This window comes from Malus sylvestris, chromosome 3 (genome assembly GCF_916048215.2).
Source record: "Malus sylvestris chromosome 3, drMalSylv7.2, whole genome shotgun sequence".
NCBI classification, from domain to species: domain Eukaryota; kingdom Viridiplantae; phylum Streptophyta; class Magnoliopsida; order Rosales; family Rosaceae; genus Malus; species Malus sylvestris.
In genome coordinates this window covers 21,337,305-21,408,765 of record NC_062262.1, presented here as the reverse complement: position 1 = coordinate 21,408,765, position 71,461 = coordinate 21,337,305, and the positions used below count along the sequence as shown (strand labels likewise).

The window sequence follows — 71,461 nt, the reverse complement described above, 5'->3', positions numbered from 1 at the left end:
TGCATGCCATAGATGTTGCTCAAATGAACATGTTTCTCACAAAATTTCCTTCATCAACAACATTGCAACTATTTATTATCACGGTACAACGGAAACAATTATTTTCTTTAAAAAAGCACAACAATACCAAGCTAGTTCTTAGTACTATGGTATAGTAGTACTCATTTTCACTTGTAAGTGAGAGGTCTTAGATTCGATTCTCGTCAAAGACGAAATCAAACCACATTATTATGGCTGACCCAGTGTGAAGCTTAACTCACTCCCTAATTCTTTTAGTGCAGATACTATCATTTATTTAAAAGAAAAAAGGTATACTATTTGAATTTTAGAGTGTTAAGTGAGACTCAAATTGAGTTTCAAGAAGCATTATCGTAAATAAAACTAAAAAAACAAAAAATTCTATGATATTACGAAGTATTCTATATTTTTAACTTTTAACCGTTAAATTTTAATTTTTGTCAAACATCTAGCAGTTACAAAATCAAGAGTTCGATACTAGGGACCATCGTAGAAAGAAAATCCCCAAAAAAACAACAAAGGATGGTTCAGTATCCTACTTTTGAAATGGGTCTTTATACAGACAGATTCAGTATCCGACTTTTCAGACCTCCCAGTCCCAAGTGCTGAGTTATGTCAGAAAAACCAATCCAAAAAAAGCTCCGAGTTTTATAGGTGGCGTTGAAAAAAAAACCTCCGAGTCGCTACTCTTTCATTTTCCAAGTCCCTCAGAAGAGAAGAGAAGAGAAGGGAAACCTTCATCTGTTAGAAACTCCCAACCTGCAATTTTAACAGGTCAATTGCTCTTTCCTTTCATAATCTTGCTCTTTTAAGTTGTTTCTTCGGTTATAAACTGTTTCCAGTTATCCTGCTTTATTTGCTTTCTCTCTCTGTAGATCTGCGTGTCCAGTTCACATTCCTCTGAATTGTAGCTCAAGTATGAATTTTCCCTTTTTGTTTTTGTTGCTCTGATTGTTTGATTTATTGGAAACTTTCCAACTTCTTGTTTGTTTTGTTTTTCTAGTTTTGGACTTAATATTTATGCTCGTTGGATTGCTTGGTGGCTGTGCTGCTCTTCGAACATCAAACCCGATGCATTGACTTGTTATTGTCTCTCTTGTAAATTGTAATCGTAATGCAGAAATGCCGGTTGCTTGTTTTTGGGTTTATGCTTGATTCAGTAGAACTTTGGGAAAGGATATTGTTTATTGTTTAATGGGTTTATTGTAATAAGAGTGGCTTTTTTATATCGTTGTAATTGAGCTCAGAAGTGGAGGAATCGATGGGATTAATGGGTTTGTTTTAAAAAGATTTTGTAGGTAAGTAATGAGTTGTGTTCTACATTGGGGATTTAAAGTCTGCATTTTGGATTGAGGCGGAAGAATGATTGGGAGAAAAAGCATGGGACGTGCATCGCCAGTACTTTTGGTGCTTTTAGCACTTGGTTTTTTCTTTGCAACTTATAATTTGTTAACCATTATAATACACAACAAGGCCTCCTACTCGGGCATTTTGGGGGAAGACCGGTTGGAAGATCCTGTGATTCAGCGGCCCTCGAAGGCGGAGAATCCAAAATTTCATGTTGTTGTTACAGCCACTGATGCTCCGTATAGCCAGTGGCAGTGTCGGATCATGTATTACTGGTACAACAAGGTAAAAGATATGCCTGGATCAGATATGGGAAAGTTCACTCGAGTTTTGCATTCTGGAAATGCTGACAATTTGACGGAGGAGATTCCAACAGTTGTGGTTGATCCTCTTCCGGAGGGCTTGGATCGGGTGAGAATATTTTTTGCCACTTTGTCTCAGTTCTCTCTCTCTCTACTTGCTATTTAGTTGCCATTCTTTCTAAGTTGTAATCTTCTTCTGTGCTTATGCTGTTTGTATAACGTTTCAACTTATTTCATGAGCTAGTTCATTAAGGCATTATTGGTACAGGTTGTTTCATCGCAAGTATTTAACATAATGAACAAAACTAGTTGGGCAGAAATTTGATATTGAGAAAATCACATGTTAGAAATGTCCCTACATATTGTTAGTTATAGAAGAGCCATTTATCATTCCATTTTATGAGAGAGGGCTCCTATGTATGGAGAATGCAATGTATGTTGCTGGAGATTACTTGAACCATCAAATCCCAGCATATTTGTCAAATGGGTCTCTTCCTATATTGTTTCAGTAAATCGTAAATGCAACTATTTTGTTTTTAATTGGAAGATTTATGCTTTCCTAACCACAATGTTTAATCTCTGTAGGGACTTAGCAACTAACATATTTAAAGAATTTATTCCTTATTTTTAGTGTCCCTGAGAAGATTAAAGAACTTAATGTCTGTAGTGACTTAGCAACTAATGTTTAATCTCTGCTACCAATTATTCAGACTTCAATTCAATGTTGTATCCAGGGCTATATTGTCCTAAACAGACCATGGGCTTTTGTGCAATGGCTGGAGAAAGCAACAATCGAGGAAGAGTAAGGGCTTTTTTCTCTATCCTTCCCGTTTGAAGTTCTTGTAAAATTTTCTTCACTATGAATCAGAAAACTGGTGTCTGTCATGATCAATGCAGATACATTCTAATGGCTGAACCTGACCACATATTTGTAAATCCTTTGCCAAACTTAGCACGTGGAAACAATCCAGCAGGGTATCCATTTTTCTACATTAAACCAACCGAAAATGAGAAAATAATTAGAAAGTTTTATCCTGTGGAAAAAGGCCCTGTGACTGATGTTGATCCAATTGGCAATTCTCCTGTAATCATAAAGAAGGTAAAATAACGTAGTGTTAATATAGCTTTCAGTTTACGTGGTTATGGATTCTGAAACATTTATTGTCATATAGTGTGGTAGTGTGCTGGTGCATGCCAGTTTGTAAATGATTTATCATTTCCTCAACGTAGCTCTGGCTGTCCTGCAATCAGGCAGACCATTTTACTTTTGCTACAAGGCATAATTCTGAAAATAATTTGGAAAATCAATGATATCCATCAGATTGGCAATTTACCTTTGAATCATAAAGAAAATATTTTATCACTAATGTGGTTTATGAATTGTTATGATTTTAAATGATGGAACATTATTTATTATGTATAGATCGCTCTGCTGCATGTCTATACTTGTATTTATATCATCTCTGCGTCGTATTTATAGTTGTGCCATCAGGCTGACAGTTTCACATTCACTACAAACCGTACTTTTGAAATGCATGCTCACTTGGTTATCTATTTCAGTCCCTGCTGGAGGAAATCGCTCCCACATGGGTGAATGTGTCTTTGAAAATGAAAGATGACCTAGAGACTGATAAGGCTTTTGGATGGGTGCTTGAGATGTGAGTACTAAGCTTGAATTATAAGTTAGTTTTGGTCTGATGTGTTGTTTTTTATCTGATGTTGGTGTCATTTCTTTGCTGCACTAAGGTATGCATATGCTGTGGCATCTGCATTGCATGGTGTGCGGCATATTCTTCGTGAAGACTTTATGTTGCAGGTTTGAATGATTACTCTTTTTTATTTTGTATGTATTAGTTATCCTTTTCTTCTAAGTAATTTGATTTTGTCCAATCATGCAGCCTCCATGGGATTTGAAAGTTGGGAAGAGGTTCATCATCCATTATACTTACGGATGCGACTATAATTTAAAAGTATCCCTCTTTCTCTATCTCTCTCTTTTTTTTTATTTTTTTTTTATTTTTTTAATGGATGGAACTGCAACTATTTCACTGTCGACCCTTTTGCATGTATTTTTACGATTGTTTCCTTAGTATTTATTTGTTTCTGAAAGAGTTTTTCTGTCAACATTTAGGGAGACCTGACTTATGGTAAGATTGGAGAATGGCGTTTTGACAAGAGAGCATATCTCAGTGGTCCTCCACCAAGAAACCTCTCTTTGCCCCCTCCAGGAGTTCCTGAAAGTGTGGTAAGTCTATTACTAATATGTTCAAAGGGCCTGTTTGAGAATATGTTTGCGGGATCTGGTGTGGTTGGTTAATGCTGTTATTAATTGGCAAGAAAGAAAAATTTAAACGAATATTTTGTCGGTTTAGTGCGTGCATTATTTGGCTGAATTAAATCTAAGGCATAATATTGTCGTCTGCTTTCATGCACTTTAACTTTTCTGCATTCTTTAGAAAGAAAATATACTGCTAGGGTAAAATCAGGCCAATGGAATTACTAATTAGCGAAAATAAAGGGAGAAGTCGTGCACCATGTATGGGATTTTCCATATGAAATAATGTTTGTTTATCATTCTGATAACTGGAGTCCACATGCTTGTTATGTCATGAGATGATACGATATGAGTCATTCATCATTCAATCATCCAGTTAATAAATGTTTCGTATGCAGGTAAGGCTCGTGAAAATGGTTAACGAGGCTACTGCAAACATTCCTGGTTGGTACAGCTAAACCAGTGGTTGAGATGAAAAGTAAGATATAAGCCCATCAGTTCTTCTCTTGCTTACTGATATTTTAAACGCTGTCAGCTTGTCACCGTTGGGGAGGTTCTGTCGATACAAATTTATGTAACAAAAGAATATTTATAGTTAGATAAGGAATGTTTTTGGTGAGTAAAGAATGATCTTTTGTTGTTGATGCACATTGACAGAAGGCCATCAAGGCTAATTAATTCTTTTGTATACCATACATTCTCATGTTACAAATTTTTGCACTTTGACCTCACAATAAGATTTTGGATTGCGGTTTGTCTTCCCGGGATGTTTACGAGTTAACAGTTTAAGGTGTTTTCTGTTGAATCTTTATGCCTTTTTATTGTCCTATAAACTAAATACTAGGGTTGGGATTGATTAAAAGCGTCTTGCCAGACATATAATGGGCGATAGGCAGAGTGAAGCTCGAGTAAGAACGGTATCAGATGCCGAATATTTTGCAGTTTGATTACTCGGAATTCTTTGAGCGTTATGATCAGCCTTCGCTTCCTAACTTGAGTGCTTAAGAAGGGGCTTAAAGTATACAAAAGAGAGGGAAATTTATCTTCCTGATACAAATATAAGGTTTATGAACTTGGAGATCGAGATGTGAGAAAAAATTCGATGTATAGAACATCATGAAATGCTTCATTAGATTATTTCATTTCATTTCTTTCCTTGGATTTGTATAACTACATAAATATATGACTGCTCTATACATATACACCTCAGGAACCACTGCTAGTAGATTTCTATGGGTGTTCTGGTGAAGTTTTGGATGATCTCGAAGTAAGGGAGGGCCTCATCTGGACAATCTGTTCCTCGTTAACTCCCATTCTTTTAGCATAAAGCCCCGCTTCAAAGAATCGTTTAACTGCATCATCGGCGTATTTCTTCCCATCCTTGACAGTCATCTCCTTCCCCGTCTTTTCTGGGTAACTTGTAAATATGTTCTCTCCTTTCAGAACTGCTGCGAGTTGCATCATCTCCTGTTGAAATTCAGTAAGCTTGGCATCTTCATTAGGCTCACCCTTTCTGATGGCAACTGGCGTCGGTAGTTGCTCTAGTAAAAATTTCAGGCAATTGAGACATACATGTTAGTCAATGCTTTTGCTATGCAGGATTAACGCATCAACATTACAGGTAACCTTCTCCTGTTTTGATAGCTAGTAAAATAACACTAACCTGGGCAGTCAGTTCTGGGTTCTGTCCGCGTTTGGACAATGCTTTCGAAGGTGCCGGCCCATTCATCCCTCTTCGTGAGGAAGGGTGCGGTTAGGTTGAAGATCTTCTTAACTGTTGCTGGAATAGATGAATGTTCAAATTCCGAAGTTGGAGATGGTGATCCATTAGGCCCATGGATGACTGCATTCATCATCGTCAATGCAAACAATAAGCTGTTAAATCATTAGTTTTTATTATTCTAAACATATTCTACTTTGCTAGAAATCAAAGCTTATGAGCATTAGTTCCAACGAAATCAAAGCTTACTAGCAGATGATATTAAGTAACAAATGTTCTCATCAATTAGTAAACTAAGTTTAACGCCACTCCACTTCTGTTAAACTAGCCTGTAATTGTCCCAAAGTTCAACTCATTTTGTACGTACAAAATTTGGATAAACGAGCAAAATAAGGAAATTTATTTAGATTACTGTATCGAGAGTGCGTGTAAAGGTGAAAAATGGTGTGCAGAAGTCACCGTCCTGGGCATACTTTTGCCATCCTTCTTTCTTTCCAAGATATTTAAATTTATCTTACTTTTGTGCCGTGTGCTTGCTTATGTGCCTCTCGCAAGTTAACTAACAATCTCAACAAGGGAGGTGATTTTCACCTCTTTGTTTATTGTCAATTGGATTGAATTAAATCAACCAAAATAAGTGACACGATTAAACATGGGTGTTTGAGGGACTAAATAGGGTGTGTGTATCATTTCTCTCTCAACAAACCTGTTAACTGCCTCACATATATTAGCTGATTAAGGGCTTGTTTGGAAGTGCATTTAAAATAACTAAATGCAATTATGATGAATATGTTTTTTAAATCAATTCTTAGCAAAAATCCAAATGATTCTAGAAAAACACTAAATGTTTCCTGTATGAAGCACATATCTGATGGTTCTTCCAAAAGGCACTTAAAATGCTTTTGGAACTCAAAATTAATTTCACAAAAAACGCCTTCAGATATTTTAAAAACACTTCCAAACGAACTCCAAGTTATCAACAAAAGTACATCGTTGTTGATTGACGATGTAGACAACCCATACAACACATACAATTGTAGGTGCTCTCCTAACTATGCCATGATCCATCTATCCACACATCTTTTAAAAAAAGGCAGTGTGAAATGGACACCAAGTTCTTTGTCAATTGCGTACAATTGGAAGCAATCCAAATAAGATTATGAAACAGATGTACCGACAAAGGGTGGTGGTACCATATGATCGATACTTTTTTTTTAACTTCTACGATTTTTCTTGTGTTACGCGACGACTAATTAATAGGCTGTGAAATCAGTAGCTTAAATATGGATACTCTTGATATAAACAGGATTGGATTGGCTTTAGACTAATTGTGGGGATTAGCGTGGAATCATGGATTGATATGGCGAAAAAGGTTGGTTTAGTATTGCTGTGAAAATAAGTAGTTGTGAAATAAAGTAGCAGAGTGTTTGGTAAATTTTTTTGTAAAAGTGCTTTTGAAAAAAAAAAAAGCAGTATTATAGTGTTTAGTAAACTTTTATGTAAAACAGCTGTGCCTTTGTGAAATGACCAAAAAAGGTATAATATTAGATGTGTCATTAATTTAATTTTCTTAACAAATATACTTAATTCTTAAACATTGAATTATATGTTTAAAATAAAAGCAACTCAGTACCAAACCAGTACTAAATAGTTTAAAATAGGGTAAATTATACTTTACCACCTCATGTTTGAGGTCTATTACAACCTCATACAACATCTTCAAAACATTTCACTTTCATACCTCACGTACTATTTTATTTCAATATAATACATTTGTTACATTTTTCATCCATTGATCTGTTAAGAGCTGACGTGGCTGCCACATTTGTGCCACATGGCAAAAAAAATAATTTTTTTTGCATTAAAAATAGGCATTTTATATTAGCACCCCACAAAATGTTGAATGTACCCCCACATTAAAATTTAATATTAATAACTTATTTACCCTACTATGCAATTACAATTTTGACCTTATTAGGTTTAAAAAAAATAAAAATTTTCTAAATACACCCAAAATCACTTTTAACGTATTATTTATCTACTTCAACTATCAAAACCCCTCCCACCCTCCATTGTTGAATAAAACCCTAAGCAATGAAACTACAAACATGTTGATTGAGAAAAAATATTTTTGACCGGAACATGAAATCGGTATTTCGAAAGCTTTACATGAGGTAAGACTTCATATTTTTCTTTGTTTTAATGATTTTGACGACATCAATAATTATTTAATCTCACTCAATCTAATAATTCAAGAATTAGCACTTATGAATCTCATAATTCAAAAACCATGGCATGCGAACTGATTGTAGATTGAGTCAATGGCATTCATAAGGTGCTTTCTTGCACTATTCTAAGATGTTTTCTTGCAGGTCGACTTGGTTTGACCAAAATATGCACAAGAAAATGGAAACAACATGGTAGCTTTGAAATCATTATTGTTGTTATTGAAAAACGTTCAAATGAACCTAAACATTTTTTTTTCAAATCATTCAATTTCAAATCATTCGGCAAACTAACGTTCAGATGATTTGAAATCATTCGGCAAAATTAAAAATGAGTGTTACAAGATTTGAGAAATGTGGGGGTGTATGTAGAAAATGTAAGGTGTATATTAAGAATGTGGGGTGTGAGGGTATTATGGGGAAGGAAGTGGGGTGTATTAAGATAATTTTTAATTAAAAAAGTAAATGTGTGGTGTATTAAGTATGTGAGGTTTATTTAACAACTTGTGGGGTGCTAATATAATTAGCCATATAATATTTACCCCATTTCATAAAAAATAAAAATAAAAAAAAAAACACCAAACCCATAAATCGTCTTCCCCACCCAGAATCCCATGTCTTCCCCTTCCCCATCCCTAGCCGCATTCACCCAAATTCCTCTCCTCTTTAATCTCATCATCCCCATCATCAAAATTCTCAACATCCTCATCATCAAAATCCAAAATAAATTGGCTCTGATTATCAAACAATTCAAGAGGAACATCGACAAAAAAATGGTTGCATCATTCCTACCTACCATACTCGCACCGCGACCACAACCCACATCCATGCAACTGCTCTGCCCAGATCAGTTCTTGATCTGTTGCAGACTTGAAGCCAAGAAACCTGCCCCTGGAGCCTAAAATATGACGATCCACGAAGCGCCAGAAGAAAAACAACAGAGAAAATAGGGAAAAAAAGGAAAAGGATACAGAGAGAGACAGAAGAGAGAAACTGTGAGACTATGAAACGTTTTAGAGAGAGAAAGTAGAGAAGAGCGAAGAAGGAACGAGATCTAATCGTAGAGAAAAGCAAACGAAGCTCAAAGCTCGAAGCTCTACCCCTTGTGGTTGTCGATGTTGTAAGCCTAACTCTCTCTAGCTGATTTGCTGTGAGGGAGCCCTAATTGGAGTTTTGTGTGTAAGATTTGGGGGAAAAATTAGGGTTTTGTTAATTTCTGTTTTATTTTGTCGGATATGGGAATAAACCCTAGGATTTTGTGTGAGATTTGGGGGAAAAATTAGGGTTTTGTAGGCTATTAGATGAAGGGAGGGAGAAGAAATGAATGCGGCTGGGGATGGGGAAGGGGAAGACATGGGATTTTGGGTGGGGAAGACGATTTCTGGGTTTGGGTTTTTTTTTTTTTTTTTGAAATAGGATAAATTTTATAATATTTTTAATGCATAAATTTTTTTTTTGCCACGTGGCACAAATATGGCAGCCATGTCAGCTCTTAACGGATTATTAGATGGAAAATGTAACGGATGTATTATATTGAAATAAAATAGTACATGAGGTATGAAAGTGAAATATTTTGAAAATGTTCTATGAGGTTGTAGATAAAGTGTAATTTACCCTTTAAAATAAGCCCACCTAGGATAATCAACCAGGGCCCCACGTTTGGTCCATGGAAAAAAAATAAATAAAAAAATAAAAAAACATCCCCATTATGTATAGTGTTAATGCTATTTTCTAACTAAGGTTATCAACCAAGCAATCATTTTATATATTCTCTCCCAATCAAGACGAACCTATGCTAACATCATGGCATACAACTTCAAGTATATAGATCAACCTTATTTTAGGTAGTGGTGACGTAATTACTTAGTATTATGGTCTAGAATTTTCTTCTTCACTTTGTGATTGAGATCTTAGATTCAGTTCTCGCCAAAAGGCGAATTCGAATTAAATTATTATAGCTAGCATCGTAAAACTTACAGTCTCTAGTGTAGATAATATCGTATGTATTAAAAAAAACAAGGTAACGGTGACGTATGGTGGGCTAATGTGTTAGGGTAAGGTTTATGATAGGTATAGGTTTCAATTCCGTCCAAGTGTAATCCAAGAAGAAAAACACTTCAGATACTAAAAAGGCTCACTTTTTTTGAGCAATTTCATGTGTTGATATTTTGAACTATTTTATTGATTATCTTTCTTATTAATGGGAACTCTATATGCGTACTCGCCAGCCTCCAAACTTTAGAATAATATGAACATAGAAAAAGGGAGAGAATCATATGTCAATAATTTAATTAGCTGAAAATTTTGAAATTAATTAAGGAGCATTAGTACTCACCTGTACCCTTCTCTATCCATGGTGAGACCATGATCGTTGGAACCCTAACTCCCAAACGGTTGAACTGAAACAAGAAAGGCTCCGGCCCCACGATCCCGTCTGGGCTGGGGACCCCACGAACCGGCGTAGGGACGTGGTCATAGAAACCGCCATGTTCATCATACGTGATGATCATCAGCGTGTTGTTCCACTGAGGGCTTGCTCTCAGTGTCTCATACACCTCCTTCACAAACATCTGCCCGTGGTACACGTCATGGGAGGGATGATCATCATTTGCTGGTGCACTCTTGACATCGAAGTACCTCTGTTCTATGACGGTGTACCCGTGCAGTTTCCCTTCCTTTGCATGGCTCTTGAAGGTGTCGTACAAATGGAACTTACCTATGTACTTGAGCTTCCTCAGGTTCCTATAGAACAATGTCGATGGGATGTTTTGGTAGTATATTCCAAAGGATATTCCGGCGTCGTCGAGGTTCTCGAAGATGGTTCTTTGAGGGTACCCTTTGGCGAGAAGGGCTGGGATGTTGCTTGTTGCACCAGCTGATGTCCCTGAATGCACGTAGAGCCGATTTGGCTGGGTTGAGGATGGCACTGAGGCGAACCACCTTTACAAAATTCTTAGGTTAATTAATTGCTTGGGACAGCCAACTATAGCATGCTACTTACATTTTTGTATTACATTAGTGGTTACATTAGTGTACTACGTAATATGATAAATAATAAATAAGGTTGATGAGATAAACTCGTTACATCATTTGGCACAACAAAAAACAAATAGTGCACCAATGGAGTGGAATAGGATTTTTTTACCTCCAAATCTCTCTCCCGTTCAGTTCTCTCCTAGTTGGACGATTACGATTAAACCATGTAACATCTGAAGTTGCCTGTTTTTTTTAGGGAGTTTTAACAAAACACTCCCGGTACTATTCATTTTTAATGAAAAACCACATTTTTCCCTTTAACTGTCACTATTCATTATACTTTTAAAAATGACTTTTCGTTAAAAGATAAGTTTTTTTGGACTTTTCATTAAATTTTTTTTAATTTTTTTTTATAGAGAGTAAAAAAGAGGAAAGTAAGAGAAGAGGGGACTGAAGGAGAGGATTAGAGGGGACAAAATCCTACTACCAATTGAGAACCTAAAATCTTCTCTAGCATGACATTTTCGATCAATAAAATGTATGTGGTTAATTGCCTTTGCTAGTTAGAGAATTCCTTTAAAACCCACTGCCTCTCCGTTCAAAGTTAAATTAAAGTAGTAGTCTCTTGTATATTTTTTTTAACAAACAGTATTATTGAACTAAGGAAATTAAGGATGAGAGGTTAAGTTAAGCCTCATAATGATTTAGCAATAATGTGGTTCAAATTCGTTTTTGACAAGAAACATACCTAAGAACCTAAGATTTTTCACTTGTTAGTAAAAGAAATATTACTGTAATACTAAATGACAAATAATAATCTCTTGTATTAAAATAAAAAAAAATAAAAAGATAAAATAGTGAAAACAGCGTGCTCGATCGGATCGATCGGAAGTCATAATCTAAGAAACTACTAGTGCCAACCGCAATTATTGCATGGCAACCTACAAAAGTGGAACAAAATGAATTTGATTGACATTTCAGGACATGTTAGTTGTCTTGTTTTTATCGAAAATGTCATCACTTTACTACCACAGAAATTCATATTCTGGTAACAAAAATAGAATCCTGAATTTCACTGTTCTGGAAATATGAAAAAGTAAAGAAAATGAAAGCATTATCGTGAGGAGATTTTAATCTTAATACTCCTTTAGCTTAAACAATGAGACTAATTTGGTATTGTTGTGATTTAAAAAAAAAAAATTATTATTATATTATGAGGATAAAAAATTGTAAAATAAAGTTGTTAAATATTTGTAAATTTTTTTTTTGTTAAAAGTGTTTTTCTAGAAAAAAAAAAATCAGAGATTTTAATCAAATGAAATTTCGTCTCATCTCTGTTTATTTTTACTTTTAGTCCTCTTTTTATTTATTCAATTTATATATACAAAATAAACATGAGAATGCAAAGAAAACGAAAATGTGAGAAAATCGCTTCCGGGATAAGAAAAGAATTGGTACGTAGTTACCTACCTGTCAAAGACAGCAAATTCAGAAACAAGAGTTTTGTAGACAGCAACCATGTCAGGGTTGAATCCATTCATAACATCCTGAGACAGGGCGGTGGTGTTGTCCATGGAGTAAGCCTGCTGAGCAAAGCCATTCATGGGTGGAGGGTCGGCCGACGTGTTATCCGACCCGAATATCTGCTCTCGGATGGCTTGGAAGGAGTGGCCAGGATCAGGGTCCACATAGTGAGACTCGTTGTTGAAGAAGAAGCGCTTGGAGTTGGGGTCGGTGGTGGAGAGAGGGTTGGCCTCGGAGCCATCCACGCCGTTGATTTCAGGGTTGATTTTCTTCATCCACCCCAGCATGTGGTCGAATGACCTGTTCTCCATCACCATAACAACTATGGTTTTGATGGGATTGGCATGGACTGGACTGTTGAGTCCTATGAGCAGCAGAAGGAGGATTGAAATGGTGGTTGTGGAAGCGGCGGCGGCCATTTCAGAATTATGGATTGGACTGGACCGGATTGGATTTGGTTTGAAGGACTTTATCTCTGTGCTTTGGTGAGTGATGTGATTAAATTAATCACTGTTGCATGGAGAGAGAGAGAGAGAGAGAGAGAGAGAGAGAGAGAGAGAGTTAGAAATGCGAGCCCGTGAGTAGCTGGTTTTATAGGGCAAGTGGTGATGGCAGGGGACGGTGCATTAAATAATTGACTAGATATGAATATATGATTTGAGACCACAAGCTTTTTCGTTTTTCTTGTTTTTTTTTGGGGTCGGGGCACCGGGACAAGATGTCACAGCCTCACTGTTTTTTTCTTTTACATTTTCGCTCCTCCTATTTGAACCATCACGGTTAAAACACGTCCATATTTTATATTGATTTTTATAGTAAGAGAATGACAAAATAAAAGAATGTAAGAGAAGGGGATGGAAGGGGATGAAAAGAAGAGGGAAGAGAATTCTAGTCTGCCTCACAGAGACTTTTAAAGATATTTACTCTTGAGATTTTATCTTTTCCTTTTTCTAATCTAAGGCGTGGTTCGGAGTATATAATTGAATTGAAATGAATGTGATACTATTTTAATGCATGCTAATGAATGAAAAGTTAATCAACTTAGAAGTAGTAGAGTGATTAGTGATTACTTAAGAAGAAAATTTATTTATTCAAATCGTCTCAAAATGGGAGAATTAGAAAAGAGCAATCAATATTCTTCATGATCCTCTTCTCAACTTCTCAAAATAAAAAATCAATCCAGTCTTTTCTACCAGACAATCTGTTTGGGCCTGATAATGATATTTTGGGCCGAGCTCAGATATTCTCGCCCTGATGGTGTTTATTTGGAATTTTGTTGTGGGCCTGCCCTGTCGAGGTTGGCCGAATCCTATTATGAAGAGGTTTGTTTGGGATAAAGGTGAAGTAATCGAGACCTGGTATATAAGGAGTCCCAGAAATACTGGGACTTGGGAAGTGAATTTGGCTTGTTTAAAAGGTGGGTTCAAAGTCCCAGTTGAATTAGGATTGGCCGAGTCCTAGTTAGATTAGGTTGAGGAATCCTAATCTAAGAATGGAGCTCAGCTATGAGAGATTGCTATAAATAGGAAAGAGGGTGAATCATTCCAAGCCCTCCAATTCATCACACAAAATTGCTCTGCGCAAATTCTCGCTCTACGCAAAACCTCTCAACAACCTTGAGATTTTTATTTTCCTTTTTCGCCAACACATCTTCAGTTTGGATAAACAGCACTGTGAAGGCAACTGGTGAACATCTTCAGTTTGGATAAACAACACTATAGTTGTAGAACCATTCGACTACGAAGCACCTTTAGTTTGGATAAACAGCATTGCTCTGAGACCAACTGGTTACCTATCCAAGAGGTCATCTCAGCAGCCTTCTCGGCGAAGTGAGGTGTTACCAAATTACTACATTCGGCACCCTGAGAGTCGAATTTGATATTCAACTTCGCAGAACTAGCAGCCTTGTCTTCAGGCTCTAGAGCCCGAAGGTCGAGACGTGTTCCTTTCTCGGCCACAATCGCAAGATTCAGAAGTCAACAGCATGCCCAACGCAACATTAAATCATTTTACTCACCGGCAGAGCTCAGCCATCGAGTTGGCACGCCCCGCACACAACCGAATGACGTAGTCAGCTTTTTAATTACTCGGCCTGTGCGCCATGTAGGCTTGATAGTTTTTAGGGTCAACACAATCCCTGATAAATTACAACAACAAAAAAGATGATGTAAAGGTAAATGGAAGATTTTCAATTTATAAATTTAATTAATATTTATGGCCAAATTTCTTGACTAAAATTTTCCTAGGAAAAAATGAAACATGAATTTCACATAATTCTTTTTAGTTTTCTGCACCGTTCTAAAAATTTCCACTTAGCGCCACCTAGGCGTTAGGCGGCTGACCGTCACTCCGATTAATTCTTAGGAGTTCGAACATTAAGAAAAGACGCCTAGGCACCCGCCTATGCCCTTAAAGCCACTCATTTGATTTAATAACTTTTATAATACTTATTAGGTTAAACTCTTATTTGTTTAATGGAAGGGTAAAGCTTGTTTTTAATCCCTATTTATTGTATCATATGTTTAAGTAGTTACAGAATCTGAGGAATGTAATCAACTTGAGAGAAAGCATCCAAGGAGTTTGGAGAGAACTTGAAGGGCCTCCACTTGGAGAAAAACTTGTGCGGGGCTTGGCTCGCTACTGGACTTTGCTGAGTAGCACTATAATACACTCAAAACTTGACATATGGCAAGTATTAAATATAATCTTTTATCATTATTTTATACTTAATATACTCATAGTTATTTTTCTTACTAATTAATATACACCATGAGATCAATCTAATGGTTCATTTCTTTCTTCTTTTGCTCTCTCTCTCACCTTTTTTTCTTTCAAATTTTTATTTGCCATCTTCTCTGTCTCTACTTTGTCTCTCCTCTCTCTGAATACAACTTTTTATTTTCAAGAAAGTGAATCTCCAAATATAATTGAAAACTATAGATAATACTATTTGAAAATTAAACTTTGATCAAAACATAAGTTGTGAAACGACCTTAATATTCAAAGTGAATGTAAAAGTTATTTTGACAAATCATCAACAAGCCAAATTATATAAATAAGATAAAAAAATATAAAGAAACCAAATAACCGAACTCAAAACCAAAACCCCCCAAATAAGAATAAAGAATTAACCTTCATACGCCTATATGTGTGGGTTATTCATGTCAAGTTCACATGATCAAATCAACTATTGTATAAGAACGAAAAATTGGTTGCTTATTATGATAAAAGTTGGAGAAGATGGCTTTTTTTTTGTTGCAGAATGTGTTCTGAAGAAAGCAAGATAAGTGGGAGAGAGAAGTGGGAGAGAGAAGAAAGTGAAAGTCCTACCGCTAGAGGGGAATTTTGCTAAGAAAAAAAAGGGGGAAAAGAAGAAAGAAATGAACCATTAAATGGTGTATATTAGTTACGAGGAAAAATAACTATGAGAAATTTTAATATAAAAAAATGTTAAAAAATTATATTTAATACTTGTCACATGGCAAGTTTTGAGTGGATTGTAGTGCTACTCAGCAAAGTCCAATGGTAAGCCAAGCCCCATACAAGTTTTTCTCCTCCATTTAGGTGATAACCTTGTGAATACAAGGATGAGCTTCAAGGGTAATGAAAGCTCTATATGTCCTCTCTTTAACTCGTAAAGAGTCATGATTTACCCTTCACTAGGCTTTGTAGTGTTAACACTACAACCCTTCACAGGAGGACCTCAACCTTTCTTCCTTCCAGTCCAAGGACCAATACAGCTACAATAACATGAACTCAGGTCCGAACCTTCATCTACGTAACAATAGACTGCTTCATTGCCACATCAAAGTGAAGTCTAAGTTCTTGAATCCTCATCTCTCTAAATTTCCATACTTTAAGCAACAAAGAGTCTACCCAAACCTGCTCAGGTGTCATCTAAAGCTAGCACTCATTTGTTGACAGCTCTAACTTGAGTTAAAGGGATGGCACAACCTTGGCTAGTGATTAGGCCCTCTCTAAACCATGTTACCCTTCTAGCGAATGTTAGCTGACTTTGAAATATGGACTTTGTCAAGCTCTACTTGGCGCCGTAATTGCCTTGGCATATTACATGAAAGTTCATACATTCTTTGAGGATGCTTTGATGCGATGTCATGAAAGCCTATACATGGTAATCCCTCTCTCTTTTTTATAAGACAACTTTAGTAAATTTGCTATTCTTATTCCCTTACTTGTGTTGATCAAGCTCACATCTCAACGAAGGCGACTCTTTTTTGTCAAACAAAGCTAATTCGTCAGCTTGAAAGGTCTTCTTTCCATGAATCGAAGGTCAAATCGCAACTTGAGCAATAGTTACAAGCTCATTCTGCTGAACTCAAGAGGGTTCAAGCAGAACTACATGCCATGAAAGAGGCTCATGAGGTGGAGGTGGAGAAACTAATAAACCAAGCCACATTTGAGGAGATTAAGGTGAATGATCGTCAAGCAGCTCTTACCAGGGTGTAGGGAGAACTGGAATTGGAGAGTAGAGCCAAAGTTGAGGTGGAATAAGCTTGGCATATCTTGAAGCTGAATTGAAAAAGGTGCTTTCCTTGGAACGGAGTGCTTGGGAAAAGGAGCGGACCAGTGTTCAGTCAGAATTGGATAAATTTCACCGCGAGGCTGAATAGAATGATGGCGTGCACTTTGCAACTCTTTAACAAATTAATAATAAGCATAAGTCAAAACTAGTAGAATTGCATACATCCTTCAAGAAGACGTCCAGAATAGAATATGTGGAGGGGACATAACTTTGAGTATATCTCTGGTTACACGCGACGAGATCACCTCGAATGTTAGGATGTATATTGGATTCTAAAAGAAATATGAGAAGCTGAACTTCCTGATCCAGAAGACTTAAGGAATGAGATTTCGGATCTTGAGGCGTCCAAAGAAAAAGAATCTATCTTTAGTGGTGATCACCAACTGGGGCTTCGGTGAATCCTTTAACTGTTGCTAAGGTGAAAGTTATTGCCAAATAAGGTCATTAATAATGCCTTCATTAGTTATTTGATTTCCAAGATGAGGACCATATTTCATCCATAACTCGAACATCTTTGCCCTGATAATGGGACTCATGCTTTTCTTCTCTCGTTGTGCTTTGTTAATGAATGGGTGACCTTTATGAATGATATTTATGCTTGCGTTTGAGCAATTCTGTCCAAACAACTAAATGCTTGGAACTTTCGATCTTTTGCTACTATATTGCAAAATATAGTTTAATGTGTCAATCTTTCCAAAGTAAGCTAACTTCAAAGTAATGAGTAACATAATGGAACACGAGTAACCTTGTGGGCTTGATAGAGCTCGAAGCCCCCTTCGTAATCTTGATTGAAAAAAAATACTACCTCCCCAACTTAGTGCTCATACAGATTCCTATCGCAATAGCCGAAATACCATCTGACTCCGATATCAAGTATTAAACCCATGAAAAATCTTTTTCTTTGCACTTGCCTTAAACTTTTGCTCTGGACTTGCTTTAGTACATTGATCGAATTAAGAATGGGAAAGTGTCACCTTATGTCTGGAATGGCCTTCAGCCCTTGTCTCATTTTTGTCTGTTCTTCTTGCCCTATTTTAGGGTCGAGGGTTTTGGTGTTTACAATGTGACTCTAAGGTAGGATTTCCTCCTTAGTTCGAATTGCTTGTCCTTCTCCACTAAATCTTAAATGAAAGTTCTTTACAGACTTGGTTGCCTGCATGTGGGTCAGAAACACTTTTGGAATCCTTTTGTTAGACCCTATGTGTCAATCCTGAGCGTTTATGTAATGACCCAAAATTTATTTGGAAGCAAAATCCGGTGGTAGGCCAAAACAATAACATGGTTAACATTTACGCTATTAACCATAATAAATTTCCTTACTTGACAATTATTCAAAATTTATATCAGTTACTTTACAGCTGCATCTAACTTCTTTGTTAGATTGCATACGTACCCTCAAACAGGATCAAGCCATTCGTAGTTCACTGTCATATTTGAATCTTTTACTTTAATATTCAAGTGGCAGACATTTACAATTCTAAATTCAAACAATTGAATCACATAGAATGAATATCAAATATGAAATCAAGATATCGAATTTAACTAAAAAACATGCAACATCAGCTCGCTGACTACGCGCCAACACAGGTGGCGGTTTTCAGCTAACAAAAACCTAATTTTCTAACTAACTCTAAAAATTACAAAATTTTACAGGCATGTAGAGCTCAATGAGAAAAACAATTTTCATACCAGGATCGAAGTCCAATTTGACCTGGAAGTGGTCTGAAAACATCATGATCTGTCGAAAAACCCTAAAAAGGGTGAGCTTTGATTCGTTTAACCGGTCGAACCGCCGCTCCCAAACTCGTTTGAGGTTTGTTCCTAGGATCAAGAGGAGGCCAAAGGTGGTGGTGGACAAAGGTAACACATTCAGAAATGGCAGATCGCTGCCATGGAACCCTTGGCGCCCTCGACACTGTTCATCGCTAAGCGAGAGCCAACTCTCGTTGGGTCTGGGTAGAAATGAAAGAGGAAGGGTCGTGGAGTGTTTTCGAGGTGGTTGGTCAACGTGGTTCACTGAAAAACTGATGAAAAATTGTCAGAAAAGTATAAGGGAACTAGGTCGAGTCAGCAAGTCAAAAGGAATGGACCGAGTCGGTTGGTTTCCCCTTCCTCTCTTTTCTCTCATTTCCTTTCCCTCTAATTAGGCAGCCATTCTCTCATTTCCCTCATTTCTCCTCTCCTATCTCCATCATAGCCACACACGTGGCACCCAGATCACTGCTCCAGCAAAACTGGAGCCTTCCAGATTAATGGTTAATTGATCATTTTGCCCTTACCTTTACTCGTTTATATCTCTTTCTCTATAACTCCGTTTCATAAACGGTTTTCGCATATGCGCTCATAGGATCGACCTCTATCTAGATATGCCAAGAAGTATGGTAAAACATATAAGGATAAAATACATCCTTGTATAATTCTGTTTAGCCAACTACGGTATTTTTGTGTTTTTCACTTATCGAACAAATATACGCCGTAACCATAAATACGTCTTAACTCCGAATATGACTACAAAATACTTAATTAGCAATAAAATCCAGAAGTTGGATTTCACATTTCCGCTCATTTCAATTTCATAACTAAATCATATATTAAAAATAATCAGGGTATTACAATTTATGATCAACCTACCTTAATTGACTTCGCTAAAGAATTTTCTGAGTATCAGAGCTCATTTAGAATAAAATTCCTCTTGAGGATTGCCTAGTCTAGATGTCCCATTTGGACCTGCTTAACACATAGTGTTACATGACATACTTGACTTAGTTTGTTGCTCCGAGATAGAAGTAATCGTACTTAAGGTCAGACTTCAGAGCCACCTTTGGATGATTTTGAATGGCTTAGAACCCAGATATGAATGTTATTACCCATAACCCTTCTAGTTTGTATCAAAGGACTTTATCTCCGTGTCTATAGGCCGCCAATCATAACCACACTTATTATGGCTCGAGCCTCTTAAGTTGCTAACCGAACAATACAAAATGGGCTAAAAGAGACTCCTTTAACATTATTACTTTGAAATTTTATACTTGTGATTATGCTAAGTTCCCAAGTTGTGTGCTGCTCAAGTGATTAAGGTATTCCTAGCATCACCGAAAAAGAAAGAAAGAAGAGATTGATATTGATCATGAAACAAACTCAAAACTTTCTTTATAATTAAAGGAAATAAGGTTGTTATCAAGGGGTTGTTATTAAATCCGAGAAGGATTGCCTACACAACTCTGAAAATGAGAATTAAATCACTAGTGTAGTTTTAAGAAAAGATGATATAACATAAGTGGATCATCTTTGATGAACAACCTACGGTGGGGCGTTAAGGAGATGAGTTCTCCATGGATTTGTCTTCGCCTAGTGGCGTTGTGATTGAGTTCAGAATAGAAGACCTATATATCTCTGGAATCGCATGTAGTTCAGATTGCTGTTTCTCTAATTGATTTAAAGGCGCCTGCGGAGGGGTACACCTCAGGGTGATGGGGACTTCCTTTCTTGACGTCAGGTTGCCAGCTTCCTTACCTTCTCAGATTCTCTGCCCTGTGTAAATACAATTGATGTTGAGAATAGGCATTTTTTTTGGGCGTCGATCTTCATCATCAGTATGCTTGTTGGACTGGTCTCTGTGATTTCGTTCAGTTGAATCCTCTTTTCTTGGAATGCCCTTGACGAACTCCTAACAATGTCCCTAATTCAGCAGTTCTTCAATATGGCTTCCTAATCTTTGGCAATTACGAGTAACATGACCGGTACTTAGGTGGAAAAAGCAACACTTATTCTGATTTTTCTTAGCTAGGTGTTCTTGAAATGGTTTTAGATGTCGGAGATATGGTTTGTCCTTGATGTTGTGGATGATGTTCTTGATGGTGGTGCTCAGAGTAGTATATTTCTTTGGTTTGGGTAAAGGTTGCCTACCTCGGGGTTCCCTTCTATCTGCCTGACGTGGAGAAAAGGGCGAGGTGTCCCGGTCGCTCTTCATTCGATCAGTCATTTTGGTATAGTCCTAATCAGTAGTTGTCTTCTAGGTTTTATCGTTCCAGTCGATGAGGTCATTTGCTATATCAAAACATTCCACCAGAGTGGCGTTGTTATATGTTCTTTTGTTAAGTTTCTGGGAGAGAAGCAAGTGAACATAAAGACCTTGCTTAAACGCCATAGTGGCCAGCTGTCATCTGGCTTTTCCACCTCAGCCAGCTGCATGTGAAAACACTTCAATTAGGTCTTAAAACTTTCATCATTTAGACTGGGAACATTGCCTCATGACACTTGCGAACATCATGGTACATTGAGTAAGTGTTGGTGGAAAAGTCAACCAGGTTCTCGAAGCAATCGATGAATCTTGCAAGCAACTCTGAGAACCGTCCCATTGTAAGTCCTTCCAGCATGGACAAGAACATCTTGCACATCCAGGCATTATTGTTATTATATAACGTCATGGTTTTTCGGTAGTGCATGACGTAGTAATTTGAATTAAAGTATCTACGAAATAATTTAAACCGAGGCTGAGTGAACTTCTCAGGTGGTAGCATGGGTTCAATTTTTAAGGAGATGAGGCTTTTGATTTAGAATGATGGCTTAATAGGGATACAAGGATGATCCTCTTTTGTTATGCCACTAGAGTTTTCTCTATCTAAGAGACGTCGTCATTCTTATTCCTTAAAGGACGCAGGTTCATCGAACCTCAGATGATAGGGTTCTGCTCTTGGTGCCTTTGCAGCGTCCTGGGGCTAGGGGTCTTGTGGAACTTAGAGCTTGGTTGCAGAGGTGATGTTAATGATTTGCTAATCATGCGAAGTGTCTCTACTCGGATTAGCGACGTCTACTGGGGTTGGAATAGTTATTGATACGATGGGCTGCCCCTCAAGGGTTACGATACTTATGTTCCCATAGTTGAAAACAGGAATCTAAGTTTAGAGGTGGAGGGTGAGGTAGTCCCATTGGAGTTTTCTAAATTCTTCATTTGCCTTTTGATGTGCACGAAGTTGGCGCGACTCTCAGCCTAAGAGGCCACTGAGTTTTTTGTAACTTATCAATAAAAGGGTTGATTTTCATCAAAGTCTCCCAAATCTAGTCCATGGTAAGAAGGGGCCTGTCGATTGGGACCTCATTGTTTTTTTGGGGAGGCCGTCTCAATAGGGTTGTTGTTTGCTCCAAGAGAAGTGGGTTTAACCCTATTAGGACAACAGATACGTCAGAAAGCGATTATTTCCCATGGTTGGATTAACATTAGCGTTAACAGAACTTTTCTCAGCAGTTATGGTTATGGTAGAGTGATTTGATCGAGAGAAATATGAGTTCACTCTCAATGAAAGCACCAATTGTTAAAACCAAATTTGCGTATCGTCACAAGTGGTGGACATGCACAAATCCAAGTAACATGTAAAAGAGTAACAAGCTTAAGTAAGCCAAAGACCATGGGTTTGCCGATCAAATGCTCTCCGACAGTCAAGTTAGTAAGCAATAATAAAACTTAAGCAATAGGTAAAAAAGATAGAGTGCAATGTTGCGTTACCAAATATGAACTTTAGAATGGTGTATTTATACCAATCGGGAGAAAGGTTTTTTTAGGATAGAATCTATATTAAATTGGGAGAATGCCAAAAGATATCTGGGAGTACATATTGTATCCCCTTTGGAGTGTAATTACTTGCGGCGAACGCCAATTCTTAGATTGTAGGAACTCTAATAATATAGGAACCAGTTTGTTTTCCTGTTGGATCAGGTTCCGTATCTTGCAAAACAAGCATGGTTAATCTCAGCAAAGTCGTTCGGACTTCGCCCATTCCTCCGAAACAAGATGATGGTGGCATCATTGCTTAATCTAGCTTTGCTTGGAGCTGCTGAGTCAATGTCTGGACTTCTGAGCAATGTTCTAAAAATCCTCTCCTAGCGCTGCCTAGGCGCTAGGCGGCTGACCACCACCCCGATTAATGCCTAAGCGTTTGAAAATTAAGAAAGGGTGCCTAGACCTGATGAGGTGCCCGCCTAGGTTGCGACTCACTTAGACAGAAAATAGATAACTTTCATTTTGCATTTTATTTTTTCAATAAATTTTAAGAGACTTGTTGAATACATAAATGAACGTACATTATATGCTTGTTCCCCCATGTTTTCATTATGTTCCAATACTTCATAATATATATATGTCATTCTATTTTGTAGTTTATGATGAAATTATATATATTTTAAGTATAAACAGACACTTATTTGCACAAAATATAATAGATTTACTTAAATCCGCCAAGTCCGCCTAGGTCCCGCCTAGCTACCTAGGCGCTAGACCCCAGCCCGCCGTTTGACTATCGCTTAGCGTCTTTTAGAACCTTGCTTCTGAGGTACTTGTATTCCGATCCACCTTACTTTGCCCATAGAAAATCATGGTCTCACAATCCACATAAATGTATGTGGACCTATGTACACTACAACATGATGAGGTTTCTCCTACCATATCACATTCATCGATGATCACATTCAGTTTGGCTATATGTATCTTATAAAGTACAAGACAATCCTTTGAAAGGTTTAAAGATTTTAAGAATGAAATAGAGAGAAAATTAGGAAACAGATAAATATCCTAACATAGGGTGAGGAATAGTATCACAGTGGACTCCACCAGGAACTCCTTAGCATAACGGAGTTTCTGAAAGGAGAAATCGAACCTTAATGAACATAGTTTGTTCTTTGATGAGTTTCACTAATCGATCAGTTTCATTATGGAGATTCACTACATACATCAGTTTATGTGCTAAATAGAGTGCCTTCCAAGTCAATTCCACAGGTGCCATATGAGATCCAGCATTGCAAAAACAAATCTAAGATTTGGGGTTGTCCACCTTACGTTAAGAAGCTTAAGGCTAACTAGCTTAAACCAAGGCCAGTTAAGTGCTACTTTGTGGGGGTATTCCAAACAGATTTTGGGATAAGAATTGGTCACCCTAATGACCATAAATTCTTTGTCTCAAGAAATGCTATGTTCCTTGAGGACGAATTTTTTTTTGTCAATAAAACTGGCAAAAGAACGGTAGAGTTAAAGGAAATTCTTTAGTAACTACAAACAAGAAATCAATATATAGAAAGTCATGTTCTGAACCCTTTGCTCCACGTAGATTTAAAAGGGTCACCTAGCCACCTCAAAAGTATGGCATGGATAACGACTTTGGAGAATTTCACCTTCTAGGTGACAATGACACAAAAGATGACCCTTGAGACTACAATAAAGCAATGTCTGACATTGATTCAAAGAAATGGCAAAAGGCCATGAAATCCGAGATGGATTTCATGTATCAAAATCAAGTCTAGACTTTTGTAGATCCTTTAGAAGACATAGTACCTATTGGAAACAAATGGGTCATCAAGAGGAAGATAGGCACTAATGGGAACATGAAGACTTATAAAGCTAGATTAGTAGCCAAAGGCTATAGACAATGGGAAAGGATTGATTATAAGGAAACCTTCTATTCTAAGATTAATTACATTTGGATTTTACTTGCTATAGTTGCATACTATAATTATGAGATATGGCAGATAAACGTGAAGACAACCTTTCTTAATGGCTACCTAGAGGAAGAGCTCTATATAACTCAACTCGAAGGCTTCATGTCCAAGTCTGAAAAGAGTAAGGTATGGACTTAAGCAAGCTTCTGAATGGCAAGCTTCAGATGTCCATTTATGGACTTAAGCAAGCTTTAAGGAGCTGGAACGTTCATTTTAACACTGAAATCAAATTGTTTAGTTTCACACAAAATGAAGACAACAATTGTGTTGATCAAAAGTTCGTTGGAGACGCAGTTGTATTCTTTATGTTATATGTAGATGACATATTACTATTTTGGAATGATATTGCAGTGCCTTCTTTTGTTAAAGTGTGGTTGTCTAAAACCTTCCGCACGAAAGATTTAGGATATATATCTTATGTACTCGGGATCAAGCTCTATCGTGATAGATCCAAAAAATTAATTGGATTATCTCAATCTATGTACATAGATAAGGTGTTAAGTAGGTTTTAGATTGAGCAATTTAAGAAAAGCCTTCTTCCTATGAGACACGAAACTCACATTTCTAAGTCTATAGGACCTAAGATTCCTAAATTGATATAACATATGAGTAGAATTCTTTATACTTCTGAATAGGAAGTCTCATGTATGCCATGATATGCACAAGGCCTGATATCACTTATGTTGTGAGGATTACTAGCCGATATAAATCCAACCTAGGATCAGAACACTGGCGGATGGCTATCGCCTCAATTAATTCCTAGGCGTTTGAAAATTAAGGAAGGGTACCTAGACCTGCCTAGGCGTCTGCCTACCCCTAATTAGGTGTCCGCCTAGCCCATGTAGACCCGGTTAGGTCGTAACTCTTACTTAGACGGAAAATGGATAATTTTTACATTTTATTTTTCAATAAATTGTAAGAGACTTGTTAAATACTTAGATAAAGATTTTTTAACAAACGATATTATCTATACTAAGGGAGAGGGGGATGAACACTTACTCTATGCTTGTTCCCAATATTTCATAGTTTATATATCCCAATACAATTATTATTATATTTTTTTTAACAAATGATATTATCTACACTATTTTAAGTATAAGTAGATATTTATTTGTATATTATATAACAAATTTAATTAAAATTAAAAAAAACAGCTTAAGCCCCGCTTAAACGCTTAGGCCCTAAGCTCTTACCCATCGTCAGGGGCGGAGCCACAGTGGGGTCAATGGGGTCGCACGACCTCTTGGAAGCCATGGAAATAACCTTAGAGGTCCCTTGGAGTTGCTGGTGCGACCTCTTGGAGCCTCTGGTGCCACTCCCCTCGCGCGCGCCTCGCCGGAAAACCTGGTTCAGTCCTCTGTTTTTTCTAGGCAATCTGCAATCTGTAGATTGCTGTTATATTTTTTTTTTAAACCAGGCCAAAACGACGTCGTTTTGGGCCTGGTAAAAAAAATGTAAAAATTATAAAACAAACGGCGCCGTTTCATCCTTTTTGAAAAAAAATATATATGTTGCGGGGGGGGACCGTGTGTCCCCCATACAACCTTCTTTACTCTCTCTCAGCCTCACGGCCAATTACAGACAGAGAGAGCAGCAAAGTTGCTCCCCAAAATCCCAGCAAGAGCAGCAACGGACGAAGCCAGCCAAGCCAGCCACTGAGCCGTTTCCTCTCACTCTCACTGTCTCACAATCTCACTCCAGTCCTCCAGCCACTGAGCCGAGCCTCAGCCAACCTTCAAACTTCAAAGGTAAATTTAAAATCCCTACCTAACCCTAAATAATTATGTAATACAAATTTTATTTAATTGCTATAGAAATAGAATCATATTCATATGGAAATGCACTAAGTTGATTATTGGTTGTTGATTATTGATATGAAATTAATTTTTAGGGTGAAAATTAAAATTTGAATTCTTACATAATTTGTATCATATTCATATGGTAATGCACTAAGTTGGTTATTGGTTGTTGATTATCATATTCAATTAATTAATTGAATTATTACATAATGTATACAATTATTCATATGATTAGTTGAATTGAATTTTTATTTATTGAATAATGTGTATGCTAATTGGTATTGATTAATTGAATTGTTGGCTTGGTTGGATTAGTTATTATGCATATTAGTATAGTTTACTTAATGGAACGATACTCTAAATTTTTTTTCTTTCCATTTTACAGTTTAATTTAATTGAAATCCAATTCATATTTATTTTGATTATGTTGATGGTTTGTTTTATTGTGAGTATTTATTTTGAATATTTTGTATATGTAGAATTATTATGGAACGGTTTTTTAAGAGAAAGTCATCATCAGGTTCGGGTAGTTCGAATAATGTTGATAGTTCAAATACTGTTGGTAGTTCAAGAACTCCAAGTTCAAGACAAAGTCAGTTAGATGGTGTTTTGGGTAATCTTCAAGCGGATCCTAGATTAAGAACTCGAATAATAGATTATGATGCTAATATGAGAGATGAGGTCCGAAGATCATATCTACAAAAAGGACCTTGTCAACCTAGAGGTCATAATTTCCCAATAACTAATATGTCGGGAATTAATCGACGCTTCATTCCCCAATGGTTTGATGAGTTTGATTGGTTGGAGTATAGTATGTCTAAAGATGCGGCATTTTGTCTCTATTGCTATCTATTTAAAACCAATTTTGAACAAGTAGGTAGTGAAGCTTTCACTAGAGATGGATTTAAGACTTGGAAGAAAGGGAGAGAAAGATTTAAGATGCATGTTGGACCGGTTGGGAGTGTTCATAATAAGGCTAGAGAAGCTGCTACAAATTTGATGAATCAAGCTACACATATTGAAACGGCAGTGAGCAAACACTCCGACCAAGCTCGTAAGGCTTATCGCACATGCTTGAATGCATCAATCAAGTGCACTAAGTTTTTATTACTACAAGGTCTTGCTTTTCGTGGCCATGATGAAAGTGCCACTTCAAGCAATAGGGGAAATTACTTGGAGCTATTACAATTCCTTGCAGATAATGATGATAAAGTTAGAGAAGTTGTGATGGAAAATGCTCCGGGGAATCTCAAATTACTAGCTCCTTGCATTCAAAAAGAAATTGTGAATTCATGTGCCCTTGAAACACTTGATGTTATCATGGATGGTCTAAAAGATAGATTCTTTTCAATATTGGTGGATGAAGCACGTGATGTGTCGGTGAAAGAGCAAATGGCTATGGTGTTGCGTTATGTAGATGACAACGGGCATGTAATTGAAAGATTTGTGGGTATCCAACATGTTACCGACACTACTTCAAGTTCACTAAAGGATGCTATTGACACATTCTTTTCTTGCAACAGTTTGAGCATTTCCAAGCTACGGGGACAAGGTTATGATGGTGCTAGCAATATGAGAGGTGAGTTGAATGGCCTTAAAACAAAGATATTGAGAGAACAACCTTGTGCATATTATGTTCATTGCTTTGCTCATCAACTTCAACTAGCTCTTGTTGCCGTAGCAAAGAAGAATATAGACATTGCCTCTTTTTTTGCAACGGCTAATAGTGTGGTTAATCATGTTGGAGCATCTTGTAAGCGGCGTGATTTACTTAGACAACAACTTCAAGAAGAGCTTGTGATAGCTTTTGAAAATGATTGTCTTATAACGGGGCGAGGCTTAAATCAAGAAACAAGTCTCAAACGTGCCGGTGACACACGATGGAACTCACACTATGGTACCTTGATTAGCATCATTTCCATGTTTTCGTCTGTGGTTCATGTGCTTCAAATGGTTATTGATGATAATCCCAATGAAAGTGCGGGTGAAGCAAATAAGTTAATGAGAGACATATGTACTTTTGAGTTTGTGTTTCACCTTTTCTTGATGAAAGTCATATTGGGACTCACAAATGAAAGATCAAGAAATTGTGAATGCAATGACTTTAGTGAAATCATGTAAGGAAAAACTACATTGGATGAAGAATAATGGGTTCGATGCATTGGTTGATGAAGTATCTTCTTTTTGTGAAAAACATCATATTGATGTTCCTAACATGGAATAGGCATTTATACTTCCAGGGAGGTCAAGGCGTAATGCTCCAATAAAGACAAATCGTCATCATTATCGTGTGGAGCTCTTTATTTATGTCATTGATGAGCAAATTACGGAGTTAGAGGATCGCTTTAATGAGGTAAATACCGAGTTGCTTATTTGTTTGGCATGTGTGAGTCCGAAAGATTCATTTGTAGCTTTTGATAAACCAAAGTTACTTTGTCTTGCTCAATTTTATCCTCAAGACTTTTCGGATGAGGATCGTTTTGCACTTGAAGATCAACTTGAGATTTATGTTCATTATGTGCGTTCCAGTAGTGATTTCTCTCAATTGGAAGGGATTGGTAATCTTGCAAAAAAAATGGTGGAGACAATGATGCATCGAGTATTCAATTATGTATATTTACTCATTACATTGTCTTTAGTTTTACCAGTTGCAACTGCTTCAGTGGAGAGAGCATTTTTTGTCATGAATATTGTTAAGGGTCCACTTAGGAACAAAATGGGAGATCAATGGTTGAGTGATAGCTTGCTTGTTTATATTGAGAGAGATATTTTTGCTTGTATTGAAAATGAAGCTATAATGCTTCGTTTTCAAAATATGAAACCTTGTCATGGACAATTATAGCTTGTAATATTGTTTCCGTTATGAATTATGAATGAAAGTACTATGATTTCATTTTCAATATGTTTTTCCATCCTAAATTTTTATTTGGACTTTTACACTAAAACCCCTTGTGGTAAGATTCCTGGCTCCGCCACTGCCCACCGTCCAACTAGAGTTTGGCGCCTAGCGCCTTTTAGAGCCTTAGTTTGTTGTGAATGAAATTCAAATGATACAGTGTATTATATGGTTCATTGTATTCTGCTCATTTCTGCAAAAGGGTTTTTTAACCTAATAATGATAAACGTAAAAATAAATTATCGTGGGACCTTAAAACCAGAAATATCTAGATTTAACCTAATGAAAAGTTTACAGCCGAACAATTAGTAATTTCCCCTAACTTTGCAAATTCTTAGGTTGTGGTATTACTTTATCAATAATGTGATGGATAGAAAAAGGAAGAAGATGAAGATAAATAACTTAAAAGCATATTTTAAAATGGGATAGATTTGGATATACACGTTTTTTACACATATTTTGAAGGGTCTACTTTGTAATGTATTGCAACGATCCAAATCATTTATATTTTAGTACATCATTCATAGATCATTATTACAAAAAATAAGAGAAATCCAAAGTCATTTAGACATTCATTTATAATAAAAAAAATGGACATATACGATTCTACAAAGAAGCACTAAGTTTAATACAACGGTCATATGATTTTGAATTTGGGAGATATTTGGTAGACATAATCTTTGAGGGAGTCAAAAAGACGATACGGATTGTTGAAATGTATTACGAAATGAGCTCTACAAAAACGTGTGTCAAAATGTATGTCAAAAGCGTGTGTTTTTAAATCATAACCTTTAAACTAGTTTGCCCGCTTACGTGTGCCATTGAACTTTCATATGGTTTATGTGTTAAATTATGATTAATGTATCTTGTTGACATTGAACCATCGTAGTTGGAAGCAAGGTCTAAAATATCGATGATATCGGAAATATCGGTAGTCCAAAAACACGGAAATTTCGATGGAAATATCGGGATATTATCGATATCGATAAAAATTGAATAAAAACCAAGGAAATTGTAAGAAAAACTTGGAAATTTTTATTGAAACTTTGCAAGATGTTTATTTAGTCAATTATCTATTAGTTTATCACAAAAAATTGGAAGAAAATGCATTGCATGATGGATTTAACTAATTTAAGTTGATTATATAGCGAGCTAGCAAACATTGTGAGTGTAGAAAATATGTAGTAATTAATGAAAGAAGTTTAAACACACCATAATCATTTATATACAATGAATTAGTACAATATTTTACACTTTATACATTGCATGGTAAGATACATGAGTGACTTAGTACCACATAGAGTCCCTATCAAGGTCTAAAATATCGGTAGTCCAAAAATACGGAAATTTCGATGGAAATATCGAGATAATATCAATATTTTTGCAGGTATGAGATAATCCAAAAAAGAAAAATTCCCACTATAGTTGGGTTACTTGGGCATGTCAACTTTCATATGGTTTATGTGCTTGTCAACTTTTTGCCCCCTTTTCTTCCAATTTTGCCCTCAATTTTGAATACATAATGTTGACATGAGGAGGGCAAAATAGTAATTTTATATCTTTCAAAATTTTCCCTTTTTTCCTGTTTTGCCCTCACTTTTGATACAACAATATTTACATAAAGAGGGCAAAATAGTAATTTATATCAAAATATTTACATAAGATAAACAAATATGCACTTATTAAGAGAAATTGTCCCACCACTTTTTTTTCATACACGTAAGTGAAATCATGATGTGTTTTGCATAGTTTGAATGAACTGAAGCAGTTGAGCTTGAGGAGAACATGGGAGGAGGTGGACGGTTGAAGAGGCTTTAATTTTGTATCTTTTGACAAAATGACAATCATATCCATATTTCCTATTTTACCCTCAATTTTATAGAAAATGACAATCATATACCTATTTTGTTCACACACACAAAGTGTGTGCTCTCTACTAGTATTTTATAAAGATAATCTTTAAATGCATGATTAATAAATTGAACAGTTTTAATTGTACAAATTGTAATAAAAATATATTATTTCATAATCATTGTATGAAGATGCCAAGGAATATTTCATTTCTTGAGGATGCTGTTAATAGACTATTGTAGTGAAACCACTAGCTATATAGTCCCGTTAAAAAAAATTAAAAAAAAAACCAACACAAATGTGGAAATGAAATATTTTTTTGTGCTTAGGATTTACCCCTCTTTCTTTCTAGAACACACTATTTACATATCTTGGATTTACCGTCGTTTTTCAAATGGGGTGTGCTATCCACACACTCACCCTTTTAATTTTCGACTATCAGATTGAATGAATTGAAGAAGATCAAATGACAGAAATTAACTAAGGGTGTATGAGAAGTAAAAAGAGGTGTGTGGATAGTTTGCAGTTCAATTATTCAAAACTATTAAGGTAGAAAATTAGTTTCTCTCTTCTTTTTCATTTTTTTAATATGAAATAATTATTATAGGAATATTCTCTGCTGATACCATTACCAGAAGCTTGGGATCAGACGACACTTATTTTTTAGCATATATTTTATAGGATCCACTACATCATGTATTTCAACAATCCAATTGTCTATCATTTTGGTCTTTTTTCAACGATCATGTATATCGAAAATCATCCAAACCAAAACTATATGACCGTTGAATTAAATGGTAGTCACTTTCATTTTCTTTGTATAAGTGTATTTGATAAGTCCATATTATACCATTTATTTTACCCTATTCTTAGTATTAATTTATTAGTTATTTTGGTAGAACTTTGATACTTTGTTATGTATTTTCAATGTAGGATATTCAACTTCCTCTAGAGCAAAAAGTGATCAAACGGATGAATTTTGGAGTGATTCCAATTGGAGGATGTTCGTGAGTCTTTCAAGATGATTGTATCAAAGTACCAAATTTTTCTACCAAGCCATTTGACCGTGGCGATGAAATAAAGGTCTAGCGCCTAGCTTTCCCAGATTGACATTTCTAGACGTTTTGGGCATTTTGGAGGTCAATATGGCATATTTTAAGGAAGATTCCTTTAGAATATTGTAAGGGATGTCTTCAGCTTTCAAAAGAGACCTTTTGGGACCAAATTGGAGTTGATTTGGTAGGTCAAAATACTGATTTTATGAGAAGTCTGAATTTTAGTTCAAATAGGAAACCTTTTATTTTCTATTTTATTATTTTATTATGTTTCCTAGTTTTATTCTAAGACCTTTTAGGGTTTTATTTTGTAGTAGTATAAATAAAGATATTCAAATTTATTTTTAAAGTGTTTTCTATCCATATGTTCTTAATAATATTTTGCTTATGATATTATGCATGCAAGTTTTGAATTATTAATCACCGTGTTTGAAACTATCTAATTGTCTTGATGATTGGCCACCATTAGGATATTTAGAAAAGTAATTTGATGCAATTATGGCAGAGGGTTGTCCCTGGAATTGGCGTTGGCTTCTTGTGGTTAATACGTGTAACTTCTTAGGATGGACGACACGCCTTAAGGGTTATATGGTTTTTCAAAAGGTTTTCACAAAACTTAATGAGTCCTGCATGTTCACATTCAATCTCGACACCACGGACAGGTTGCATGTTAGATATACGTTCTTTGTTGGAGGTTCCAAGTAGGGCATACTTTAGGAAAACCTAACCTTCACAATATGCATGTGTAATTCACAAGTAATTGGAAGAACTACGGAGGATTGTTAAGATGACGGCGGAACCCTAGTGCCCAAATTTATTTTCAAAACTATTTTCTTTTGTTTCCTTTACTTTGCCAATTTATTTAATTTTTTTTAATTAAATTCGTTTTTAATATTTTAGGTCATAAAATTACCTTCTTCCAAACTTTGTTTTCAAATAATTAATTAAAATTTGGTATTTACATAAATTACTCATTCAATCCCTGTGGAAAACGACCTTGCTTGAGTTGCTATACTACGATAACTTTGTACTCTTGCAAGTATTTAAAGTGTTTTTATCCCTACTTTTGCAAATGGTAAAAATCCCTATCAGTATTCATTCATTTTCTTAACTACAAATGAATGTTTTAATAGTTTTGAAGTTGCCTAACTTTTTACAGGGATGATCTACGAACGATAAATTGAAATATATACGGTTTGGATTGTTGAAAAAAGTTATAGAGTAGGCTCTATAAAGTATGTGCCACAATATGAGTAAAAAAAATAGGTGTCCCCTAATAATAACACACCAAATAAGTTAAGGCTTTTTATATTAGCACACCACAAAATGTTGAATGCACCCCACATTAAAATTTAATATTAATGATATGCAATGACAATTTTGACCTTATTAGGTTTAAAAAAGATAAAAAAAATTCTAAATACACCCCAAATCACTTTTAATGTATTACTTATCTTCTTCCACCCTCCATTGTTGAATAAAACCCTAACCAATGAAACTACAAACATGTTGATTGAGAAAAATTATTTTTGACGAATAGAATACGAAATTGGTGTTCGAAAGCTTCACATGAGGTAAGACTTCATATTTTTCATTGTTTTAGTGATTTCGACGATATCGATAATTATTTAATCTTGGTTTTACTGCATTATTTAAGCTTCTATGTTCGTATTCATCTTTTAGCGATCATAGGGGTTACATGAAGAATTAAACACCTAAAATTACCACCTAATATTAAAAATAGACGATATGGGTTTTAATGGTGGAATTGAAAACAAACCCACATATGCTTAAATCCTAGGCAACATCTTTTGTCAAAAATCCAGTCAGCATTTTTTGTCCAAATAAGAAGCTTTATTGATTATTTACATAAGACTAACAGAGCATAAGACTACGCCCCCTTTACCGATTAAAGTATTAGATTAATATTGATATTGAGTTGTACGATGATTCTTAGCAAATAATTGAGGTGTATTGATTATTTTCAAATCATTTAATTTGAAATCATTCTGCAAACTAACGTTCAGATGGTTTAAAATCATTCGGCAAAATTACAAATGAGTGTTATAAGATTTGAGAAATGTGGGGTGTATGTAGAAAATGTAAGGTGTATATTAAAAATGTGGGGTGTGAGGGTATTCTAGGGAAGGAAGTGGTGTGTATTAAGATAATTTTTAATTGAAAAAACAAATGTGGGGTGTATTAAATATGTTTGATTTATTCAACAATTTATGAGGTGTTAATATAATAACTTGGGCATCTTTTGATAATCATTTCATTTCACTTTTCGTTTTTCTTTAAAATTGAAATTTTGTTTGATAACTATTTTTAATTTAAAAAAAATAAAAAATAAAAACTACTTTGTTGAGTTTTTAAAATTTGACTTTAAATTGATGTGTGTTTTGATGGGTGTGCTACTTCTTTGCGTAAAATAATAACTCACTCGAGTAATCTCTTGACGAAAAAAAGGGACAAAAAAACTGAAAATCATGGTGTTTGTATAGCAATATTTTATCGATGCACTTCAAGAGAACATTTTATAATTTATGTTTTATACCAGCATAAAATAAAAGTTAGGACATCAACAAAAAGGACCGTGTAAGGCGCGATGAGATTGACCATTGTTAATCCAACCAGTTAGCACTCAGCCAAGAAAATGGTTTCGGACTATAAATCACAATATACGGTTAATTATTATATATTTATTTTGTTTTTTAACCAAGCAATATTATTTATACTAAGTCAAAAGGGTGGGGTGAGTTAAGTTTAACAATAAATTAGTAATATTGTAGTTTAAATTCGCCATTGGTTATAATCGAACTTAAGACCTCTCACTTACAAGTGAAGTGAAGAGGAATACTAGACACTATTAATATGTTTTTCCCCATTTCCGTCCACAAAGTTTGGGTCTCACAGTCATAAATTCGCATAAGGAAGTGATTTTTACCCCCCATTTTTAGCTTCGTATATTTATGATAATTAGATTGAATAAATCAAATGGAATCAAACAACCAAAATAAACAAGAGTCTCTAAGAGGCTAAAAACAGTGTGCTTATCATTTTCCTTGGCATATTCCATGTTCTTTTTTCTTTACGTGTCACAACTGCTTATCCAACTCATCAACTTAATAATTTGCTTGCTGTCTAGATTGCATAAGGTTGAATTGGATTGAATAATCATACTTCTCCAGGTAGACTGAAACAAGAAGCAAACACTATCCTACCATTTAAGGATATGTTTCATTAATAAATAATTCATCTCATACATTCAAGCTAGACATATTTTTTAAATTTTTTTTTCAACATACCTCGAATAGGATATCCAATTCAATCAAATCTTAGACACCAAACAAGGTGATGCAGGGAACAAATGTGGTGGGAAATAAGAGTGAAAATAAAATGAATAGGATATGGTAGATAAGTAGGATGCACTATCCCCATGTGCAAAGAGAGACCTCAAAAATTCAAGTACTTCGCATTGAGTACCAATCTACAACGCATACAACTAGAACATATACAATTAGAAGAAAAAAAACAAAAACCTCTTAAATAAGAGCAAGGCACTTAAAAAATGAGTTTACAATTCAAATTTCAATATGATATTTCAAACAACTCCTACTAATATTTTCTGCCTTACAAAAACATGTATTTATAAGCTTACAATTTAAAGTGAAAAATATGAAGAAAAAAATATGAAAAGACAACTCAAATGATGACTTACAATATAACTCCCAAAAAACTAAAAGATTTAAATAATCATAAGTCACAAACTTAAAGCAGTATAAATGCATTATAGCTTCAAAAGGAATGTATTTTATTATAATACTTAAATTCCATGATCTGCATCATTCTCCCCTCATAGAAGAAAACTTGTCCTCGAGTTTTGTTTGGTCTTCCTCGATCTTTTGGATGTCCAATAATATTTTCCAGTTCATCCAATTTAACATCAATAAATTTGAATTCCTTGAAAATTTCCAAGAAGCAAAATAGTCAAAAGAACTTTTGATTTTCGATTTTCCACATCCTCATAGACCATGCACGTACGCATTAATCTTTTCTTCTTAAAAACCATCACCTTAGGATAATGCTTCCTAAACGCTTCAGTGGGAACGAGTATAAATAATTCAAATCATTTTGAAAAGTTATATCCAAGTATTTCCTTCTCATATCCCGAGCCATGAAATCTTCCCAAAAAGGATCATGAATTTTGCGGATGTCAACAACTTTTGCCTCAATATTTAGTTATCCCTGGTACTCTTCAACCATTGTAATTATATCTTCATCACTACTGTAATAAATACAAATTGGCAGAGGATTCGAATCAAAGAAACTCTTACCACCAAACAGCAGAAAAACTTCTTGATCAACCACATCAATTGTACGCTCATCATCACCCTCATCATAGACAAAACTATAATGATATATACCACAACAAATTTCACAAGAACCATCTGGATAACAATCAAACAATGGAAGAAGTTCAAGATTTAGGAATTTGTCACATGAAAAAGCTGAAACAACTATTTCTTCAACTTCCATTCTTATAACATACCCAGCCTCAATTACTGACAGTTGCGACATACTCTAGTGTCACGCCCGAACCTAAGGCCGGCAAAAAAATAATCTCGCGCCTGGTGTGCGAGTAAAAGTAAAAATATAAACGAAAAATGAAAGACAAACTTCTCTTTACAAATAAAGTCCAAAATCCTTTCAAGGTGTACAAAAATAAATTAACCTTTTAAATCCATCGTCTAACACGCCCTTAGCTCATCTACCCTTCGTTAATTTTGTACCGAACCTGCAAGGTCTAAAATGTATAGGGTGAGCGAAACCACAGCTCAGTAAAGGCAGAAGTCTTATGAAGGATAATTTTCAAGGCTAAACCGTGCAACACATAATCAATTATAACATGTTATCGACATATATTATATTTTATGAATGCAGCTTAACTTCAATTACCCAACCCATTAATCTACATGATAAAACATGCGAACCTGCATGTTCCATACCATGCATTTTATCACTGTAGCAGTGTCCAAATGCTCTATTATACAAACTAACCCCCATAACTCAATCATCCCAAATATCCCTTTTGTTAGTCCTTGTTCTTCTCTCGCTCGCTAGAGTCCCCACTACTTTGTACCATCTTCTCAAATAAACTAATAGAATCCATCCGCTCCAAATGAAATGATATGGATTTAACCAACATTATTTTGATATCCACATTATCGACAATAACAGCAATATGAATATCATATTCCAAAATACACACTTATATCAATTATAAAGATATATCAAGTATAACACATATTTAACAAAGTTTAAACAAGACAAATACCCCAATGGTGATAAGTTCCCCAAAAAACCCTACCTCAATTCCAAAGCTAAAATGAAGGCTCACATCACTACCGCAATAACTAAGCTCCACGTACTTGAACAAGCTCCTTAATCACTCTTGTTGATGCACAAAATCGGAGGTCTTGGAACAACGTAAATCCGATCGTGAATCTACAAGAAATGTAAATAGCACAAGATGTATCGTGGTTCACCCCAAGGTTTGGGCTACGTCCACACTGATTATTGTATTTCTCTGAGAGGTGAGGGAGAGAACCTCTGAATATGAGAGGGGATGTGAGAGGGGTGAGAAGGCCTAGGAATTGGCCTCCCCTAATTGTGAGGGTGAGGAGTCCTTTTATAGAATAAGGGCTCCTCACTTATTACATATTTGCCCTTTCCTTTATTACATAATTATATTTAAGTCCTCCGAGTATTTATACGAGATCTAAATACGGAGACCTTAAGTATGGTATAAACAACTCCTAATACCAAATCTTCCATTCTCCTTTATTTCTAACCTCTCTCTGCACCCCCACACACACATATTTATGTATGTATACACACTACGTGAGCTCCAGAGAATGCATTGCATGCTAGCTCGTGGAGGAAAACAAATGGAGTTGATCTCCTATTTATAGGACTAGGAGGCGGCTACAAATGTAGTGGCCAAGTAAGTAAATACTAATAAAATACTATGTGAGATATACTTGGATTGTGAGGCTACAACTCCTGCTAATTGCATGCAAACGTGTTTAAGTCAAGGTGGAGGTGTCTAGATCATAAAGTTGATAAATGTAACTTTACAATTAGCAGGATGTGGCAAAGTAGATAGGATTTAGAAAAGTAGATAGGATTTAGAAAAGGCAAACATATAAAAATAATAAATTACCTTATTGAGCAAGAAAACCAAACAATATTTCATGCAATTAAAAATGACATGACATTTTAAAACATAAATGTAACATATTAATAAACAAATTATAGAGATTAAAACACATACACTCACACACACACACACACACACACACACATATATATATATATATATATATATATTCTAAAATACAGGTTCCCAGATTGAGTAAAATGCAAATACCGTATTTGTAGAAGTAACGGATTGGAGAACCACTTGAAGATTTGGAAACCAGACTGGAAGGGCTTTCAATTAATATATAGCGTAAAGTTTGAGTATTGTTTAATTAACTCTTAATTTTTCCCGCCACAGAGACGGTGCGTTGGTTTTGCGCAGCACCGACGCTCTATGGTGTTTTGCCGATATATGTTCATACAAAATTTCTCTTGCCACATGGTTTGTTGCTTTCAAAATTAGACTCCCAGAGCTTTTTAATGACGTATAGGTTGTGTCGATTCTCTGTCTCGAGAATTACAGTTTGCTAACGAACTGGAATTTTGTTATAAGAACTCGAGCTGATGTCTTGACCCTTGATATGTCAGTCCGTCACCCTTGAATCCAATTGATAGCTCTAATGCCAAAAGGGCTAAATAACCAAAATGGTCCCTGAGATTTGCATAACTTATCACTTTGGTCCCTAACATTTCAAATCGATAAAAGTGGTCCCTGAGATTGTCCACCATCCATCATTTTGGTCATTCCGTTAAAAACTCCGTTAGTGTTCCGGAGCTCTTGGCCGGAAGTTTGGGCAATTTTCAAAGCTTCGTAACTTAATCGTTTCTTAACCAAAATTGACCCATAATATATCAAAATGAAGATAGGAAAGTGTAGAATAAGATTATACCTATTTGAAAGACCAATGGCTGCCGAAGATGGCTGGAAAATAGACTCAAAGTTGACTGGTTCGAGGGAAAACTGGAAAACTCGCCGGAAACTGGGTAACATTTAAACGCTCATAACTTCTTCAATACTCAACGAAATCAAGTGATTCAAAAACAAAAATTATACTTCTCGACGAGACGAAGAGAATGGTATATTTTTAGATGGCTAAATAATTGTGGTTTGGCCGGAAAACGGCTCAAAAGTAGCTAACTTGAGACCAAGACAGCTACTTTCGAGCAGTTTTCCGGCCAAACCACAGCGATTTAGCCATCAAAAAAGATATCATTCTCTTCGTCTCATTAATAAGTATGATTTTAGTTTTTAAATCACTTGATTTCGTTGAGTATTGAAGAAGTTATGAACGTTTAAAGTTTACCCAGTTTCCGGTTAGTTTTCCAGTTTTCATTCGGACCAGTCAACTTTGAGGCTATTTTCCGGCTATCTCCGGCAGCCATTGGGCTTCCAAATAAGTATAATCTTATTATACACTTTCCTATCTTCATTTTGATATATTATGAGCAGGGCCGGCCCAGGCCCAGTGCCACAGGGGCAACTGTCCAGGGCCCCAAATTGAAGGGGGCACCAAAAAAAAACCCAAATAACTAAGTGTATATATATATAAAGTCCAAAGCCCAAATAGGGGTTGGAGGGCAAGAGCCCAAGAAAGTTTTAAAAAAGGGCACAGGTTTTGGGACCACTCGGTCCGTGTGTTGGGATTTGGGGACTCGGTCCAAGTTTTGGGAATTACAGCCCAAAAAAGAAAAAAATCAAACATTAGACTATTAGAGGGACCACTCGGTCCCCATTTTACAACCCTTTCCCATTTTACAACCCTTTCCCAATTACAGCCAATTACAACTCTTTCCCATTTTACAACCCATTTTACAACCCTTTCCCACTCGGTCCCCATTACAGCCAAAAGATCAACAGCAAGCTGTTGCACGCAGGCAGACAGCAATCACAGAACATTGGGCATTGGCTGCTCAAGTGCAAGAGCATTCACTCACCACCAACCCCTTTGAGTTTTGAGGTAAATTAACTTTTAAAATTTGAATTATCAATTCATAATCTAATATAAAATTTTGCAAGTGATATAGAATTATATGATAATTGATGTATAGAATTGTTGTTGATGAATTGAATTCTTGACTAATTTAATTATTTGATTTCATTTCAAACCCAATTTTTAGGTTCAATTTTTATAATATGTTAAACTTTGTGTTAATGTTTTTATAATATATAATATGTGTTGGAATGATAATTTTGATAGGATATTTTTGTTATATCATGTGTAGGTAATTTTTGCAAACAAATTATCGAAGCCATGTCTTTTAGGAAATAACTCTCTGGTAATATGAAAAGGAAAAAAAAGGCAAAGGATAACGAAATTGCCGAAAGTTTAAGAGGATCTCTTAATAAATTTTTCTCTACAAATAATGAGTCAGTTAAAAATTTGAGAGAAAATGATGTTGGTGAAGAGTCACAAAATGTTGTTGGGGAGTCTCATGATCATGAAAATTGTAGTGATTTAGAAGAAAATGTTGGTGATGAGTCTCAAGACCATGAAAATGGTGGTGATGTGGATTTAAATGTTGATGATGATTATATTGGTTGTATATGATTGTATTTTTTATTGTCGGGATTTAGGTACTATGTCCCCCCGTTGTATATTTTCTCAAGTAATATAATTTGGGCGTGAGGGCCTAGCCCCCTAGCTTCGACTGGGTTCTAGCACTCGTTAAATTTTTTTTTTTTAACATATGTTTCCGTATTAAAAAAGGGCACATTTTGAGCTTTTGCACTGGGCACCCAAAAACTCAGGACCGGCCCTGATTATGAGTCGAATTTGGTTAAGAAACGATTGAGTTACGAAACTTTGAAAATTGTCCAAACTTCCGGTCAAGAGTTCCGGGACACTTAACGGAGTTTTGAACGGAATGACCAAAATAATAGATAGTCGACAATCTCAATGACCACTTTTATCGATTTGAAATATTAGGGATCAAAGTGATGAGTTATGCAAATCTCATGGGTCATTTTGGCTATTTAGCCATCTAAAAAGGGTCCACTATCTCCAGTTAGAATTTTGATAAGTATTTGAAAAGACAAATTTGTTGTACCCGTTTCCTTTCCTCCCATTTACTATGCAATATTATTGTTTTTTTATTTGATATTATTGCATAGCTGCTTCATCACTTATAGCCTCATTTGTTACTAGCCAACTCATTTAATTCATATTATAACTAAGAGTTAAATGAGGGAGTTATACATTGTGAAGTGTCATATTGATTAACGCATTAATTGGGCAATTACATAGTCTAACGGCTCTACAGCCTTTTGTTTTCAGGGAGCATTTTTGCTCATTATCATTTAGTATGGTGTATGCTCACCACCCTATTTATCACCGTTATATGAGTTTGAATTTCGAGATTCATGTAATAGATAGGCACAAATCTCAAAAATTCAAATTCATCTAATGGTGATAAATAAGGTGGTGAGTATACACCACACTAAATGGTGGTGAGCAAAAATGCACTCTTTGTTTTCATATAAATCTTCTCTATTCTTTTTCTCAGAAGCTCTTAAGTTGCCCTTTTATCCATTATAATTCTTCATTCTTAAAAGTGATATCCTTCAGCCACTCAGTACTACGGTCTGGTGGTATTCCTCTTCACTTGGAAGTGGGAGGTCTTAGGTTCGAATCTCATGGATGGCGATTTCGATACCAAATTAGGTTATCCATTGTGTGGATTAACCAAACTCCCTCTTCCCTTAGTGTAAAGATATCGTTGAATTAAAAATAAATAATAAATAAAAAAGTGATATCCTTCAAGTTTTATATGCCAAAGGAAAATCGAGTTGTCTACCCAATTCAAGTATTGCAAGTGTACGCTTACGATGATCAAAGATTGTTGTATCCTTAAGGGTGTGCCAGTCAAAGGCTGTTTGACGATCGAGTTACTTTATGAGACTCAAGTAGTATGGAAGAGAATAAGTGCGAGATAATTACGTTACTAAAGATGAACCTTAGAATGGAGTATTTATACCAGTCGAGATAAAGACCTTTTCGGATATGGAATCCATATTAAACCAGGAGAATACAGAGGGTATCTAGAAATAGATATTGCATGCCAATCCTTAGATTATAAGGATTTCAAGAATATATGAAACTAGCTAATTCCCTCCTCAATTAGGTTTCCATGTCGTACTGGACAAGCATGGTCAATCTCAGCGGAGTCATCAGAGTTCTCCCGTTGCTCTGGAATAGAATGATGGTGGCATCGCTACTCCGTTTGTGCAACTCCGCTTGGAAAATTGTTAAGTCCATGACCGATCTTATGAGGTGTTTGTATTCCGATTCACCTTACTCCGACCTTGGAAAATCATGGACCCACAAATTTAGATATGATTTTATTTTAAGACATACCTTTTTGTCTTCTGGAACCTGCTTGAAATCAAAGGTGTCCTATACCGCAATCTAAGAGCTCCTTCGGTAGCATCCCATCATGAAACTCAGGGATTTCAGTTTTGAATCCAGGATCTCAACGATTATTGTTGTTTTGAATCACCCGAGCAACTAGTCTGTGGGGAATATGTGGTATCTTTCGTGCCTCAACCAGCAAATGGATTAACATTTTCATGTTCTTTGTCATAATCTTCCTTGTAACCCCTTGGTAGTGGTGGATTTTCAGAAACCGAAGCCTTATTTCCTCCATCATCCCCTTCATCTCCGCAAACTGATTGTCATGTCGAGCCAACGATTGATTGATGTCTGTCATCTCATCTCCTTGGGAATGAACATTTCTTTTAGGACTGCATCACAATACTTACATCCCGTTGCCACTAATTTAATTATTGGACTGCATCACAATACTAACATCTTTATTTAGTAAATCAAAAATCTATTTCGCATCTCACGTAGCGCATTTCTAATCCCCTCTTATTTACATTTTGCGGTCGATTCCTTAGACTCAATCCCTTGAGATTTGAAAGTCCCTCTTTCTACATATAGCCTACAAGCTTGATTCTACCCACAACAAGCGTCACCAACAAACAGTAGATCGTCCGAAATGAACACCAAAATAAAAGGTAAGCCTGGAAACAGCTGTGTTTTCGTTCTTCAAGTCAGCTGCATCAGCAACGCAATAAGCGTAGGGATGCCAACAGACACAAGGCATCCCAATCCCATACATGATCGATCAATAACGCCATATCTAACCGAAAGAGCTAAACATAGCCCCATTCAGAATTATAGTCATGCAAAAAGTTATTTTTAAATGAACAGCGTTATGCCATATTCATATATCATTTCTAACCGAATAGACTAAACATAGCCTCCTAAATAATTTATTAGTTTTAAATTTGTACTTTAAATTTATTGATTAATTTAGTTAAACTACTGTTAAATGTTTTTAAATCTAATCGTTGAATTTGAATCAATTATTGCAATTAAAAAGCTTGACCCAAAAACGGACTAAGAGAGGGGGACTACATTTGGCCAGGTGATGTCCCTTTGGCCAAATAATACCCTGGTGGACTCTTATGGAATTATATCCTAACAATTGGTTGGGGATGAGTTTTTGAGCAAATCAGACTATTTTTCAGCTTTTAAACATTTAGCTCCACTCCATCGGAGATGACCTAACAGTCCATATCTGCGACCAGCAAACAAAATATAGGAAATGAACCGAAGAAAACTTAAAACCACCGGACATTCAACACTTACAATTTGTTCACATAATTTATTTTATTTCAAATATTATGAAGTTCAAGTAAGCCCAGACTTCATAGAGGGCAGAATATTCCACTCACCATAGTTAGTTATACTAAAAAAGCTCAATAAAAAACATCGAGTACCAAATTGGGAAACCATGACACCATTCACCACATTACGACTGACTCGCGACACGACTCCTCACACTGACAGCGCAAATATGTTATATGTATGCATCTACCACATCCCATTTCACATACATGTCCATTATTAGTATCATCCATTCCCATTAACCTGTGCACAACTCAGAGCTCTCCGAAAGCAAGGTCATGTTACATACTATCATCTCCCACCTGATGATTACTGATATCCAACAACAATATACGCTTCAACACTTCAGTAGAGAGCACGCAAGCGAGTAAACCGTTTTTATTCCACCAGCTGCCGGATGCATACATATCCCCCAAAACCAACATATCATCTTATTAACACCTTCTATCCATCCCCAAGTTACCAGACAAGGCAGTTACTTCTTATGAACTCCGCAACACGAAACACGAATCCATCTCTCATCCTCCGAGCTGGAAAGCTTTGGCAAAATCTGCCTTGAACAAAACACAAACACAAAATCAATACCCGAATAAGTAAATGGAAAAAACCAGCTCAACCTTCATAGTTAATGATTGGAAGGTTCATTTAAGAATTAAAAAAATCACATTCATTACTTCTGGACGAGTTAAAGATTTATTTACTTCCAAAAGGCTATAAACCACCATTTCAAGGTTAGTATGGTGAAGCCGCTGATATATGTTCCCCGCGGAGTGCAAGCGAAGTGCAGGGTACCACAATATGAACATTCATCATTTTCTTTGAGAAGATGAGTTAATCAACAACCACCAAGTTAACAACAATTTTAGCCCATATATATCAGTGGTTTGGGAGTGAGGTGCTTAAAAAAAAATGCACCTATGAAAAAAAACTGTGAGGGTTTTAGGCGTTTGGTAAACTAAAAAAAAAAGGCTTATTTTGGAAGCTGCTGTGAGAATAAGCTGAAATCAAAGGAAAAGCTGAAGCATCTATTTGCAGCTTTAGAAAACTGGTTTTTTTTTCAAAGCACACGGAGCTACAGTGCTCCTTTGATGAAAAGACCCACTATCAAACTGCTTTTTTTTCCAAAAGCACTTTTACAAAAAAGTTACCAAACACTCTGCTGATTTATTTCACAACCACTTATTCTCACAGCAGAGCCGCTTATTCTCACAGCAGCTTTTTTTCATAACACAGCAATACCAAACCAGCCCATAGTCTATGGAATGGAAAAGGTTGCCACTATAAGGAGACAAGATGTATTAACGACAATTCATAGACAGAATCTCCTCGCATATTATATAAGCAAGAGATGGGAAATATCTGCACGTATGGGTTTCTTAATTAATATAGGCTTTAGAATGTTAGAGACCGAACTACCTATTTGTATTACACTTTGACCGACACAAACCATAAGATAAAACAGATCAGTTCGGAAAGAAAAGTGATTTATGAACAATAACATTTCACAAACATACCTGTGTAGTTGTAACTGCCAGCAAGAAGCCAAGGTCACCAATGCTCCAACAAAAATTTAACATTGACAAAGCTTCAAAGTTGGAGTTTGTGTTCAGTAGCAAAGGGCGATGCAGACATTCACCAGGATCATCCTCAGGAACCTTAACAACAATAAGGGAACTCTACATGAAGAACAGATAGGCAACAGGTGTAATGCCATCATGAAGAGAAGAACATTATAACCATACTGACTTCACACAAAATGGCGGCCCGTCCAGAGAGACTGTCCTTGATATTGCTCAGGCTGTGGATTCAAGTGCTGATTTCCATTTACAAGTTGTTGCTGTTGCTGCAGCTGCATTTCATGGTGTAGCTTGAGGTCATCAAGCCTCTGGATATCTTGCCAGCTTTTCTGGTTTTCCCCTGGTAGTTGCATGGGTGGACCCTGTTTACCAGGAAAGGGGAAGTTCACTGTTCCACTTAAGCCGTTGCTGTTTGTGAAGCGATGGGGATTGTATTGAGATGAATAACTAACATAATCATTGAGCCCATTTACTTTTGTTGAAGATGGCATCTGATATCCATCCAACCAGCTGTAATCATCCATCACTAGACTCTCACTCATTGAATCTGAACTACAAATTGATTCATTCGCATTTTTGGGAGGAACACGGCTAAAACCGGGTGGTGGACCAAGGTGCCTAACAGGTCGACTTACTGGACTTTTTCGGATACCTGTAGGCAGAGCTGATGATGTCTTTACAGTCAACCCGTCAGCGATTGCTCCATAAGTTGCATCAACTTTATAAGACAAAGGATTTTCTGGAGCTTTTGTGTGGCTGTAAAACATACCACTAGTACTACCATTCACTGGGTGTTGGTATGGAACAGAAACTGCTACAGGCTCAGATTTTAGTGCATGCCCATTCCCCATAAATCCCATACTCTTTAAGCTATTAGCAAGAGACATTTCTTCCTCCATTGCAAGATTCAAGGAATTTGATTGAACTGGTTGCAAATTCAGGGGTACTGTATTGGTAATTGATGCAGGTAGTTGTGAACCAACACCAAAACCAGTATCCACAGAAAACTTGGAACCATGTGACTGGATTGGTTGCAAGTGTTGGGGTATACCATTTGCAAAAGTTACAGGTATTTGTAAATCAGCCCTAAAGGCATTTTGATGGTGTAGATTATCCAAAGCGGCAGAACCATAGGTTACATTAACTGTTTGATCACCTGGAGAAGCATTTTTACCAGGCTCTAGGCCATCATAGGCTCTCCATGCGGTGCTTACTGCATCAGGTCGCTTCTCAGCCACTATTGGTTTAAAGACTATTACTTCATCTTCCTCATCCCCTTCCATGGATAACTCAGGCTTTGGATATGCAGCTCCCAAACTGATTGTGCCCACTACTTGATTTTCTTGCAGATTATCATTTCCATTAGCCATATGTAGATAGGTGGTAGGAACAATATCATTTTGCACTTGAGGCTCAAAACCGATGACAAATTTCTTTAACTTCGAATCAAAATATACTGCTTCCTGGTCAACCTTAACCACATTTGCAAGAGCTTTGCCTGCTGCCAGAATCCTCTTAACACGGGCCCCTTTTTCCTTATGGCCATCACTTCCAAAAGAATGCTTCCTCGAGAAGTCCAATATTGTTTGTGCTGGAATTAGTGGAGTAAATCCTCTCAACTCAAAATCCTCCCACAGAGCAAGACGGTTTTCAGTTTCACCTTCTTCGTATCTGCTCATGTTATTAAAGCAAGTCTCATCTTCATCATCATCTATCGACATTGGCCCAGTAGACGAGAGACTATTGAAGAAGGATATACATACATTCCAGAATTTGGATCTAACAGACGACTGTTTTTCATCTGCATCACTTCCAGCTGCAACATCAGGACAGCATGCCAACCATTCAACAAAAACCAAAATACCTGGTAACAGGAAACTTGAAGAAGGATCACACAACTGCACACATCTCTCTAAGATGTGTCCCATCAACTCAAAAACAGCAGTAAATGCATTCTGCAGCAGGACAGCACGTTGTACAATTTCTGCATATGTCTGACCTTCGCTTTCCTTTTTCACAATATGAACTGTGAATATCAATATGGAGATAAGTCTAACAATAACAAGTCCATTTTCAACAGCATCTGCACCAAAATTCAGCACCTCTTCTCCTCCAGAAGACAGAAGCTCACATAAGCCACTGCTTACCACAGTTAGAACTTCTGCAAATGTCTCCAGGCTACAGAAAAAGAATCATAATAAGGAGGTTAATCTTCCAAACATTTTGTAATGAGAGAGATGCAGGCAGGATATACATATATATATAGAGAGAGATAGAGAGAGAGAGAGAGAGAGAGAGAGAGAGAGAGAGAGAATGCCATTCAGATTGATATACTTCAACAAAACTCCAAACTAATAAACTTCAACAAAAACATACCTAGTACGAGTGAAAAGAATGCCATTCAGACGGACAAAACGGATGCAAAAAGCCTTATAAGTCTCCTGGGTACTGGATGCTCTTTCCTTAACCAGGCTCACTTCAGTACTGTTATCTTTAGATGTGGGTATTGTTTCCCCTTTCCCTCTACCTTTGCCTGCCAACCGTGCAGGCAACTCTTTGACTGCAGAAGCATTAGTATTCCCAGACGGTTGAGAGTAACTCTGACGATTCTACAAAAAAAATAAACAAATAACAGGTTTTAAATATATAGCATGTCAGACAATAGAACAGAAAATCGCATGTAAAATTTATACTGGGAAAGAATTAGAACTAAAACATAATAACCATTAGTAACCTCCATCATTCTCGGTGCACAAAAATTTAGAACGAATGCTTGATACTTCTAAGTATGGCTTAAACATTTGAAAGAATTATATTGGAGGATCCAGATAAATAAAAATTTATCCGAAATTTCAAGACAAGATCAATACAAATAGTTACAAAATTTAATGAGGTCATGTTAAATACAAAATACCTTCTCAAATGCAACAATCAAGTTATCTCTCGCAGTTGAAAAGGGACAATCCACCGCCAGGCTACGAAAATATCGATAAACAGCCACCAACTCATCCCCCGAATAGGAAGCCAATATAGCAAGCTGAAGCATTTCAGAGCAAACCATCACAATAATGATAAACAGACATCCAGATAAGAATATATATAGAAAAATATATAAAGTAAATACCTGATGATGGGGGTTCCCACTGGATGGCCAGAGAGATGCAGCTTGCATATAGTAACTTGAGGCTGCAGCATACTCACGAGTTTTTGAGTCCCCTTCCCCATACAGTCCTTTGTAGCGTGCAAGGTCACCCAAATATATCAAGCATCTGTGGCATGAAATTAGACCTTTCTTTCCATCCTTGTCTATAACGGTCCGGTTTTCAGAATCTTCAGAGAAATAACCCAGAGGAAGCCCATACTTTGCTCTGATCTTCACTATTAAATCATGATAAAATCCAGTTGCTTCTGAAAGGAATGTTTTAAACTGCAGTCTTATTTTTGTAACCCGATCAGGCCTAATTGGCCCTTTCACACCCTGAGATGTGTTTGAACCTGTAGAAGCCATAGCAGCACTGAAGTGTGCTCGCAATTCCTCAATACGCTTGTAATGTAACTGCCACAAAGCATATTCGATATTGTTCTGCTCAGAAAAAGCATGATCCTCAAGAATTATTGCTTCATAATTCTCACGCATCTGTTGCCAGGCATTGGGATCTGATGGAATTCGTGCTTGGGCAGACCTTCGACGCCTATTCTCCAACTCAAGAATCTGAAAGGTAAAAATATGAATGTAAAATAGCATCAAATATGGAGAAAAATCGACAGAAAAATTCAGATACAACACACACACACAGGTTCCTGCTGTTAGTCTAACAGAACTCACATTTAACATTTTATATCATGCATGTTAGAGTTGCAGTTTAAACATATAGGAAGAAACAGCATAATTTTTCCAAAAAGGGCAAGGGCAAAAGGATATACCTTGTCATACAGGCGTTGGGCACGCTCCCTTGATGAAGGAGCAGACATGTTATCCATCTGTGGAATCATCGTCCATCAAATATGTTTGATTAACTGAGTGTGGCAATAAATCTGCATAAAATTTAAGCTGCATCAGTTGTTGAGAAACAAATCAACCAAATTTTGCTCCTCAACCGAATGAAATCAAGGCCATTGAAAGAGGATGAATAGCATAACATAAATTCCTATTGTTAGACCAACATATTTAGCTCATTGTGGACACCATCCCTTATCGCCAGCAAATGTATCATGATCTACATTTTATTGACAACGTCTCAATTGATATTACAACTAGATATCCACTCAGTTTAACCAAACATACCTTCATGGAATAGACATGCCTTAATATGTCAAAACTAAGTAGCAAGCTTGATTCACCGTCTACACCCCATGAATAATGCCACCAAAAACACTTACGTAAGAATAATAGAAAGCGTCTTTCGTGAAGCAAAACAAATTTTTGAAAAACATAGTGATCACATTCACGACAGAATATATATTTATTGTCGAAACCAACTACCTTACAAACCCAATAATAGCACTAACAGTTCCTAAAGCTCCTCTGAAAGACTACCAACCCATTCAACGCATAGTATAACTCATTAAAGACCACAACCGCATTATAACTAGGTTCCTTGTAACCATGAGAAAGGATTCCATGCTCCCATAGAAACTCTTGTTTCTTGTCGGACCGCTAACCCACATCACAAAATCATTCTCGCATTTATTATTCGTATAACCGGGTGTACAGATTTAAGCATCCCAACAACATTCTCAAACAACAGTTAGAAATTTAGGACATGAAACACTAAATCCATACAACCCCCTAATATTCATCAACAACTCAGAAATACAAAAACCCAACAGTATAAAAATCATGTCTGGTTTCTGGAAAATTTTGGGAGAAAAAGAACACAAACCAAATCCTAGAAGAAAAAAAAAGGTTTCAAAACCAATACCTGCGTATCATACCCCTTCGATTTCGATTTCGATTTCTATTTCCTTATCCCTTTCCTGAATACAGCAAAAATTAAATTTAGAAAGAAAAAAAATTATGAGAGATTTTCCCATAGACAAAGAAAGAACATTCAAACTTTTTATAATATACATGAAAAAATTGAAAATTGGAACGAAGACATCAGATCCGATAAGCAAAACCCCATACCAGACTTACATCAAACAGCTCTAAACTTTTCCAAGAAAAAATCTGGGAAATAAATTGAAAAATTCAGAAAAAATAAAAACAATGGAAGATAAACGCACCACTCCACAGCGGATCCACGCAGCGATTCGACGGACTAGAGCATCGGATTGCGATTTAAAAGTCTTCGCGTTTAGGGTTTGGCGAATGAGAGAAATGAGGGAAGAAAGAGCGAGAGAGAGAACGGTGTGGTTTGGTTTCTTTTGGTTTGTGGTTTTTGGGTCCAATGGGATGAGGTTAGAGAAACGAAATTTCTATTTCTTTTTTTCTTTTCTTTTTTTTTCTTTTTCCTTTTTTTAACCAGCTTCGATTTCAGGCGGCGAGCAAAGATACGCCGACGTTTTGGGCCCCGATTGATTATTGATATCTATTGGCCGTCCATTTATTAATTTTTATTCTATTTTTTTTTCATTTTGTCCTTTGTATAGCTTAGTCGGGAAATTAATTGTGACCTGTTTCGGGTGCCATTTTTGGTAATGCCAGAGACACCACATATTTATATGGTGTGATATCCAAACATCATTTTTTACTTCTCACACATTTTTTTTATTTTCGGTCATCGGATCGGATGAATTGAAGAAGATCCACGAACAAAAATTAACAAATGATGTATGAAAAGTAAAATAAAGTGTGGATAGCATATCCATACTTATATCCCATATTAGTGTGTCACTTATGTAATAGTGTAATGTAAAGAGGCTAAATTTTAGAAATTAAAAGATATGAAAGTTGATGATTGGTTTATTAACTAAGGTTTGATAAACTCATTTATATTGGCGACACATCATTCAGTTTGTAAATTTTGTCTCCCTAACATTACCTTATGTAATATATACAATGAACATTATAAACTTGTCTCTTAAAAAAAAGGATATAAAAAACAAAGGAAAACTAATGAAAAGGGCTTGAAAACTTTGAGTTTTAATGATAAGGACAAAATAAAGAGTAAAGTGAATAGTACCAGGATTGACTTTTTAGTGTAAAAATATGATTTTTCATTAAAGTGAACAGTACCGGATGCTTTTCGTTAAATTTCCCTATAAACAAATAATATTAATCTATTCTAGAAGTCAACCAAAAAAAAAGAGGGGTCTTCCAATCTTTAGCTTGATGTACACGTTTGGTTAGGATTGAAATGGAGGAGCTTAATGAAGTAAAGCATTTTTCCAACCCGAACCCCTAGGGTTATGCTAGATGATAATGGAAACAACTTCAAATGGAAGTTTTTGCAAGGAACGCATGTAAGTGGGGTTATGTTATATGATAGAGAATGCTTTTTGAAATCCCATTAAGGGAAGTTTTGGGTTTTATTGAAGATATTTTAAACCCAGCAAGCTTGGTTTTCCTGGTGAATTCTTCGACATATTAAGAAAAAAGTTTTACATCACATAATTTTTTCCATATACCTGATATAAATTAAGAAAAAAAAAACATCTTGAAGCTTTAATTGCCAAAAAAAAAAAGTCTTATAGTAGACCAATCAAAAGGAGAAAATTTAAAGTTTTGGACAAGCACTACACCAACTTCAATTTTCGTCAAGCTCCACAATCTCTCTAGTTATGACAATAGACCCTAGAATGGATTTGAACTATTGTACACGAGCAATGTACGGAGTAGCCCATTCTAAACACCATTGTTTACAATATCTTTCCCAATTTGTTGCTATAGGAGGAATTAGATGACCTAGTTTGAAGAACAACTGCATAAAAGTACAACTTAATTAAACTAGACTACAAGAAATTTATAACTTAAACTTAAAGTAAATGCATTCAATCCTTATAAGATCACTTGCAAAAATTTCCAACAATAAATCCTTATATCCATACCTGCACAAAATGATAATTGGTGAATACGACGGCGGTCTCCTTATGTGCTACTAGTGGTATAGGTATTGTTCTAAGAGGTAAAAATGTAAGACATTGTACAGCCGATAAGTGGATAAGTACCACACCATAACATGATGCAATAATATGGTACATGTCAGCCATAGTCATCCACCGATCCATGTTTGCATGAGTTTAAAAATATCTCAATGCATGCTTCAACTCATGGGTCCTATTTTCATACCAATATAGAGTAGCAACTTGAGTAATTCTCTAACTCTTGTAATAAATCTTTTCGCACTTGTACCCATCCATCCTCATTATAACCCAACAATGATGCAATTACTCTAAAACCGCAATGTCCATCAGCTGCCATATTTTTTTACAAGAAATATGTATGACCACAATGTCCATCAGCTGCCACACCTTCTCCTTTGGTCGCCTCCTTTGTTTTGAACTCATTTCAGGATAAAGACCGCCAAGTGTACAACCATCCATCCCAAGTGAATAACTTCCTTGCTCCAATTCCACAATCTCAAACAATGACGGATCACGACAAGTAGATTTATCCGTCTTTTTACTTGGCCTACCTCTAGTCTTGGTTGTCACAAATGGTTCAACAAGTAAAGTAGTTTGTGGTAATACTAACTCCACAAGTTTCATATTAAGGACCATTCTTGCAGTTGCATCAAATTCTATCCAACGACTATGAAACAACTTCATCTCTGCATCATAAATGTACTCTACTGCATTTCTTGTGGGTGTATACTTCATGTTAAGTTTCCTCCAATGAGGATCAATGCTCTCAAGTGGAATAGGTCAACCATCTCTCATATATCTAACAATCTCATGAGCACATAGTAATCCATAAGTGTCTTGTAAAACACAGCCACATGCCTCAGAGTTAATATCGTTCATTTTGGACAACCCGTACTACTTTAGGACCATATATAATGCACTAATTGAGACAAAGCCACGAAGTTCCATGAAATTTGAATGTCTAAAATCATAATGCACCACTATCAAACTTTTCTCAAAATGAGCCTTGATTTCAGTATGTTGCAACCCAAGCAGAGCATGTATACTTTCCCACAATGTCTTAAATGTTCATTTGGCTACTTCCAAGATGTCTTTTTAATTTGGCATGTGAAAACTCAGCCCTGTTAAAGTAACAAGGGTTTAGCAATCTCACTAGAAAATGAAAATAAAGTAACAAGTGATAAATGCTTACTTATTTGAGGTTGTATTCCCAAAGTGCATAAATTTATCGATCCATGCTGCACCAAACCTTTCTTTATATGTATTCAACCAAGTATCTATCACATATTGAAGCATCTCTTGATACACACTAAACTCATTGCATAGTTGTCTTGTTTTCCTTATGAAATCGGCTTCAGTAAGAGATGCAACAATTGTATTCTATTTCTCCAAAAATCTATCGCAATCTTCCTTAGACTTTTATAATTTTTTGAACTTGGCTAGCACATTCTTATTGATGTGCCATCTACATAATAAATGCTTACTTGTTTCCAATATAGGTTAAATGGCCCTCATCAAAGTCATTTCTCTATCTGTCAAAATAACATCAGGCATAACAATACCATCCATGAGTCCTCACAATATACTCAAGGCCCAAATGTAATTATTTTCTCATTCCATAGAAAGATAAACAAAACCAACAAAAAATGTCATATCAGTTGACGTAACTCCAACAATTTGTAACAATGGCATACAATATATATTGGTCTTGTAGGTACAATCCATAATCAAAATATATGGAAATGCATGTAACAATTCCAAACAAGTCTGGTGTGTCCAAAATAGTATTAGTTGTTGGGCAACTCCTATGCCACTCAGTGTATTTATGCTCAAATAACTTACACATCAATTGTTACATTAGGACCTCCCACCTTTCTCCAAAAGCCTCAAAATTGACGTGCATTATAAACTGTCCTCAATGTAAATACATTTCGTTTGTCTCTTCGTTTTAGTGTAGTCAAAATCTCCTTTGGTTGCACCAAACTTTTAGATAGATCAGTTAATAATGAAGTCTCCTTCAACAATAATTTACTAGCAAATGAATGACCCTCCAAATGGTCTGCTGTTGTGTGATTATGCACTCTAATAACAACCATCAATATCTAATCATTATCAGTTGCTAGCTTTTTACCCTTTAATTGAAATGGGCATCCACATTTTTCCATTCCATAATTCCTTCTATCCTCATCTTTTATGTCTTTTTTGAGAATTTGACTTACATATTGTCAATTCCTTTCATAACTCAATGTAAGTTTAGCACTCCTATTATCTTCTCCACCTTGATTGGATCGTAAGATCACAATAACAAAATCATTGACCTTCCCAACTTCTCAAGCCTATTATATTAATTCTTCACAATAATCTACCAACAAATGAATGACCCTCCAAATGGTCTACTGCTGTGTGATTATGCACTCCAATAACTACCATCGATATCCAATCATTATCAGTTGCTAGCTTTTTACCCTTTAATTGAATGGAATCCACATTTTTTTCATTCCAGAATTCCTTCTATCCTCATCCTTTGTTTTTTTTGAGAATTTTACTTACATATTGTCCATTCCTTTCACAACCCAACGTAAGTCTAGGGCTTCTATTATCTTTTCCACCTTGATCGGATCGTTACATCACAATAACAAAACCACTGAGCTTCCCAACTTCTCGAGCCCATTATATTAATTCTTCATGATAATTTACCAGTAAATGAATGACCCTCCAAATGGTCTGCTGATGTGTGATTATGCACTCCAATAACTACCGTCAATATCCAATCATTATCAATTGCTAGCTTTTTACCCTTTAATTGAAACGGGCATCCACATTTTTCCATTCCATAATTCCTTCTATCCTCATCCTTTATGTCTTTTTTGAGAATTCGAATTACATATTGTCCATCATTTCACAACCCAATGTAAGTCTAGGGCTCCCATTATCTTTTCCACCTTGATTGGATCATAACGTCACAATAACAAAACCATTGACCTTCCCAACTTCTTGAGCCCATTATATTAATTCTTCTCTGCTTTTAAAATAACTTCGTACCAAAATTACACATTATGAATAAACATACAAGTGTATAAGTAAATCAATTACTTAGTCAATCCAAATATTACCCTATTTGTGGTAAATTCACTAGTACAGTCCATCATATGTGTAGATGCTAAATTACTACCAGATTCATCCACGTGCCGCAAAGAAAGAAATGTGCAAATATGATTGTACTAGCTTTTGTTTATTTTTTCAAAACAAATTCCAGGAATATGAAAATGTGAAAGTTAGATATAAAATCATATGAAAACATGGAACAACTATGAAAACATGGACCAACTATGAAAACGTGAAGGTTAAATATAAAATCATATGAAAGTTAATTCTAGGAATTCGCATACGAAACATCAAACAAATTGCACCCTAACCTAATGCAAATGAATTCCAGGAAATCCCATATGAAAACGTGAAACAAATTGCACCCTAACCTAATGCAAATTCAAATAAAAATCCACAGAATTATGCTTCAATTGTATGATGGTGACAAATCAAGATGATCCACACATAAAATTATTCTTCTACCTCTTCGACAGAAAAATAATCCTCTAATTCTTTCATATAAACGTCATCTTCTAAGTTCATTCTTTTTGCTTTCTCTGAATGAAAGGAGATGGGAATGATGAGTTAGGGGTTAAGAGAGACAAATCGTCTAAATAAAGCACGAGAGTTATCACACCCAAACTTTTTTTTTTTTATAAAAAAAAAAGGGCAAGGCAAAGAGGGTAACTAAGGTCTTTATTAGTTATTTTACAAATGGACAAATTTGTAATTAAAAAATTCATTAAAAGGTTGGTGGGAAGATAAGACCATGATGTGGGAATAATAACTCTCTTCTAAAATTGGGATATGAATTGCACTATTCATCTTGAATATAAATTAGGGCTTCAATTTTAAATTAATAACTGATGTGCAATTGGGTTGGTTTGAGTTGCTGATTTTGATTATCTACAATTTTGCCACTCTTAAAAAAATCAAAGGGACGAGCGTTGGTCATCGTGAAAAGGGAAGGAAGACCTACACTTTCTCCATTTGCTTTTATCTCAGAATGGGGCATGTGCTAGCTATTCGCTCTCCTCTCATCTCTTACTCTTCCTCTTTCTCTCCTTCTATATTGATAAAAAACATAATCTTTTATCTTCCTCTGCTCGTCCTTTCTTTCCACTCCTCATATTTCTCCCGCCGTCGTCACCACCCTCCTATCATCCGATCGGGTCTCAGGTGACCCTGCTCAATGGCTCCAACTATGCTTAGACCTTGATAGTCTCAAAGCCCTCATTCACGGTAGAAACATCAATCTGGTGGTCATCGTCGTGTACTCAAATCTCAACGATCAGAAGCTCCAGGACTCCAAATTTGTAATGTGATTTTAATTGGGTTTTTGAAAAGATTATAGTTAAGAATGAAATACTAGGTAAAAGGCACACCATTATATCCTCTCGTTGGAAGGAGGCCTATACTGCATTACTAGTGATAATAATATTAATGGGAGCAAATAGCTTCGCGAAGAGATTGATGAACAAAAACTTAAGCACGTAAGTTTAGCTAACGATAGACTGATCAATCTTGAAGCTTCTAAACCATTGCCTACTTGTGAGCCTTGTCTCATAGTTTAGATGGCTTGAATTCCATTTGATAGAGCTAACCAATGAGCTAGTAAGATTTGCGAGCTAATCCATGGGATGTAAGCAACCCCATAAAGACTGTTGCAAGAAGTGATTGTAGCTACTGTTGAAAATGTGCCCTAAAGCCAATTATAAGATAACACTTGAAGAACATTTGACATATTAAACTAATCTAGTTTTTTGTAAAGGCAAAGATTATTTTTTAAAGTCGTCTCATTAAACGTTATACGCTTAAAATGATAAGTCAAAGGAATATGTAATTAAGAGAATATGATCTAAATAAGTTAGATTCATGTTAATACACATATCCTAAACGTTCATAATCATAGGATTGCGAGTTGGGCATTGACAATTGAAGAAAAATATTTGGAAAACTAAGTTCATTAAGCAACATAATACATGCAACAATTAAATGGTGGAAGCGTGTTTCCATGCATTTTAAAACAAAACTTAAACCATGAAATTCAAAGCCTAGTAATTATGGTGAACCAAGACTCAACTAAAAAACAAAGTGAGTTAAGAAACATTTATACCTTTGATGAATCCTCTTTGTATGAGCAAAGGCTAATCACCCAAGAGAAAGGGCCTTCATTCCTTGCTTATTTTCTCCATGGATTTCTTGGAGGACGATGGAAGAATGGATTCTCCAAGCTCCTAAGTAAGGGAACCTCTAAGTTTCACACCAAGGTGGTAAATGAATAAGAGATGAGTGACTATAGGAGAGAAATATGCTAGTGTCTTTCTACTATAAGGCAGGCCTCCAAAGGGAAGAAGAGAGAGTGGTGGAGCTCTCTTTTAGCCTCATGAAAACATTAATTTGGACTATAACTTTCCTTTTATAGCCACTCACATTTAAGTGGCATGAATCTAATTAAGCTAAACTCTCCTCTATGGTGGGCCACTAGGTGTTAGTGGGTCTTTGCCCTTTTGTGATTTAAGTTGTCAACTTAAGTCATTAGCTTGACTATTCAAACCCCATTGGGCCCCGAGACCCAAAACTAACTCAAGGTCTAAAACGAACTTATTCGTTTGATTAATTAACATGTTAATTAATCCTAGCCATAAACAATTAAACCATTTAATTGTCCTTACTCAACTTTGTTGTTTCTAATCTCTATCTTACACGGTGTACAATTCATTAGGTTCTAATTAGCAAGGGAGTGAGCGATTAGAACTCTTTTAATCGATCGTGAATTGAAACTTACTTTCAATTCTCCCTTTAGTGACTACACATCTTCAGAGCCTCCACAAGCTATGAGTGACACCTAGCAGTATGTCATGACTACCCAAGCTAAACAAAAGAGGTGGAGAACCTAGGGCTGGGTTCGGTTTTAAACGGTTCGGTTTTTTGCCGAAACTGAAACCAAACCGAAATTTCGGTTCGGTTCAATTTTTTTTCGGTTTTGGTTTTTTTTAGTTCAGTTTTGACTTGGTTCGGTTTTTACCATGATTTTTTTTTGTTGGTAAATCTGGATATTGGTACTGATCAAACCATTATCTTCATCTACAAATCACAACAACAATTATATTCATTTAGGGTTTGTAGGATTTGTGGGCTACTATTGATGCAGCAGAATACGAAGAGGGAAAAGCTAATTTTTTTTTTTTTCAGAGCATGAATCTTTTATCCAACACAATAAAAATAAAATAAAAAAACTTGGATTGAATCAAATGGAAAGAACACAAACACAGATACATAATCTGCATCCCCACGCATGATCTGCAACCCACACTTTCTTTGCTTTCTGCCCGTCTATTGAATCTAAAACCAATACATAATATGCAGCACACATGTCTATGCATCTCCACCCATTTTTATCTCCATAACTGAAAATCCCAAAGAATTTCCCAATGACCCTCACAAAGCAATAACCCAAAATTTTTATCTTCATACACTAACAACAAATCAATAACCCAAAATCCCAATAAAAACAAATCAATTTTTATCTTCATACATTAACAACAAATCAATAACCCAAAATCCCAAAATCTAGAAAACCCTAAGTTACTCTTCCTAAATCCCTAAAATTGAATACCTTTTGATTGAGAGAGAAGAGGGGATGCCACAGGGTCAGCATGCTTGCAGCCATAAGGATGGGTGCTGGAGCCAGAGGGAAGACTGAGAGAGAAGAGGGGATGAGAGAGAGAAGAGGGAGAAATTGGAGGCATGGACATGGAGGGTCTCACAAATATGAAGCTTGGAATAGAAAAGGAGGATGCGGGTTATGGAGAAGAATGGAGAAATGGACATGGAGGAAGCTGGAGGTAGGGAACGAAGAGAGAGATGAGGGGAATGAAAATAGAATAAGTGTGGCTGTGCTAGGGAAAGGTGTGTTGAGCTAGGGTTTTGTTGATTTGGTCATAAACATTGAAAAAAATTTCCAAAATCCAGGAGGCATGAGGTGGATTCGAACCCATGCGCTCCACCAGCTTGGAAAGTTTCACTGAAACTAACTTCACAACAGGTTCTGTTTTGTCATAATTGTATGACTAAACTATTTATAAACATTGAAAAAAATAATTAAATATATATATATATATCGGTTCGGTTCGGTTTTCAAACCTCAAAAACCAAAACTGAACTGGCCAGATTCGGTTCGCTTCGGTTTGAGAGTTTTGGTTCGATTTTTTTTGTCTTGGTTCGGTTTGGTTTTCGGTTTTTTGAACCCACCCCTAGGAGAACTTATTCAATTGGGATTACAAATGCAATACGGTTTTTCTCTAATACAATACTCTTGATCACATTGTTTGGTTTGATAGTTTATTCATGTCTACTATCCAATGTGATTCTCTTACTTATATGATTACCTTGAATGTGATTTGAAACAACTTCCTAAATCTCATTCATACTCTTGCTAAAGATTCTTAATCATATAAAAAAGTATTATCCCTACAGTTTAAAGGTTAGAGATCCCTTGTTGCGCATTCACCTGTCTTCATAGTTAAGTAGCTTAACACCAACTATGCCGTAGACACCTTCTGATGGAGTGCCTTTGACACAGTCAAAGGTCAAGGACCTAACCACAAGACAACTATGATGCCTTAGGCCAAAAGACTACTTTGCATTAACTCAACCATGAGCTCTCATGTGACATGAAAGGAAAACTCCTCGTTGATTGCGTTCAGTTGACTCATTCTCTATTAAGCACCTACATACTTGTCTTGGTGTCAGTCACAACAATGAATCGATACCAGTTAGTCTCCTGGAGAGAAGACATATCATGTATTAATCTTAATGGATCGTCAATGCTAAATTGGCAATCATATGATCAGGAACGTTTATGATATGTGTAAGAAAGAGAATGGTTTCATGAATCTAACTTCTTTAGATCACATTCTCCTAATTACATACTCCTTGGACTTATTGTTTAAGTCTATAACATTTATATGAGACGGTTTTAAAGAATAATCTTTGCCCCTATATTAAACTAGTTTAGTTTAACATGTGAAACATCTGTAAAGTATCATCATATGATTGGGTTTATGGCACATTTCCAACAATAATCTAGATAGATCAGTACATGTTATGTCTTCTATCCTAAGAGAGTCAAGTCATTGGTGTGAATAACACCAAGATAAGTATGTAAGTACTCAATAATGAGTGAGTCCATGGAACATGATCGACAAGGAATTCTTGCAACCTAGACTTGGCAATTTCTTGTAGGACCCATTAACCTGACATTTAATGACACGAAAATAACAGGTTTCAAGTCTACACGTTAACTAATCAGGTCACCTGTTAAGAACCTATTAATAACGGGTAACCCATTTCAACCCGTTAAGAAAAAAGTTAATTTGGTAAATTTTAACTACTAAAACAATCTTACTACAATAGCAATATGATTTAATCTCACATAAATCCTTATCATTGATCAACGCCGGTCCACAACGATCAAGGTTAGCCAACATCACTAATGGTCAACTTTGACTGCTCATTATGAATTTTGTATTGTAATTTTTTTTCTTCTGCAGTATACCAAAGCACAATAATAAATTTAAAATAATTATTTTACAAGTGTGAGAAATGTGAAAAAATATGCAAACGCTTGTCATATCATCCTCCACGTTTTACAATGAGTACATCATCGTTTGGATTTTTAAAACCCTTCAAAACCTTAGTGAACAATGTTTTTAGGGGGAGTTCAAAATAAATAAAAATTCATAGCAATTAATGTACCAGTGTGAAAAATGTGAAAAAAATATACAAAAGCTCGTGATTGCATTCTCTACGCTTGAACAATGGGTACATCATTGTTTAAAATTTTCAACCCACCAAACCATCATGGATAGCCTTTTTTGTTTGAGTGCAAAATTAATACAAATTCATAATAATTAATGTACAAGTGTGAAAAATGTAAATAATTATACCCTCATAATGACAAGTTCTACAACTTTCGTGAAGATGTCAACTCTGAAATTCGACACCATAATTCATAAACCCTAGATTTATATTTAACCACCGATTGTAGTTTTCGTTTACACTCCGTTCTTCTTAAAGATTTTGTTTTGTTTTGTTTTTTTTTTAATATGATCCTTTAGAAGATGCAGAGATAAATGGTTTGGATCACTGATATCATGTTCTGATATTTACAGTTAACTAAAATATGAGTGGATGTTATATAGTTTCAAGTGACTTTATAAACTCTAAGCAATATTTTCACTAACCGTAAAATCTAACGTGATATCAACAATCCAAATAGTTAATTTTTCTGCATCTGCTAAAGATCAAATTCACATTAAACAATTCATAATAAATCATTTACAAGTATGAAAAATGTGAAACAAATATGCAAACACTTGCGGTCGCATTCTTTACCTTTTGCTGATGGGTACATTGTCATTTGGATTTTGAAGACCCTCCGAACTCTTATGAACATGTTTTTAGGTGAAGTTGAAAATGTGTAATAATTCATAATAATTAATTTACAATTGTGAAAAATGTGAAAGAAATATGGCAATGCTTGTGATCGAATCCTCTACGCTTTGACGATAGTTACATCATCGTTTGAATTTTTAGGTTTTAGTATTTAGCGTATATAGATACTAATTTAATATGAAGTTTTTTTTCTATTATGTAATTTAATAGTACTATAGGAAGAGGAAAAAAAACGCACTTTCTCTATGGTTTCCCAACTCTGCAAACACCCTTACCGTTGGCCTTAGCCTTTGGCTTGGGTACCGGTGACTACCATTGTCCAATCTCCTTGTTCTCCTTTTCCCCTTATTCTCCTGTTCTCCTTCTCTTTTTTTTCAGTTTCCCCTAAGATTTATCTTAGATTCCTTGAGCTTTGTCTCAAAATTTCCCCTGAGGTTGTCTCACTTTTGGGCTTTATGTCCCTCCTTTCCTCCCCTCCCCCTCCTTTGGCCGTTCCTTTCCAAACCCAAAACTCCATCTCCCCTCACTTTTTAACTATGTCTTCCTTCCTCATAATTTATCCCCACCCCATCCTTTGCTCTGGTATGCGAACTCTGGGTAGGATATGGTATTATATATTTACTAGATTTATTTCCCCCTTCACTTTTCCTCCCCAATCGACATGTCGGATTTCCCTCAAGGCAAAGTGTTTGGCAGCTTCGGCTAAAGTAATGATATTTTACATACCCCCAAAGCCTCACGTTCTATCCATGTGTTACTGTGTTTGTATATATTTGCAGGGATTGGTACCTAGGATTTGGATTTGGCGACTATATCTTTGTTTTGCATCTTTGGTGGAGAAATCTAGATGTGGTGTACTTTTGGTTGTGGGTTTGGTACTTTTAAACCACAAGAGGGTTAAGAGGGAAAGCCCACCTTCCCTCTTGTTGACAATTATAGTATGGATAAGTAGGGATCGTTCTTAAATCGGGGATTAGGAGGGATTGCTAAAACACTCTAATTGACTCAAATCTGTAAAACAAAGTTTAAAATACTAAACTAGACTCAAAGAATGCAAAACTAAACTCTAAAACACTAAAACAAACCAAAAGACTCAAAACAGCAAACAAACACTCAAAACTGCCTAAAAACCACTTTCTGGGCAGTTTTGGGACTCTAACACAACTTGGACGAATTTTGGTTTTCTAATGACCTAAAACACCTAAAAACACATTCTAAGACAAGTTCTAGTTAATATGACTCAAAGAAATAAGATGGGGTTGATTTTGGACGAAAATAAATAAAACAAAGCAAGAACAATGTAAACAGATTTTTAGACAAAATTAAGTAAATTGATGGGTGATAGACTAACTAGAGGGTTCTTCTCCACACATGATACACTTGCATTCAACTTTGATTTCCAATTGCTTCTTTCAATAAACTGTGAATCTCAACGCCCTAGGTTAACTGTGATAGCACTTTTTTAACCTTCAAGTTTTCCTAAAGTTAGTAAATTGGATGGGAATGCACATGCAACAACTCAAAACATTCTCTAAAAGTCCCTTACGTGAAAAGCACAATAAAGGTACAATCAAAGATCATTAAGCTTCATGAAAACTATAAGCATTGACGAGGCAATTGTTACTATGAAAAGCATGAAACGTTTGCCAAGAATTCACTTAACACGATTGTTTATAAGCGACATCCACTACTTGCAAACATAAGGTTGTAACTATTAGGTGAAACTTCCTTATGTTTTAGCTTCAAATTCCTGCATGAAAACTAAGTTGGCCACCTTAATTAACACACAAAAATAAGTCATCAATCAAACGGTTAAGCAAATTGCATTCACAATTCATGAAATAACAATTAGACGTAATCAATTCATCTTGCAAGCATAATCATGGTATCGAATAACCCCCTAGCCAAAAAGGCTTAGTTCCTCATGTTCACAAAACAAAGGAAAACAGATTTATACATTGTAAATATAAGAAAGAGAACACCTAAATATTCCAACGATTCGATGTTGAACAGCTAGAACGTTCAAGTACTTCTTCTTCCTCTCCTTTGCTGTGGCACAAGGGTTGGGGGTGAGTTTTGGGAGTTATGGATGATGTAGAATGATAGGTTTATGGGTTGGATGAATGTAGGGGTTGGCTAGGTATGTTTCTGGGCAGAAATTAGGGTGAATGGTGGTAGAATGGTGCGGTTGAGAGTGGAGGCTAATTTCTGGCGTGAATGGATAGTAGATCAATCTTTTGTGGCTGCACAAAGATGTTTATTTAAAGGGATTTCAGGAATTAAAACCCTAGGTTAATTAGGTAATCAGAAATTAAGTCTAAGGCTTCTAGAAATAGGAAACAAAATCAGAAACTTAAGGGAAATTGACTAAGAGGTGCGGCTAGGGTATTTATTCAGGAAGTTTAGAATGTTTTTAGGTTAGGAAATATTTTAAGTAACAAATATTTAAGTCAAAACCTAGAGGGAAAAGTAAAACAAGGTCAGAAACTAAGGGAAAAGGCAAGGAAATATGCGGCACTCCTTAAACTAAAAGGGAATGTGGTTTAAATGCAAGGAAATAGGGAAGGTGGGCTTTCCCTTGCACGGCAAGGAAGACAAGGGTTAGGGAAAGTGTGGAAAGGGTATGTGAGGTGCGGCATTAACTTGGACCATGCAAGAAATGTGTGCTTGATGTCCTAGAGTGCTTAGGAAATCTTCATAGTTGATGGAACATAAGGACATTTAGGAAAAAATCAAACCAAAGTAGGAAACCTTGGCTTAACTTTCCTACTTCAATTAGGAATCCTTCTTCAAGTAGGAATCATCATCTTCAAGTCTTCAAATTCGTCCAAACCCTTGGCTCCAAATATGTGACATTCATTCCAAGCTCCATTTTGCTCCAAAATGCTCCAAAATGCATCTTTTTATATGCTTTGCCCTTAAAACCTGAAAACACATAAAACTAGCTTAAAAGACTACTTTAACTAAGAAAACACCATGGAAATGCATAATAACTAGCTAACTAAGGCGCATAAATATGCTCCTATCAGGAATCCTTCGTCGATTAGGAATCCTTCGTTGATTAGGAATCCTAATTTCTTCAAGTCTTCAATTCATCCATTCCTTTTGCTCCAAAAGGCTCCAAATTACATCATTTTGCACACTTCGGCTTTGGAATCTGAAAACACACAAAAGTGACTTTAAACACTAAAATAACTAAAGAAACACAACGTAAATGCACGAGAACTAGCCAATTAAGTCGCATAAATATGCTCCTATCAGAGACAAGAATTGAATTTGAGAGGTTAATTGAATACCCTTGAGTTTTAGAGAGAGTATAGACTTGAAATTTCATAGAACATATAAAAAAAAAACGCCAAAAAAAAATTACTTAGTGTTCAATTTTGAATCCATAAAAAAACTTTAATAACTTTAACTAGAGTTATAAATAAAAAATTTATTAATTCAAATCAATATATCATAGTTAAATGTGTGAGTGTTGTACTATAATATTTTTTTAATAAGTTAAAAAATAATAAAATATTAAGAGAAATAAATATTGCTCCTGCACTGTTGGGGATAAAAAATTATAGCCTGCACTATTTTTTTTAAATTATATTTTTAGTTGCTTTATTTAAGAATGGTGGCAAAATGTAGCCAAATCATTGGAGACGTTCTAAGTAGGTGTGATTGAACATTAGACCTGTAAACGGGTCGAGTTTACTAGGTTTGCGTCGAGTTCAACCAGACCCATTAAGTTAATGGATCATCCGAACCCAACCCGTTAAGCTAATGAGTCACCCATTTCAACACGTTTCACGCATTAACCCTTTTTTTTCTTTTTTCTTTTTACACTGTGTAAGAAAGAAATCTTAGCATCCTAGTGCTTGTGCTAGCCACCTCTTTCTTTCATTTGGTTTGTGTGAGTGATTTGATGAACACCTGGAGCTTTATTACGAAACAATTGAGTGAGCAATGATGTAACAAAACAACTAAGTGAGCAATCAGCATATAATAGAGTTTTGTATTAAGCTACATCAATCAGGACATTTTGATCACAACCCAATTTACGATTTAGCATGTAGATATGAATTATTGACATGTAAGAGAGAGAGTTGGTGAGACGTGCATCAATCGATCAGCATGTGCACACCAAAACATTCAGGAACCAACAAAAAAATCCAAGACCCAAAAATTTTCTGCAAATTCTAATCAAAACCCAATTCCCGAGAGGCCAAGACGAAGGACGCTCACAACTCCTTCACCACTCAGATCCTTCAGCACTCAGCTCCTTCACCATGGAACAAAAAGTAGCTCTGAATTCTAATAAAAAAACTGAGAAAAATAGTCGAAAAATATGATCTGCAGAAACAAAAAGTAATTGCCATGGAAGAAGAGGTGAAAGGGAATCATAACTTACCGGAGAGAGGGTGGCAGAACTCAATGAAACCTTGATTTTTAAGGAAGAAGATGAGGGAGAGAACGGCAGCCCCGAAGAGGAACGTGCAGTCTGAGTTCGAAACGTGAGCGAGGTTTTCTATTCCAACTATGAAATTACACAAAAGTCCTCCCTAATGGGTGTTAACGGGTGCTAACGGGTTTCACGGGTTGACCCAAAATGACCCGTTATTTAACGGGTGACTAATGGGTTGACTCGTTAACAACACAACCTGTTAAGCACCCACCCAAATACTAATTTTAACGGGTCGAGTCGAGTCGGGTTAATGGGTCGGGTTCAAAATGCCAGCCCTACTGAACATGTATGTAGAAGAGCTTTGGTGGGAGTTAAGGGAGGAAGGGCGAAGTGGCGGAGAACGGAAATGAAGAAGAGACTTTGGTGGGAGTTGAGGGACAAAGGGCGAGGAGGCGAGGTGGAAATGCGGTGGTGGTGGAGAGACAGCGAGGCAATCACCTTTAGAAGTCGTCGTATCTTCATTTGTTTTTTGGGTACTGTTATTTCTTTATTTTTGGTTCAAAAGTAAATTTGTTGAGCTGAACAAAATGTCATTGTGATTAAGTTTGGATTGTTTAACTATATTTGAGCTCGAGCTTGGCGTGACTTGCTTCTTATACGAGCTGAGCTCAAGCAAGCTTAAAAAATTCGAGCTTGATAGTTAGCTCAAGATCCATTATGCATATTGTCTCTTCAAAAGCAATCGAAGGATATAGAGCTAGTTTGGTATTGCTATGCTTTAAAAAAACAAGAAAAAACTGATTTTGTTGTGCATACATCAAGATCCAACGTTACGAATGCATAACAGACTATCTACATCAAGATCCAACATTATAAATGCATAACAGACTTGTTTGGCTAACTTCTTTTATATGCATTGCTATTACCTTAATAGCAAGTCCACCCTTAACAAATGAGCTGGGCAATAGGCCATTTTAACCCCTAGCCCCCAAAAATCCACTCCACCCCTTCCAATTAGCTGGCCCGGCCACATGTCCACTTTTGGGCTATTAGATTTCAACCTTTTTGAAATCCATCGGTCCAGATTAATTAATTTAATAAAAAAATTGTTTAAAAATACAAAAAAAATAAAATGAACTTTATTTTTTATTTTTTATATAAATGCCTAACCATCTTGCACAAAAGTTGTACTTTCAGATAATTATACTTGGCGCGATAAGATTGGTTAAAAATCATATCCGAAATTAAAAATAAATTTATTTTTTTTCTATTTTATAAAAAAAAACATTAATGATATTTTGATACGAATTAACTAGACTATTTATTTTAGGAGTAAAGATGCATTTGGACAATTACTATTCATTTCGTGGATTGAATAAGACTTTTGCCCATCTTGATTTTTAGAGTGGAGTTGCTCTATGGGCTCAATGGCGGACTTCTTTTACATGCACGTTTTTTACACTTACTGAAATTCTTTCAAAACTATATCCTTGAGATTAATGAACTTTAGGGTAACAACCACTATATTTGTAAGTAGGATGCTGAAAAATTAGACAAGAACGGACAAATAGATAAATAGTGGCATGATATAACTCGTGCAGAAAAGGTCTAGCTTCTTATCTTCGTACTCTACCTAAGAAAATAGCTCAAATATTATATGATGCTTCATCAAAGAAGATGTAACATTTTAGATGAGCCTAGGGCTGGTTTGGGATGGGATCCCGTACCGAAACCCAAACCAATAATTTTTGGGACGGCATTCTAAAATTCGAAACCGAACCGAAATTTCGGAATTCCCAAATAATTTTCGGGATTTCGGGGCAATTCGGGATTTGTATAAACCACCCAGAAAATTCATAATTTGTATAAGCCCAGGGATTTCATACCAATTGCAGAAAATTCAAATTTCAGAATGGCAAAGTTCAACGAAATTGAACACACTGCAAGCTCAAGAAAGGGCTTTTTTTCAGAAGCAGAAAATTGAGGTAGAAGAACGCAGACGTTGACCAAGAAGGAAAAATGGGGTCTGATGCAAGCAGAAGCAGAACAAGAAGGCAAATCGAGAGGGATCCGAGAGGTTACAGGACTAAACTAAATCAAAAGCAAAACTAAACCTAAATCCTTTATTCCTTTATTCCTCTTTCTTTCTGCATACTTTTCCTGTCTTCTCTCCTTTCTTGAAACCCACCAAAAGCAAAGCTAAACCAAAAACATATTCAAACAAACAACAAAACTCCAACAGACCTCACTAACACCTCCCACGCTTTGCAGCTGGCTTCTTATCACCCCATGCTTCCTCCTTAGTCCTCTTTCTTCCCGGGACTTTGCCATTCACTCCTGAGGTCAGGCGAAAGAGAGCGAGGGTTTCATTTGGATTCAATGGTTGAATCTCAACCAAATCTGACGGCAGTTATAATTCTAAATATATATTTAAAATTAAATAGTATACAACAGGATTACCGAAAGAATGAATATGGAATCCCGAAAATTTTGGTATTATCGGTTTGAGATTTTTTTGGTATGGAATTGGGAATTTTTTGGTTTGGTTCGGGATTTTTGGGAAAAATTTCCAGCCCTAAATGAGCCTACGAGAATCGGGATCAAAGTAGAATATGATGATTAATGATCATCTTACTGAAAAAGGGAAAAAGAAATAAAAGAGAGGAAACATGCCTTGTTCATTACTTATGGACACAACCCAATTAGTAGAGTTAAGGTAAGGTATATGAGAATTCTAATGGATGATAGACAAGCACCACCAAAAGTCTCAACAAAGTTATATACATAAAATCCATTATGGATGAAAGCCAATAAGACTCAACATTGCTATTTTCCACCCGGAACACAGAAAAGCATCAACAGAGATAAAGTACTTAAAAAGACCACCTGTTTCAATGCGGAGAAGTTGAGTACTGTTGGTTACCACTTCTCAAAACTCATGACCCCTTTCAAGTTTTCTGAAATTTCCAAACTCTCCATCTAACATTGCTTAGCCATCCAAATTGAATCAAAGGTTGTCCTGCTTGCAGCTTCAAAAGATGAGTTCTGTACGGAATAAGTAAATTCCTGAGACCTGCCATTCATGGCAGCACAAAAAACAGAACAAACACTACAGATCAATCTCCATTAACAATGCGTGTATATATATGAGAAATATACACCAAGCCAAATATGACTTTTTTAAAAAAGCCAAGGCAAATGCATACCTGTGGTGCACATTGTCTTATAAAGGTGAGCAATGCGGGCATCTCCTTTAGTACTCATATTTGGCCTCTCAAGGCAGTCCAGAAAAGCTAAATCAGCCTTCAGCAGATCAGCCTGATTGTGACTGTCGTAACCAATGTCATGGCAGTAGCAACAAAAATCCAACCAATCAATTGGCCGCTTGTCCCAAATAGGAGATCCTCCATCTTTCCCACTTGACCAATTAGGTCCACAATAATGCCCATATCTTGGAAATAGCTGAGAGAGAAAACCTCTTACGCCAGTATGCCATGGAACCCTAGAAACATATGGCCTAAATCGCAAAGATGTACTGGGATCCCCATTCTCAAACACCCTGCGAGGCTGTGCACGCCTTCTTAAGCCGCGGTTAATAGTGGATGGAGTTCGAATCTTATCTTTAGAATTGTCCACCAGCCATGGAACAAAGGAAAGAAGGGACAATCCCAACAACTTGACATCAAAACCACCCTTTTGGTTAGGTTGCTCGAAAAGGGCAGTTGTTGGTTTAAGACTTGGTTCCAATTCCAAATCGCTGTTTGATTGGGCCCTAAACCAAGGGAGATTACCAAGAAAACCCAGGTTCATTTTGGTCAGGGTTGCAGCATATATTCAATTTGAGCCGTCAACGAATTTGCAAAGGTCTATCAACAAAAATTCGCACACCTGTACTGTTTCTGCATAAAAACACAAACCCAATTCAACCACACAGAACCATTTTAGCACTTATACTTTTGGGGTTTTGAGGAAAACAGTTTAGCACTTTTTGCATATAACCCATATTGGTTCGCTGCTATATGCACTCCACACTCAATCTTCCCGATAGAATTTAACATCTACTGAATAGAAAAGTTCAATGTACGCTGCGTTTGGTTGCTGGGAAAGTGAGGGAAAATTAAAACGGAAAAAGCAAGAATTTTAAACCATGAGAAAATCAAATCAAGACGGGAAAGTTGCACTAAATTTACTAGCCTGCCAATTGAGTAGATGATAATAAGAATTAAGGCAAAGCGTGAAAAGGGAAAATTATAGGAATGCAGGAATTCGACCTTCCTGGGCGTTTTCTCGGCAGCCAAACAGAGGCAAAGACAAGAAAATTGAAAAAGTAAAGATGAGATTCAGTTATTGTATAGGGAAAAGGAGACGCACCTGCACCGGAAACTGCAAAGATTCATCTACGAAACCAAACGATGAAGATTGAAACGGAGAAAAGGGCTTCGGAAATCAGAGGAATGCGCTAACAATTTGTATGGCAGAGGCTTCTCGAATGGCTTTCTATTGAGGCGTGTCGTGTAAAATTGTGGTGGCCAGGACGACTTTGGATTGGGCTAAAATCATACTGACCTTTAAAATTTGTTCTTACAGACACAAGCAAAGAAGTCAGTGAAAATTTTCGAAATCTACAGTAATTTTAGGTCGTAAGATCAAATTTTAAAGGACAGGATCATTTGATTCTTGGCTCTGAATATATAAATCCGGAGAAGATCTCTTCTTAATAATTAGGACACCACTATTCACACATTAATTTTTATGTTTTATATAATTTTGTTATTTTTTAATTATTGATCTTCTTCAATTTATTCTATCTAACATTCGAAAAATAAGAAAAATGTGTGAGAAATAAAAATATGTATATGGATAGTACTATCTAATAAATGCCAATTAAATAAAAGGAAAACTAATGAAAATGATTTGAAAACTTTGAGTTTTTACGATAAGGACAAAATAAAGGGTAAATTGAATAGTACCAGGATTGACCTTTTAGTGTAAAAATGTGGTTTTTC

General features: G+C 36.0%; 5 protein-coding genes across 12 annotated transcripts; 2 read left to right on the top strand and 3 right to left on the bottom strand.

Moving 5' to 3' along the window:
• Nucleotides 1-562: 562 nt before the first annotated feature.
• LOC126615200 (hydroxyproline O-arabinosyltransferase NOD3-like) lies at nucleotides 563-4,702 on the top strand. Of its 4 annotated transcripts, none has more exons than XM_050282976.1 (10): nucleotides 563-792; nucleotides 894-934; nucleotides 1,308-1,776; nucleotides 2,402-2,469; nucleotides 2,565-2,766; nucleotides 3,228-3,325; nucleotides 3,414-3,483; nucleotides 3,566-3,637; nucleotides 3,799-3,912; nucleotides 4,341-4,702. In XM_050282976.1, the coding sequence occupies exons 3-10, from the start codon at nucleotides 1,381-1,383 to the stop codon at nucleotides 4,398-4,400; spliced, it is 1,080 nt and encodes a 359-aa protein (XP_050138933.1). In that variant the 5' UTR covers nucleotides 563-792; nucleotides 894-934; nucleotides 1,308-1,380; the 3' UTR covers nucleotides 4,401-4,702. The 4 variants fall into 4 exon arrangements, with proteins under 4 accessions (XP_050138933.1, XP_050138931.1, XP_050138934.1 ...); XM_050282974.1 differs by having other exon boundaries at nucleotides 1,022-1,776; XM_050282977.1 differs by lacking the exon at nucleotides 894-934 and having other exon boundaries at nucleotides 1,317-1,776.
• Nucleotides 4,703-5,028: 326 nt separating this feature from the next.
• Nucleotides 5,029-12,963, bottom strand: LOC126615199 (non-specific phospholipase C2-like). The gene is made up of 4 exons (XM_050282973.1): nucleotides 12,334-12,963; nucleotides 10,223-10,827; nucleotides 5,606-5,785; nucleotides 5,029-5,483 (listed from the first exon to the last, which is right to left on the bottom strand). The coding sequence occupies exons 1-4, from the start codon at nucleotides 12,804-12,806 to the stop codon at nucleotides 5,173-5,175; spliced, it is 1,569 nt and encodes a 522-aa protein (XP_050138930.1). The 5' UTR covers nucleotides 12,807-12,963; the 3' UTR covers nucleotides 5,029-5,172.
• A 14,250-nt stretch (nucleotides 12,964-27,213) lies between these two features.
• LOC126617059 (uncharacterized) lies at nucleotides 27,214-40,769 on the top strand. The gene is made up of 3 exons (XM_050285128.1): nucleotides 27,214-28,228; nucleotides 28,455-28,772; nucleotides 40,594-40,769. The coding sequence occupies exons 1-3, from the start codon at nucleotides 27,214-27,216 to the stop codon at nucleotides 40,767-40,769; spliced, it is 1,509 nt and encodes a 502-aa protein (XP_050141085.1).
• A 3,107-nt stretch (nucleotides 40,770-43,876) lies between these two features.
• LOC126615190 (nonsense-mediated mRNA decay factor SMG7-like) lies at nucleotides 43,877-50,892 on the bottom strand. 5 transcript variants are annotated; one of them, XM_050282953.1, is made up of 9 exons: nucleotides 50,717-50,892; nucleotides 50,413-50,467; nucleotides 49,776-49,834; nucleotides 49,415-49,525; nucleotides 48,615-49,202; nucleotides 48,405-48,527; nucleotides 47,867-48,099; nucleotides 45,428-47,668; nucleotides 43,877-44,463 (listed from the first exon to the last, which is right to left on the bottom strand). In XM_050282953.1, exons 4-8 carry the CDS (start codon nucleotides 49,481-49,483, stop codon nucleotides 45,661-45,663), a joined length of 3,021 nt encoding a protein of 1,006 aa, XP_050138910.1. In that variant the 5' UTR covers nucleotides 49,484-49,525; nucleotides 49,776-49,834; nucleotides 50,413-50,467; nucleotides 50,717-50,892; the 3' UTR covers nucleotides 43,877-44,463; nucleotides 45,428-45,660. The 5 variants fall into 5 exon arrangements, with proteins under 5 accessions (XP_050138910.1, XP_050138909.1, XP_050138908.1 ...); XM_050282952.1 differs by lacking the exon at nucleotides 49,776-49,834 and having other exon boundaries at nucleotides 45,428-45,569; nucleotides 45,643-47,668; XM_050282951.1 differs by lacking the exon at nucleotides 49,776-49,834 and having other exon boundaries at nucleotides 43,877-44,467.
• Nucleotides 50,893-69,109: 18,217 nt separating this feature from the next.
• Nucleotides 69,110-71,025, bottom strand: LOC126616725 (uncharacterized). The gene is made up of 3 exons (XM_050284817.1): nucleotides 70,827-71,025; nucleotides 69,662-70,354; nucleotides 69,110-69,528 (listed from the first exon to the last, which is right to left on the bottom strand). Exons 2-3 carry the CDS (start codon nucleotides 70,263-70,265, stop codon nucleotides 69,404-69,406), a joined length of 729 nt encoding a protein of 242 aa, XP_050140774.1. The 5' UTR covers nucleotides 70,266-70,354; nucleotides 70,827-71,025; the 3' UTR covers nucleotides 69,110-69,403.
• Between the last annotated feature and the right edge of the window lie 436 nt (nucleotides 71,026-71,461).

Excerpts from the sequence above, each read along its gene's own strand:
- LOC126615200 (XM_050282977.1), top strand. The coding sequence starts at position 1,381 with ATGATTGGGAGAAAAAGCATGGGACGTGCATCGCCAGTACTTTTGGTG. Across the intron at positions 2,470-2,564 it reads AAAGCAACAATCGAGGAAGA|ATACATTCTAATGGCTGAAC; the intron begins GTAAGGGCTTTT and ends TGATCAATGCAG. Across the intron at positions 3,638-3,798 it reads GATGCGACTATAATTTAAAA|GGAGACCTGACTTATGGTAA; the intron begins GTATCCCTCTTT and ends GTCAACATTTAG.
- LOC126615190 (XM_050282953.1), bottom strand. The coding sequence starts at position 49,483 with ATGATTCCACAGATGGATAACATGTCTGCTCCTTCATCAAGGGAGCGT. Across the intron at positions 48,528-48,614 it reads GTGGGAACCCCCATCATCAG|CTTGCTATATTGGCTTCCTA; the intron begins GTATTTACTTTA and ends GAAATGCTTCAG. Across the intron at positions 48,100-48,404 it reads TGATTGTTGCATTTGAGAAG|AATCGTCAGAGTTACTCTCA; the intron begins GTATTTTGTATT and ends TTTTTTTTGTAG.
- LOC126615199 (XM_050282973.1), bottom strand. The coding sequence starts at position 12,806 with ATGGCCGCCGCCGCTTCCACAACCACCATTTCAATCCTCCTTCTGCTG. Across the intron at positions 10,828-12,333 it reads GAATTTGCTGTCTTTGACAG|GTGGTTCGCCTCAGTGCCAT; the intron begins GTAGGTAACTAC and ends AATTTTGTAAAG. Across the intron at positions 5,484-5,605 it reads ACCCAGAACTGACTGCCCAG|AGCAACTACCGACGCCAGTT; the intron begins GTTAGTGTTATT and ends AATTTTTACTAG.
- LOC126616725 (XM_050284817.1), bottom strand. The coding sequence starts at position 70,265 with ATGAACCTGGGTTTTCTTGGTAATCTCCCTTGGTTTAGGGCCCAATCA. Across the intron at positions 69,529-69,661 it reads TAAGACAATGTGCACCACAG|GTCTCAGGAATTTACTTATT; the intron begins GTATGCATTTGC and ends CATGAATGGCAG.
- LOC126617059 (XM_050285128.1), top strand. The coding sequence starts at position 27,214 with ATGAATCAAGCTACACATATTGAAACGGCAGTGAGCAAACACTCCGAC. Across the intron at positions 28,229-28,454 it reads TAAGTTAATGAGAGACATAT|GGAGGTCAAGGCGTAATGCT; the intron begins GTACTTTTGAGT and ends TTATACTTCCAG. Across the intron at positions 28,773-40,593 it reads CTCTCAATTGGAAGGGATTG|TTAAAAATTTGAGAGAAAAT; the intron begins GTAATCTTGCAA and ends ATAATGAGTCAG.